This window comes from Citrus sinensis, chromosome 6 (assembly GCF_022201045.2).
Source record: "Citrus sinensis cultivar Valencia sweet orange chromosome 6, DVS_A1.0, whole genome shotgun sequence".
NCBI classification, from domain to species: domain Eukaryota; kingdom Viridiplantae; phylum Streptophyta; class Magnoliopsida; order Sapindales; family Rutaceae; genus Citrus; species Citrus sinensis.
Window position 1 is genome coordinate 816,773 of NC_068561.1, and position 71,412 is coordinate 888,184.

Below are 71,412 nucleotides of genomic sequence, written 5' to 3' on the forward strand. Positions count from 1 at the left end.
GTTTAATTAATTAATTTTTTTCAAATGGTCTTTTTTACTCAAAAATTTATTGGCATTTATTTGCAAATAGAATTATAATGTCCTACTACTTTATCCTATGCACTTAAAAATTACTCAAATCAAGATTTTCATTACAAGAATGAGAACTTCGATCACTTAAGTAGTTAGCTACATTAGTAACCTAATGTGAGGCTTATTGAAAAGTTAAAATTACAAAAAGAGTCGAGCCTAAAACTACTTTTGTTCAGAAATTTTTTTAGAAGCTTGTGAGAAAATAACTCTTTAAAAACTATTAATATCAATAAAACTATTACAAAATTAAATCAATTCACAGCTTCCAAAAGCTAAATCAAATGCTACTAATTTGATATTTAGATTTCATGGGCCTCTGCATAAAAAAATACAAAAACCAAATGAAATTAGAAAAAAAGGCTGTAAAAAAATAACATAAATATTCAAATTTCAAAGGTATGATCTAAATTCTTAGGCAGGATCAGATATCTATTGTTTTGAGCAAAAAAATTGAAACTTAAATATAAAATAACACAAAACTATATTCTAATTTAATAGCATATTTTTTGATGATTTTTAACAACAATATTCAAAATATAAAAAAAAATCCTCGACTAGCATACTCATTCTATGGAACTTGAAGTGTTGAAATTTCTTTTTTCAGTTTGAAATAACTTTAGAAAATGTGGTCATGAATTTAATCATCCATACTTGAGATTTTGACCTTTGTTCGCATTGATGCTCATTTATCATTTAGGTAATTGTAATTTTGCTAACAACACTTTTTTCTTTCTATAATTGACTATCATTCTCTTTTAAATATACATACAATTTTTTAGTTACAAAATAAGTTTTTCAATTTTTTAGGGCTTAATTAAAATAATTTTTCAATGTTTATTACAACCAATATATGACATTATAATCTAATAGCACAGTAATAACATTTATGATTATGAATTAAGTGTGTTTAATTTATCCAACGCACTAAAAAAATGAACCAAATCAAAATTTTCATTCATCTACACAGGTTTACAAGAATTTTTTACAAGCTTTGGGAAAATAAAACCAATACAGAACTAGATCAATTTACAGCTTCCAAAAACTAGAGTTCAAATGCTGCTATATTTCAAGGGTCCCTGTGTACAAAAAAATAATAATAAAAACAATAATAATAAATAAATGATAATAGAAAACAAGGCTAGGAAAAATAAATAATATTCAAAATTTCAAACGCAAGTCCTAAATTCTTGGGTAGGACCAAATAAATTTTATTTTCAACAAAAAAAGAAAACTCTAACGCGAACGAAGCACAAAACTATATACTAATTTCCAACAATATATTTTTTAAAAGAAATTTTTAACAGCAATATTAAAACATAAAATTATTCCCAGACTAGCATACTTGTTCTATATTTTTATGTCAACTTTAATTTAACGATAATGTATCTTTGGAAGATAAAGGGAGAATGCATCTACAATAAACAAGAACAAATTGATTGCATGAATAATATAAATCATCGAATAGCATCTAATATGAACAACTTACAAAATGAAAAGAAATTAAGCACTTAAAAATAACTGTCAAAAATTTATCAGCATATAGATTTTTTCTTGTAAGTAAACTGCATTCAAAATCTAAACCTTATTTATTTATCCATTTGCTTGTATATTTATTGTAGTTTTCATAATTTTTATGATTTTTATAATTTTTCAGCATACCCAAAACAATTGGTTCAAGTAGCCAGTGCACATAAAATATCTAGATTACTAATTACCATAACATTTAAAATGCTAGTAATATCAATGCCATTGCAGGGGGGAAAACTCAAATCAATATAATTTTTAGCTTTTTCTTTCATTTGTCTAGCATGAAACAATTGAATGAAATAAAACCGCTATAGAAATCAGTATTACAGCATCATTCAGTTTAGGAAACAAATGAAAAAAAAATAACATGAGATTTTAATTTTAAGAATTGTTCAGAAGTAAAAACATGTCCAAATTACCCTAACAATGTCAGTTAATAAACTACCTTCATTATATTAGCTAACAAAACACCTACACAGAGGTTACTACCAAAATTAAGCAAATATAAAAGAATTCAGAAAATAGCTCTTCAAAATCTAATTTCTCTTTAGCTATTTATTGTTCAAGAATAATTTGCCAAAAGAAGCTTATTGTCATACATAAATGGATTGTGGTGCTCAGCTGACGAGCAAGTTGACTAACCCAAACTCATAATTCCCATCATCACCTTTGCATAATATATAATAGTAATATAATGATTGAGAAACCACAAAATTCATGCACAGAAATAAAAACATCACAGCAATTCAAGAAACTAGAAATTCATTTGTTGCTTTGAAAGAGGAGAATACATCCAGAATTAACAAGATCAAAACTTTTCAGGACTACTGATCCATGATTGCATGAACAACATATATCATGAAAATAGCATCTAATATGAAAAACTTACAAAATGCAATAGAAATTAAGCACCTAAAAGATTTAGATTTGTTCTTACAAGTAAAATACATTCAAAATACAAACCTCATTCATTTTTTATTTGTTTGTTTATTTATTGTAGTTCCCACAATTCTTATGATTTGTCAGAATTCCCAAACACTTTATTCGGGGTACTTAAAAATAACTAGATTACAAATTATCAAAGCATTGTAAATGGTAGGAATAACAATATCACAACAGAGAAAAAAAAAACTCAAATCAATGTCTTTTTTAGCCTTTTTTTAAATTTTTATAGCATGAAACATTAAAAAGAAATAAAATTATTGTAGAAATCAGCATTATACCTGCATTTTCTTGCATTTGCAATGAAAAGTGGCAGAATACATGTGACCTTAATTTTATGAATTCTTCAGAATTAAAGAAATTCATGCTATCTAATAGGATTTCATTACTGAATTTCACAAGTTATATACACATATATACACACAAATATATTATCACATAAAATTTTTATTGAGAATTCAGATGCAATTTTTTCTTTAATTTCAACTATCTAAACATTTGGACCATAATTTTTATATTTCTTTCAATAAAGGCATAGTTAATCTATTTCATCAAATAAAAACATGACCAAATTACCCTAATAATATTAGTTAATAAGTTACCTTTATTATTACCTATAAAATTACCTTTATTATATTCTTAGCAAATTTTTCTTTGAATTGGTGACAGTAAGCTCAAGCTTAGGCTACTCATCACTCATCAGCGTCACTTGGACTTGGATCCAACCACTTGAGAGAAGCCAAAAGCATTGTTTGCATCAGGTCGTCTATCAATTTTCTCCCTTGCCAATCTATTTAGAATGGAACCATAAAACATGCAAGAAAAAAAAATGGGATTGAAAATTCTAATTGATAATTCAAAATACATAAAAAAATAATTATAGTTAATATCTAAACCCTAATAAGACGAGTTCAAGAAAAGGGAACTAAATTTATAAATTTTTTATGCGAAATGCTTGAGCATAGATTTTGAATACAATTTCAAAGCTTGCACATTTACCTCAAACTGTAAGTGTTCGAAAGATGCCAACTTTTTTATTGATTGATTTTTGGAGATTAACAAAGGTGAAAAGATGAGGGATCTAGGGACTATAATGAGAAAGACAGAAGGTAAGAGCAAGATTTACAAAATTTAGGAGTAAAAACTCATGGCGGCCGCTTGTTTTTCTTTTTGTTGAGCGTCTACGATGGCGGCCGGTGATATCTTTGAGTTGAGCGGCTAGGGTTTTTAACAATGGAAGAATGAGAGGTATTTATATTTTGAATCAAAATTTGGGGAAAAAAATTAAAAAATTGTAAATGTACACGGTATTAAAAAAAATTGTTTTTTTATCTTTGCGGTAGTTTTACCCATCTAAATGAAACCTAATTACTTATTGTTTCACCAAAAATAAAATATAATTTAATTTAAAAAAATAGATATAAAAATTAAGCTTGTTAATATTTTTACATAATTTCATTATTTTTAGTTGTTATATAAATTAACTTAATTTAAAAAAACATAGATATAAATGTAAGATTGAACTTGTTTTAGACAGATTTTGAAGGTAGAAAAAGATAAATTTATCTAGAACAATGAATTTGTATTTTTAGGGGAAACGAGGTACCTCACTGGTTTGTTGTGTGCGGTGTTTCTGAAATTCGAAGGAGGTGAGAAGGGAAAAAGAAAGTGGTAACAATGGTGAAATGTTTGAACCCAGAAAAAGTCTTTCGAAGCGAGCTTCACGCCTGCAAAACAGTGAAATATAGGTTAGAGGTGAAGCCGGGGTACCCCGACATTCACACTCCAACGCTTAAGTTAGCAAACTCAAGTTTTTTTAATGGAAAAGAGAGCTTGCCCGCCCTCTGTAAATCAAGGTTTAAGGTTGAAGAAAGCTTATTTTGTGGAGTGTGAGTGTTCATGAGTGAATGAGAACATGACGGAGAATAAAACCTAGCACCTTTATATATAGAGTACCTCTGCTGCCACATGGCGTATCCTTTTTAGCTATTGGCTATCCGTTTTTAGGCCTTTCACGTCTTTTTACCTTTTTATGATTTTTGGGCCGTTATGTATATGCTTGGTAATCAAGAAGGCGTTCGCAACGTATCTCATCCTTTGGAAACGTGGCGCGCGCTGGAGAATGGTCCAGGGTACCTCTGCAGTGGCTGTCGGGTAGGCGGCTGAGGACCACTGTCCTTGGGACAATGTCCTTCACTTTTGGCAGAGGTGGCAAGCAGCTGTCCCCCCTTTTCAGTACGACGTTTTGATAGTTAATTCTAACAAAATCAAATATTATCCTTCAAGATATGGAAATATTTCCCATGGCAGACTTTTTCAGAGGATTCTCCTGAATCAGATCTGTTGGATACCTCAAGTTATATGGGGTATCCCGATCTATGCGGGGTACCTCTAATTATATCGAGTATTTCTAATCATGCCGGGTACCTCTAATCATGCACGGCACCTCAAATCGTGCAGGGTACCTCGAATCGTGCCGGGCACCTTGGATTATATTGGAGTTATTCCGATCGTCAACACATGACGTTTTGCTATTTTTCCTGTTTTTCCCCCAAACAGAACTAATTTTTTTATAATTGCACACTATTCAATATACAAATCATGAATCATCTAGTGAGTGTAGTATTACTCAAATAATTTGACTTAATTTAGAAATATAAATGTCATACTTAAAGTATATAACTGTAAAAATAATTTAATATAACATTATTCAATATTAGTTGCATTCAATTTGTAAATATCCATATTATGTACCATTATGAATTTGATTAATGTTTAGCAAAAAAAAAAATTACTATACCAAAAAAGATTAAATAAAGTAATTAATTTGACATAATTTTGTATGAATTAATCTGCATAAGAGATTGTTTGTGAGTTTTATTTAAAAATATCAAATATTAGATGCTTTATATTTGTCTAATATATGATTATTTTTTTAAAGGGTATACAAAGAACATATTAATATTAGCCACTAATAATAACAACAACGACAACATTTGAGGGGTAAGTATGATGTTTGGTATAATAATTATTCGATAGTTGGATAAACATTGCAACCATTTTCGTAGGGAGGGATTTAAGTCCTTATATGTGTATTGTGGGATATTGGGATTGATTTCTTCCAAATATTTAGGGATAAATTGTTTTTATTATATGTTTAGATACTTGGATTTTAATGTGATTAAAAGTTGATAAAGTTGTTTTGATAGTTTTTTAGGCAAAACATCATTACATTTATAAAGTAACTAGAAAATAGAACCGCGCTTCACGCAGGTTTGAAAAAAGAATTTAGTATTATCTTTTTTTCTTACTTTACACTTGATGAAACTGATAAAAAATATGAATTGATTTTTTTTAAGATGATACAGCCTTATAAAAAAAAAAAAAAAGCTATTAGCCAGCAATAAAAATAAAGAAGCAACGCAAGATAAAGAATAAAATGAGAGAATATATTATAAAGTGATTTTAGTCATTCCAATTGTGTGTGTACAAAACAAAAAAATGAGCTCTTCTTTTATAGTTACATAATCACTCCATGAAATTAATGAAAAATTATGGATCATAATTTTTTGTGAGATAATGGGAGTTATAGGGAAGCTAAAAGTTACTAATGGAAGATAGTGGGGAGACTAAGAGATATATATTATAAACGTCTACATTTATTTTAATAAATTTATAACACTCCCTCTTGGATGTTCATTACAAATAATATGCCTCATTAAAATTTTACATAATTGTTATTGTGTAATAACAATCAAATTAATTATGAGAAGATGAAAAGCCAAATTTAAAAGAAAATTTCTCTATTTATTAGATAATAGAGAATATACAAATATGAGATGAGAAATAGTGATGCCACATCACCTCCTCAAGTCCCATATTTATATATATATATATATATATAGATATAAAAATAGTTTAATTGATATATAGTTTATTTCTTAATTAATATATAATTTATTGTCATTTATTATATTAAAATATTATTCTTATTAGTACATAAGTTACATTTTTAAAGTAAAATATCATTGAATTTATAACGTAATATTAATAAAATAAAATAATTATTTTTGTTGTTTAAATATATTAGTCTATTAATTTTACTTAATTATATTTTTTATTAGTACATAAGTTAAATATATTAACTATTTTTTCATGAATTAAAAGAAAAAGCAGTATTTTCTTTTTTTAAGTTCAGGGGGGTCTTTGATAGTTTTCTAATTTTAGATTGATTATATTAATATTTACCTAAATTGAGGGAGCTGTATGATAGTTACCATTTAATATTTACCTCTTGTAACCAATTAAAATGAGACTGAGAGTACCGGTGGCCGGTTATTGGTTGTATTAATAAAATAATAAAAAGCGGCTGTATGAGATACAGCTGCATTGAATCGATCGACCAACAGAAGACCAGCAAGAGATCAGAAGCAGAGCTAGATTCTCTTTATGATCAGGTGATCTGTCTTCCTTTCTCTTTTTATTTTTTAAAATTTTAACATTTAATTTTCGTTCCCTAATTATCGTTTTAATTCTGATTGCTGATGATGATGTGGTTTACTTGCTAATAATTGTCCCTTTACTTTTAATTTAGGGTTTGTTAATCAGATTTGACTCTCTCTGATTTTATTTTTTTAAAACTTATCATTATTTATTCGTGTGGTTTGATTAATTTCGAAAAATCACTTTTTTGTTAGGGTGCAAGTATTTTAGGGTTTGTGATGAATTTGGCTAGTTTGTTGAATGAATGTACTTGGAATGAATTCCCCAGCTAGAAAATCATAGAATTTTAGGGAAAAAAATTAGTTTTTCTATTTTTGTAGCTTATTGGAGGCATTCATGAGCTGAAGTGAGTTTGTTTAGATCATATTTAAATCTACTCCTAGCTTTTGTGTAATGTTTTGTGAATCATGTTTCAGTATTGTGCTATTTGGGAGGAGTTAAATTGCTGAAATGGTTTTAAAGTATTGAGTTTTTTTACTGATCTTCTTATTTTAAAAAAAATGTGTTAATTTAATCTTACAACATCGTAAACATGGTCTTTCATTTAAGCATTCATTTGTACGCAAGATCTTCTCTTGAGGTTCTTTGTAATTTCCCTTAATATATTACTTCAGTTCAGAACTTAAATAACATTGGGTTGGAAATGCAAATACATTATAAGGTGATGTAATTTTAATTTAATTAGTATGATAATTATGTTGCTATGACTCTGTTTTTGGACTAATGAGTAACCCCTCGAAACATACATATAATTTTTTTTTCCTTTTTGTGAGGGTTAGTATTGTTCATTATTGAAATTTGAATGAAGATGTTTTTCTTCATGTTTATTCTGAACTCTTGATTGATTTGATGCCAGAAATCATCCTATATACCTTTTGCCGCTTTTGTGGTGAATTAGGTGATAAGAAATGGATTATGGATGGTACAATGGTAAACAGGGACTAAGCGGTAGAGATAAACAGCCACATGAAAAGGAGCAGGTAAGCCTATTGAATTCTGAATATCAGTTTCCGATGGAATAAGCTGGTCTATTGATTTCATTAAGTTATTTATGAAAAGTGGTTTGTATTTGCCTATATAAAACGAAATCCTAATTTAAGTAATTCCTAAATTACCAAAACGTTCTATTGCAATGTTCTTAAGATAATTGTCTGTGTTGCTAAAGTTTTTGTTGATATGCAATATCTATTCACTTTGTCATCAGGACGTTCTGAATGCTCAGGAATCTTGTATAGCTATTGTGTGGAGTTGAACCGTTTGCATTTTCTTGTTTAGGCATATCAGGACTCTGTTATTGAGGATTTGGCGGAGGATTTTCGATTGCCAATCCATCAAAAGCCGATAGAGAATGTTGACCTGGATGATGTGGAACAAGCGTCATTAGATACAAAGCTCACATCATCAAATATTGGGTTTAGGCTTCTCCAAAAGATGGGGTGGAAAGGAAAAGGTCTTGGGAAGGATGAGCAAGGTATATTTTGTGGACTTCTGACGATGTATAATAGTTACCATTATTTTGTTGTCAACAATTTCCTTGACTGATGATTTTACATCATACTTTTGCTTTTTGCGGGTATTGTAATTCTAAAATTCTTCGCTATTCCTCCATGTTGAATCTTGCTAGTGATACTATTTTCTCATTTTATCCTCTCCATTTACAGTACTTGTTCAGTCAGAATGATAAAAAAACAAACATTTCTTGCTTCAGTCAGTCTAAAAGTGTACAAATTCCTTTATTCCTGGTCCCTACCATTGAGCAGTGGAATGATTGGAACTTATTGTTATCTCTCCTTTATTTTCCATTCATATACAGATATTTTGAGGGCTGCATAAGTTTCTTCAAGTCTTTCTTCTAAATTTAGGAGTTAACTTATATTTACCACAATATGCAACTTCTATACATATATTACACAAAGCTTCTAAAGCTCCTTAGTTTCTTCTGCTGGATTTTAGAGTTAAGGATTCTGCAGTCATAGCCAATGAAACAATAAAATTACTTTTCTACTTTAGTTTTACTTTTAAATGTGGTCTAGGTTTATATTCTGTGGAATAACTATGAACCCTTCTTTCTTTTAGCTGATACAGTTAAACCTGTCGGGTTCGGCTTATAAATAGAAACTGATGATGAAAGGGAAGGGGGGGGGGGGGTTTACAGAAAGTGATTTCTCTCCCATGGGTTTTGATGGCTTGAGAGAAAAGTATCATAGGGTTCCAAGCTTGAGTTTTTCAGGATAAACTTCAGTTGTTTAGCCTTGTTAATTGTTCTCTATTTTTTTGAAGTTATCTGGATTACTTTTTGAAAGTTAGATTGTGCAAAGCGGCTAACATTTCGTGGTTCATTCCGGGTTCTCGTCACTCTATTCTTATGGAGAATTCCTATGCTTTTGGTAAAGGAAAAAGGCCAAACTCTTTGGATCTTTTGGGTAATATGGCAGGAAAGAGATCTTGTTATTTTTTAAGGGGAAAAATGCGTATATTATTGAAGAATTGTGGGATAGAGTTGACTTCTAGCTTCTCTGTGGACTTCAGTTTCCAAGGAGTTCCAAAGATTCATCTTTTTCCTTCATTCATTTAAGCTGTGAGAGTGTTTTGAGATGCATAGGTGTCTAGGCTGGTCTAGTATCGTAGATGGGTGATTGGTATATTTTGTATATCACACAAAAGTTTTCATCATTAATATAATTTACAGTTTCTTATCCCCCACAACACCCCCCCCCCCCCCCAAAAAAAAAAAAAAACAAAAAAAAGTTATGTGGATTACATCTGAGGATGTTAGCATGATTGTGCTGAACCATGTAAATCTGGATTTCTGTTTGTTATCTGCTTTTAATTTATTTGTCTATACTAGCTGCACAATTCACAAGAGTTCTTCTGTATGAATTTGTCATTCAACTTTTAACTAGTCATTCTAGGTTCTGTGTACAGGAATAATAGAACCGATAAAATCTGGGATTAGAGATCCAAAGTTGGGGGTTGGAAAACAGGAAGAAGATGATTTTTTCACTGCAGAAGAAAATATCCAGCGAAGAAAACTTGATATCGAGGTAGAGGACACTGAGGAGAATGCAAAGAAGCGGGAGGTATGCTTTTACACTCGTAGATAATCAACATAAATAATTTAACGTAGACATTGATGCTTTACTTCTTCTGAAACACACATCCAATAGCAGAAGGCAGCATATACCATATATGTTTGTCTTTTGACCGAAATGGTATATCATAGGGGAATATCAACTTTGGAAGCTCTTCACAATATCCTGCAGTTTTTATTACCTGGTGGCTTCTACTGCCCGCTTCGTGCACCTTATGAAAATTCAGGTGTTAGCAGAACGTGAGCAGAAAATTCAAACTGAGGTGAAAGAAATACGCAAGGTGTTCTATTGTGATCTTTGTAACAAGCAATACAAATTGGCTGTGGAATTTGAAGCCCATCTGAGCTCATATGATCACAACCATAGAAAGGTAAATAATGTATTTTCCTGTGGTGTAACGTTTGGTCTATACTCTACTCTTGTCTAAATCTGCAACATTGTTGGACGAGGATTGCAGCGTTTTAAAGAAATGAGAGAAATGCATGGTACTAGCAGTCGGGATGATCGGCAAAAACGAGAACAACAACGTCAGGAGAGGGAGATGGCTAAATTTGCTCAAATGTAAATCTTTTCCCTTGCCTTTATTTCATCTGTCTGTTCTTCTATTTATTTCATTTTTATTTTAAGTTTTGCCTTAATTCTTTTTATTTCATCTTACTTTTCTATTCATCGTTGCCTCTTAGGGCTGATGCCCATAAACAGCAGCAGGAACAAAAGCAGCGGCAGCAGGATCAACAACAACAAGACGAAGAATCTGGGTCTGTTTCAGTCCCCACTGCACCTGGAACTACTACAGCTCTTGCCAATCAGGATCAGCGCCAGGCGTTAAAATTCGGTTTCTCTTCTAAAGGTGGCACTTCCAAGGTACATCTAACTTCAGAATTCTGAGTTGATTCATTGCAACTTTAGGTCCTCGTGGGTTCTCCCATTAGAAAATTATTGAGGATGATTTGAAAGAATCTGAGTTGTGTCGAAGCAGTTGTCGTACATATACATGCTTGTATGCATGTGCTGTTGAATACCAGATTCATCTAACCTGTGAACCTTAGGATTTGTGGACATAATTAAATTGTCAAAGCTCTCCCTTATATTATAGCTTCGCTAAATGGGTGATTAAATTCTTTGTAACATATGTGAATTTGTGGATGAGTCTAGGTGGTGCTAAGTGAGGTTTTGTTCCTCTCGTCTTTGTTGAGGCATCTTTTTTGTTAACTGACAGTTCATGTGATGCATGTATAGTGCTTTTTTCTGCTTTTAGGTAGTGTTTACTTTCTGGAGTGGGAGTGTGGAGTGTGGATTCCTCCCACTCCAGTGTTTACTTACCTTAAAAAAAGGGGGAGTGGGAGTGGGAATCCGTGGGTCCCACTCAATTTTGGAGTGGGGAGTGGGATTCCCACTCCCATGGGGGGAGGTGGGAGTGGGAATCCACTCCCCCCTCTTCCTATTTTATCCTTATAAAAATAAATAAATAAATAAAATTTAATAAAATAAATAAATATTTAATAAAATAAATAATATCATATTTAATAAAATAAATAATATCATATTTATTAAAAATAATAATTATATCATATTTATTTTATTAAATTTAATAAAATAAAAATAAATAAATATTATATTTAAATTAATAATATTAAACATTAATTTTAATAAATATTAATTATTTATTTATTTAATAATAATAAATATTTTATTCTAAAAAAATATTAATTTTGTACTATATTATCAATAATAATATTTCATTTGTGTTGCTATTATTAATAATTTTTATTCACATAATTTAAATTTAAATTAATAAAAAATTATGATTTACATAATTAAGAATATTAGTAATTATTATTAATTTATAAATATAATAAAATATTTATTTTATTTTCCAAATATATTTTTTATTAATTTTTTAATTACAAATTATAATTCTGTACATAAGGATAAAATTGTAATTTAAAATAATTTACTCCCAATCCAAGACAAAGTAAACAAATAATTAGGATTCTGATTGACAATCCATACTTTCATTTAGTCTAAGTAAACACCCTACTCCCACTCCCACTCCACACTCTTAATCCAAGGATTCTCACTCCAATCCAAAAAGTAAACGCAGCATTAGATCTTTCTTGAGAACTGTCTTTGGTTCACAGCAATTTTCGTTGAGCTGTAGAGTATTCTGATACAGTTCCTTAATGGTTCAGTCATGTCTGTCATTGCCATCATACCTTTTTGGTTCCAAAGTTGTCATCACTACATATGCCATAAACCCCTTATCAGCCACTGTATTGCATGGTGAAGAAGCATGCCTGCCTCTGCATTAAATTCACTTTATTTGAGTTTTATGATGGGGTGTTTTCCCATTCTCATGTATACAACTTTTAGTAGTTGGGGCTGTAGTACCGCCAGCCAGAAAACTCGTGGAGATAAAGATAACTTCTCTGGATTTGTTTAGCGGTGAGATAAGTACGATGCATTCAAGTCAAACCTGCCAGCCAGAAAACTCGTGGAGATAAAGATAACTTCTCTGGATTTGTTTAGCGGTGAGATAAGTACGATGCATTCAAGTCAAACCTGATAGTGGATGTATCAAGAGACCATGACTGTACTTGTGAAATGAATTGCTGTCTAATACTTCAATTATGTGACGGCTCTAGTACTAGTTATATAGGAGTGTAGTGTTTCATTCTCTCAGTCTCAAGCTGTGGGGAACCCATCTGCATCCATTTGAATGTACAAGGTCTAAAAACTTCAACCACAAATCCTTTGCATGATCAAAATCAGCTTTTGTTTTTAGAACTCATGGTTCTCTCAGTGATAACTATTTCTTTCAATCATGTGTTTAACTTTCTTGCTTCTTCTGATGCACTTGCCCATTAAAACCAATTTTGGTGAATAGAACTCACAACTCTTTTGGGGATATTATGTCTTCATACTCTTCTGGTTTTCTTTGCTTCTTGTGCAGAACACAACTGGAAGTGCTGCAAAGAAGCCAAAAGTAGCTGTTGCTTCAGTGTTCGGTGATGATAGTGATGAAGAACAGTGAAAATCAATCCCCATGCCTGCTTACCAGCAATGTATTTTACGTAGTCTCCCATAAATTTTTGTTGTCTATGTAATATGTCACCATTGCCCATTGTATGATGTTGTTAGTTCAAAGTGGCTAAGAAAATATACATCACTATTTTTATTTTCTTGTTTGTTTATGCTGATGAGTTTGCCTATTCTGTAACCTTTAAAGAATCACTAATTGTTTTCAACACTAACAAATTCTTCATGCCCCTTAAAATCCATTCGTATCTAGTTACGGTGCAACAGGTGCACCGTGCGCTCTTTTCGTCTTTTTGTGCTTCTGCCATTGGATCAGATGCAATAGTTTCAATGGCGTGGTTGTGTTTATTTGTTTATTAATAATGCAGTCCATATTATTTGTTGAAAATTTAGAAAAGTTGAGGGCTTATTCACTATTATTTTTGAATTTGTATCTTCTGAAAACAAAAATGAGAAGAAAAAGGTGTTTTGTAGTTGTATTTAAAATTTAAGTATGCGTCTGATATTATTTTTTGTATGTTATATTTTAAATTGAAAATAGTAATATGTGTTTGTTAAGCATAATTAAAAATGACAAAAATAAGAATTAATGTTCCGTAGTACTATTTTGAAAAATAATTTTTACTAAACATTTAAGCTATACTTGGGAAATAATTGTTTAACTAATACGTATACAATCATAACATAGATAGTTTAAACAAAATAATTCTAAAAAATTACATCATAATAAAAAATTTTAGTATTAACATTAAAAAAAAATTATATTGTTATTGTTTTTACACTATAATTAATATATATTACAACATAGACAACAAACTGAAGTTTTGAAAAAAAAAATTATATTGTAATTGTTTTTACACTATAAACATGACACTAGTGACTAGACAGTAGAGCCATGCATGCTATGCTAATAAAATTTGGAGTGACAGACAACAAACTGAAAATATACTTTGTTAACAAAATGGCATTTGCAATGAAACCACTATCATGGCAATGACAATCTTAAGAGAACAAAATCATATTTACAAAATAAAAAATAATTACTAAAAATTTACTCGAATAAAATAAATACCAGCAACTCGCAATAATAAGGACAGAGCCAAGAGAGCAGCAACAACAGAGGCAGTTAAGGCAGAGACAGAGCAGCAGCTGCGTGCAAAGATGAAGCAGCAGCAGTGCCAGAGAGGGAGCAACAGCAGTGGCCTAGATGAAGCAGTGGTGGCAGTGGAGACAGAGTACAACAATTGATACGGGCACACTGAGGGAGAATAGATCGGGAGAGATAAGAAGAAAGAGAGAGAGCGTTGTTGGATGAAAAATGAAGAGATAAGGATCGAAGAGGTAAGGAAAGATTTTTTTTTTTAATTATTTTTTAATTTAGTTTTGTAACATGTTCTCACTTTAATAGTTATAAAAGTGAATTTGAATTTATTATTTTATAATTTAGTTTATTTTTTTTAATTTAACCCACTAAACATGTATTATATTTGTACTTTTTAAAACGAAAATGAAAACAAAAGCCCAAAAATAGTACCGAATATGCCCTAAAGTTTTCAAGATTTTGTGCCAACATCTTTCTTCATAAATTTTCTCAGCAAGAATTACTAATCTCATCATTGTGTTACAGTATCCACTTGCACAAGTTATAATCAAGAGAGATGAATCATGTTAGATTCATCAACAAAGACAATAGAAAATAAGATGGATTTTGAATTTTTGTTAAAGCTCTTAATTTTGATCATTTGTTAACATAGTAGAGAGGAGTTTCATTGATGATGAGGAGGAGGAGTAGGGGGGAGGATGATGATGATGATAAACCAATTTTTAGACTGTTCAATGACAAAAAGACACATAACAAAAAATTTTAAAAAAAAAATTCTACTTATTTACACCCGAATTTCATTGTAGATGATGAATAGAGTGTTGGTACAAAAACATATCTATGTGATTATCTTTTATATAAAAGAGTTTAATTCCTTATTGCTTATGTGATATAAAGCAAATGAATCTTAAGTAAACAAAAAAGTAGCTTCAATGAGAATGTCCAGTTATGTCTTATTGATTGCAATTGGTTAATTACAACTGTAAATGAAAATGAAAAAAAAAAAATCCAGAAAAACATAAAGATGAGGGGTTGAAGAAAAAGGAAAAAAAATTACTTTAATGAACTATAAATACAGGAGAGATTAAGGGGTGTAATAAAAAAAAAGAACGAAAAGAGGGGTATGATTCACCCGTTGCACCATAGCTCCATCCATTTCATTTATTTTTTGGAGAGAATCATGAGAAATTTAAATTGTTAGGTACAGTTAAGTCTCCTGTGAAGCCGAGTATTTCCATTTCTTGTTTCTGAATAGTTGATAAAAAATTAAAATATTTCAAATTTTGAAAAAAAAAATACATTTCATTGGAATATTATGACTTGTCCACCTACTGTTTTCTTCAATTTTAAAAACCCTAGAAAAACTGAACTTGTTCGACAGTCTGCTTGATGTTTATAAATTATAGCAATTTTTCTTTTTTTGGGTCAACAGTGTTGAGAATTTTTCAGTAAAAATGGTTATCCTGTCCTAAAGCGTAATTAAGTAAACAATGGGTAGAAAATTATTACCCATTCAATTGAAAATTGATACTTTCAACAAACGACAATATGATATATCTAAACTACCATCTTTTTGACATCACTAAAAGCTTACATTTGTTAATAGCACAAAGTAGAAAAATGACACTTTGTAAATTAAAAAAATTAGGGTTTTTTTGGAATAGGAGTAAACAATGGGAGTAGAACCAATAATGTTATCTAAATTATACTCAAAAGAGAAAAATGATAACATTTAAAGGAAAAAACGAAGTCCAATGACAGTTATAAGATGAAATTTCTCCAAATAAGTAAAGCTATCACGTCAGAATATCATAAAATTGAAGTACTTTAAACATAGGATGATAGGATTTTACATAAGTATATATCAGCATATCATCTGTGGTGATGATGATGATAGTTATGCATAAAAGCATACTGATCGTTTTACAGTACATGAAAACCATAATCTACATTCTACAACCCTCCTCCTCATATGAGCAGGTGATGATCGCTGCTACTACATAAAAACTTGACAGTAAGTAGATCATTACGCAGCCTCAGCAAAGCCGATCCGGAGCTTACCAGAGTCGAAAACAGTGTGATAAACCCCCATGAATACATCTCCCAGAATCCTGCATGAATAAACCAAGGAATAAACAAAAGGGAATGTCACACAAACTTGACTGCAAAAATGCAGTTTACGATGCAGCTCTAAGAAGTTTCAGTCAGAGAAGGTGCCGTACCACAGAGGACCCCTTGGAGGAGGCAGGTCGAAAGCCATGAAGCCACTGATGCAGACTTCTGCAATCCCTTCTCCGGTTTTCAGAATATACTGCAGCACGTAGCACAAGAATTCACAATAAAAAATAGAGGGATAAGTATGCCAATGTGCATTTTTGCTAAGAATATAAAGATATTAGATTCAGTCATAGACACACAAACACACAGTCACATCCTGTCATGAAATCAACAAATTGTTTTTTTTTTTTTTTGGTTGTAATTAATGAAACCTTCAAAGCAAAATGTTTACTGCAGATGTTATCACCCATTGAAGTGGAACGGTCCCATTTGATAAGTTAGAAGCTTAATCAAGATTCTCTCAAGTAACAATGAGCAGGATGGATGATCATATCATTTTAAGCACGGTTCTAATCAGTATATGGGTTAATTATTCTTCATGAATTTTAATTCACAATGCAATTATATCTTACCAAATTTTAAAAGCTGGCATTTGGAAGTTTAGATCTTTTCTACAACATTTTCCCAAATAAATTTTAGAATATTGGATCATTCCCTAGCCAGATAGTTTCTAATCTTAAACCATTATTTATAATTTAGGGGCAGCAGGAGCAGCAAAATTGAAAATGACCAATAAGAAATTGAAATCCACAAGAGGAACACATCACATAAAACTAACCTGCTCTGGAGAGAGGTTGAAAATTTTGTCTCCGATGGTGAATGAAACATTTGGCATGGTTGGAATGCGACCACAGTCAATAATTGATTCTCCCATCGGATTTGGCAGGCTGTCGCAGAGCTGTTGAAGATTAAATAATGCTTAATACAAGGAACACATGGATATGGCTTTCTGATAACAGGAGGAATTTCAAAGGAGTCACCTCATTTATATAACTGAGTACTTTCTCCTTTGTTTGCTTTTGTTTTAGCTGATTCTGGACCCAAACCACGGTCATTTCACAAGCACTGCACACAGCACTATCCCCGGCTGATACGTTTTCCTTCTCAACCACGGTCTTGATCCCAGTACTGCAAAGAAAATAGAAGGAACTGTTCAGGAAATTTCTTATTCACATCTAAAGAAAAACCCCTGAGCTTTTTTGGAGACCAGTAAAAGAGACATTTTTGTGTCAGAATAGAGAACAGCAGGAAACTGACATCTAAGCAGACTCGTTGAATCATGATAGCAAAAAGCTGCAGATTTGACATGTACCAACCAATGGCAAATATATATGTTGCTCAAATATCACAACAATCTGCTCCAGTACACTAGAGAGCTTACACAGGAATGCAATTTTTCAACGGCTTAATTGGCGGCAAGAACCTAAAGAATATACAAGTTGCATAGCAAGGCGAACATTGAGAACAAATAGAACACGAGTAATAGGAATTCCTAACCTCACATATTCAGCGCCATTGAAAGCACATAAACCAATCTGCTGACATACTTTCTCAGGTAGTAGCTGTTCCATATCAAAATAGATATATCAATCCAAAATTGGTTATTTATATTGATATTGGAAAGAAATGATGACAAATTTATAAAAGTACACGTACCCCTGATACTAAGAGATCCCATATTAAATCCCCATACTGGGAAACAACTAGCTTACACTCCGCACTAACAACTCCTTCACCACCAATGGCATGATTGATTTCAGTCACAACAGGCTGAAAATTATGGTCCATGAGTTCAACTCTGAAGACGAAAATGAAACAAATGCAGAGGCAAGATAATTGACGAAGCCTGAAGGCTTTTTGGTAAAAAAACTGTCAAAAAATGAAAGCTCTTACTGTTGGACCGGCTAGTAAGGATGTTCCTGAGTCCACAATGGCAGCACAACCACCCTCACAAACACCTGAGAAAAATTATAATGATTATCAAAACTTAACAAAATTTCTTCTAAGAGCTTGTAAGAAATATTGATCTTCAACCAGAAGAAACTTCACAAATGCTCATTTCCCAAACAAAACCAAAATTACACGGGAATAGTATTTTCAAAATTATAGGGGCTAAATTTTATGTTTTGAATCAACTAGAAAAGCAACTGGAGTTAACGAATGAAAAATATATGGGTACCCTATCTACCCGAGCACTCGCTAAGAATTTAACATTAAGATTTGCCAGATCAGACTAAAATGGCACAATCATGCTATGTCCCTGTCAATTTTAAGAGGTAATCACACACAATATGGGTTCAGTGATGGGTAAGAGAAAAGTTCCATGAGATCACCTGTGGACTGATTCCCAATTAATATATCTCCCAAATTGAACTGAAAATACAACATTAAAAATCAGTTCTTATATTAATGTTCCTAGCAAGGAGAAAGTTTCCAAAAACAATCATACGTTCACCTGCCAGTAGCCTTTTTTAGTAACAGGAACATAGGTATGCTTCCCTTTAAAGTGCTTTGGATCAACACCACCAAAAACAATCTCTCCACCCTCTTCAGCGTCTGGATCCCTGTTGAGCCAGAATGAGAAGACCTCCTCGCTTACAAGGCCCTGCTCAACCATATTGTCCCTGCACTCTTGCCATGTATCAGTTCATCCGAAAAAGCACCAAAAGATTTGAAGCAAAGCAGAACTTCAAACTAACCAAAAACCACAGTTAAAAACAAATAAAATAGAATAGATTCAGAGAATCATACCACACAGGCACAGCATCCCCAACTGCAATTTCCCGGAACCCAAGCCCTATTATTCCATCAAACCTTGCCAATAGAAAAGTGAGACTCCCTTCTCGTGTAGCCTCAATGAAAACCTGCAAAAGAAATATTTGAAGGCATGCACATTGCCAAGTGAAAGGACACCAATTTAAAAAATGAACTATCAGAACAAGAACACACCTGATCCTTGACAACAACATCCCCAACTTCAACATTGTCTTGACTGAAGAAGCCAGAAATTGATCCAGATCCATAGTTTATTTCACAGGATTTTCCTGAATCACAATTCAGAAAGAAAAATTGGAGCTTTACTTACACAACAAATTTGAAATGCTTCTAAACATCTACCACGCCTATGATCCACAAAATATCATGGCCATGAAACTGAAAACATTACCAATTTCGGTATATGTATTGGATTTTCTGGACTTGTACCTCGAATGGAAATAGCAGGAAATCTGCACATAAGAATGAGGTATTAGATTGCATTTCATTTTTTTTTAATATTTTGGATAGTATTAACAGCAACAAAAAGGAAATCAGCAGAACTCACAGAGAAATAGCACTTTGAAGATGGAACCCAGAGATTGGAACTGCCGGTATCAAATATGACACTGAAATTTTGTGGGGGAGAGCCAATACCAATCTCTCCAAAGTATTGAGCATCCATAAAGTTCTTCAAAGGCAAAATATCTTCATCTGAATCACCCAAACGATGGTGCACGCCACTAACACCTGCTCCCCCCATATATCGCTCTTTTCTTGTTATTCTTGCAGCATTTAGACTATGAAGATCTAGACGCCGCTTCTTCAAGCCAATTCTCCGTAAGCCATTAGAGGAAGCAGGAAGAAGCAAGCACGACGCTAGCACCCATAAACAGAAAACTGACCGAAGAAGTTTCTGCTCCATGATGTTCTGTCAGAAAAGATGACAAAAGAGTCAGAACTGGCCTTGCTTCTCAGAATTAACTATTAATTTTGAAAGTTTTGACATCAAAGAATCAACATCAGCTAGAATAATAATAGAATCACCAAATTAATTGTCAATCATAAACAATTTTGCACTCATGAAAATTATTTAACATGTAGTATAATCAATAAAATCAAACATATCTTCAGGCAGACAACATCAAAACACTTACTAAATCACCATTTTGTTTTAGAAATAACGAAATAAATTCACTAGAGATAAAAGAAAAATATATATGTTAGTGATGATGATTTAAGAAATGAAACCATCAAAAGTAATCACAAGCAGAAACCAAAACCAAAACCAAAACCAAAACCAAAACCACAAGGATTCTGAAAAATGAAAACCATCATCAGAAACAATTACTTTAATAAAACTGAATATAAAGTATAAACCAAGTTGGGGACCAAAAAAAAAAGAAGGTTTTTGAGTACACAGGCACAATATTATTTGATCATCAAGCATAAAATGAAATAAGGTAACCAAGCTTACAAAATACTGCTACTACTAAACAGATGATCAAGAATTTAAGTATATATGGTGTTGATGATCACTGATCAACAAGTTCTTGTTAACATGTTCATAGATGATCATGTGTTACATATATGATAAAGATGATCAAGAGAAATAGGTCAAAGACTCATGTTCATAGATGATCATATATTATATTAGATGATGAAGACGATCAAGAGAAAGAAATCAAAGAGTCAAAGCCAAACCTTTGGTTTTCTGCTGAAGCTGAGTTTGAAGCAAGGTAAAGTGAAGATAATGTACTTCAGGAAGTGTAGAGTGACAGAGAGTTAAGTATGCATCCACAGAAACGGGAGCCCAAACCTACTGTCTGAACCCACATTAATTAATTATCTGCATGAATAACACTTGGCTCACGCGCTTCTGTAGCGATTTTAGTGTACTCCTAACTCACCACTTGTTTTTTTTTTAGGAGCATTATTTCTTTTTCTTTAAAGTAAATTTAATAGTTCACGTATGTGCTAATGAGTTCAAGTGCCTAAAATTTATTTTCTTTTCAATAAGGGTAATTATTTTTTTTGAGAAGGTATAAACAAATTCTCTATCAATTTAGGTTTTTTAATAAAATCATTATAATTTGAACAGTATAAAAGCCTGCATGCCATAATAAGAAATTAACACTTACTGAAAAGAAACCATGCATGTACATATATAAAAAGATGAGTAATGATAGATATTTTTTAAATTTTTATCTTAAATAATGTATCAACTATTAAGTAGTTGATAATTCTTTAAAAAACTTAAGTAAATTAATTATATTATCTCACCAATTAATTAATAAATATCATATTATCAAGATAATTTTTTAAGATAAATAATTTGAGATGTATAGTACTATTAAAAAAAGATTTATTCACTTTAAATATTTTCATTAATATTTTAGGCAATAAATTTATTCCTATGAAATTTTTTAAGGTACATTATCATGTACCATACATTAATCTCACAATTGTTATTAATAGCAACAAAAATAAAATTAACTAAAACTACGTGAATGTTTCTAAAATTAATTATAAAGTTTATGTATGTTACAGTTACATGGTAAACCGTAATATAAATATCGATATAATACCCTTTATGAAAAGAGAGTTTTGTAACCCTATAAATGTTGACAGTTGATGGGCCCATAAGCCCAGAGACAAGTGCTATTTAGTTTGGAATCCCTCTAAGTTACATGCATGTACCTTACAACCCTCTCACATGAATAGTATCTATACACTATTCATGTGAAAGGGTTGTAAGGTACATGCATGTAACTTAGCATTACCCTTTAGTTTGAGGTGCAAAGAAAATCTAGAACCCAAAATGAGAGTCCTCGCGCAGTGAAATGTGTACGTGATTATTAACACATGGCTTCAATTATTTTAATTTTTTGACTTTGTACATAAAAAAGTTCCTTTTTTTGGCCTTTTTAAAAGAAAGTTTATCTAAAGACTAAATAGTAAGGAAAGTACTTCTTTGTTTTGCCCCCACCCATAGATAAAATCCCTAGTGGTAGCATCCAATGAATAAAAGGGCAAATTTTTTTATTACTCCTTTCAAAAATTAACTATTATCAAATCTTCCCTTGTTTTATTTTTTAAAACTTTTAAATTATTATTATATTTAGTTAAAAGATAAAAAAAATATATGAATGGGTTGATGACTTTTTTTTTTTTTCTTTTAATATAAAGGTGCGAAACGGCAAACGCAATGCTCAACGTGGCTGTTGGAAATTACTTAGAAATTTCCTCTAAGATTTGTCACATTTGTCGCATACGGTCAGATTTGAGTACTATTTAAAGAGAAAATTCGAGACGTACTAAATTGTCCTCAATGTGCAAAATTTTATAATATAATAATGTTCTTGGGATTCTTCTACAGAAGCATTTTGTCATTTTATTGGGGAAAAGACAAAAGTTGATAGACCAACTTATCTCCATTAGCGTCATTCCATGCGATTTAACAATTACATGCCAATTTTTGTTAATTTATTATATGGACTATTAGGTTAAAGAGCCGTGTAGGCAACCAAGTAAATTAATTTGGAGAAAATGACTGATATACCCTAAATATTTGGATAAAAGGATACCAAAATTACTAACGTTTTATAAAAAAAAACTTAAATTCTAAATTATTGACAGATTTAATTTTTTTAAATAATTGAAAGGTTAATATAGTATACCCCTTATTAATCTACTGAATTTACCTAAAAGTCCTCGCCTAACCATCACAAACCTAAATGGCTGAATGGATTAAACCCTATCAAAACGTCTCAGACCGTTAAATCCGCCGCACACAGACCCTGCCGCCGTTCGTGCCACTGCTCTTGCCCAGTCGCTGTTTGTGCTGCTGTGCGTGCCGCTACTCGTGCGTTGTTTGTGGTGCTGCTCGTGACTATAAGCCGCTGCTGATTTGATTTCTGGTGGTTGCTAAATTTTCTTGCTGATCCAGATTATGAGAAATTAACTTGCGAATCTCTACCGTAGTGATTGTGAGAAATGATCTCCACCGTAGCTTCTGGTGAGTCCTTCATGCAAAGGTCTGCCAAGTTTTTTTTTTTTTTAAATCCTGTAAATTTTACAATTAAATGTTGCATTATTCGGAATTAATGCCTTATAAATTTGTTGGCGCTGCCATTTTTTTTTTGGTCGAATTACTGCTCCGATTTTTGATTCTTTGTTGTCAAATTTTGCACTTTTTTCAAATTGATGCTTTGTTTACATCTTACCGACTGAATTTACTGTCAAAGGATGAACAACAAGAATGTTTCATTCCTTGTTAATGAGCGTATATTCGTAATTTTCTTAATAATTTATGGACCAGTTGGATAAGTCAGTATATTGACTTACATGTTAGAGGAGAGAGTGGTAATTTTAAGTTAACAATAATTTTGCTGTTAAAATTAATTTGGGACTTAAACGTCTTTGTCAAAATATTAAGGACTTTTATGTCCAATTAATTTATTTCCACCTCAAGTCTCTAACCAGTCATCGGAAGTCAGACGCCTCCAATGTCCCCGTCGAGCATTTTTCAAGCAATTTATAAATGATTTGAATTTTACCCTTTCTTCTAATTTTTTTTAAAATAATTAAAAATAGTGCCAGAAATCATAACTATGCATATCACATAACGCATAGCTTTGTTTTTTGGTTTCTTTTTTTTTTTTTTTCTGTAACATCATACTTGCAGTTTTGTGACGTTGCCTTATTACAATATTTTTTGGTTTACACTACAACTTAGCCAGCTCCTGATTGGTTAGCTAGCTACCAAACAAAAATAATTGCATGCTTTTTTTCCATATGCAGGACAGTTGTGGTGCATGCATTGGGTGCGTATGTTACAGATTCCTCCTACATTATATTATATGTATGGTATTGTCAGGATAACGTTCTTATAAGTCACAAATCATGGTACTATGATCGCTCTAGCACACTTTACCGCAATGCCCTGATAATATTTTAATAAATTAGTGTCGATGTGGTCATACCCATTTCTTTTTTTTTCTTTTTTTTTGTTTTGACTAAATGTTGATTTTATAATTATAATGCATCATCTTATATTTATTTGAAAAAAAAAAACAATCTTTTGATGGATTTTAGTTAAAACTTAAAAAGTTAAAATCCAGCTCAGCCCAAATAGAACACTTGATTGGGCCAAAAAGCCCATCACCACCGAGTACATGGGCTACATCATTCTCACTCTTTCAAGTGTATCGCATAAATACACGCAATGTCATGGCCATTTGGTATTTAAATTCATTTGACTTTTGCTGAGGGTCATTATAGTAAAAACACTGATTTAACATTTTTATTTATGAAAATTGCAATTTTGTCATTTTGGTCAATTTAATATTTTCAACCTATTTTTCTTCTATGTAAATATGGAAATTTGTAGTTGGGACAGCAGTCAAATTATTTCAATCACGCCGGCAATAAGGTACCGCTATTTAACTGTTGTTAAATTTTAGTCATTCGGATTTGCTATTAAATTTTAGTCGTTCGGATTCGCTTAGCTTGGTTGTGGAAGTCATTTCATTTGGTTGTTTTAGTGATTGCATTTCAAGTGTTTGTGAAAATGGCCCACTGAGAAAACTGGTTTCTTAAAAGCCAGGTCGTTGCGTTGTTTTCTCTTGCTTTGGTTATATCCAAATATTAGCATTATTGGGTTTTCTGGTACATGGTGTCTTGTGTGTCTCTTTGTTTGTGAATGTGCTGCCTTTTTTATGAAATATAATGAAGTTATTTAGGTTGATATACTTGCCTATTCAGAAGGACTTGAATTTTGAATATGGTGGCTATGGGTAATGTTTGAGATTGTATCAATCCACTATTGTTGCAAATGATATCACTAGCTATTTGAATAAACATTAGCTGTCAAGTAAAAATGAGTGTTTTGCAAACAGTTCAATGCTATGTTTTATATAATAACAACCGAGTCTTTTTTTTTTTTTTTTGAAAAATGCTGATATCGATCATTGCAGGTACTTGATTTGGGTATAGTCTTTGTCTGGGTTGTTTCTTTCAGTTCAACAAAATTGAATGTTAGCGTACTGAAGTCATTTGGTAATATTTCGCTTGTGACAGTTTCAGTCTCTGTTTCAGGTCTTGACGGAGCAAAGCAAGCAGGAGTACAGTTTTGGCTTTAAAACTTTGAGCTGTATCGTGTTCTGTATCTGGAGAGGGTTTTATAAATGGCATTGAGGCGGTTTTTTGGTTTTTCTGATGGTGAGCTGATGAGATCAGATGCAAAGCCTTGTTCCAGACTAATGAGGCAGACGGCTGGCATTTTTACTGTTGGAGGAGCACTCGGGTTCTGGGTTCTTTGCAGGCTTCATTATGGTATATTCTACTTTGCTTCTTATATTAGTACTTCCATCACTGATCATCTGCATGCAGTTTGTATGCCTGCTATGAGATTCACTCTTTCTTGATGTTATCTCTGCTTTGAAAATATAGTAAAGTTTATGCCAATGCAACAAGGATTCAATATATTAAATAAGTGGCCAGGCATTATCGTACTGTTTTAAATTTTTTGGTTTTCTAAATAGAATGTATCATGGATGAAGAAGAATAATTGTTGTTTGTATAAGCATCAGTTTGCTTTCGGATGTGTTGTGATTGTTAATCATCATTAAGAAGGCTCTCTATGTATAAGCACGGGTATTTTAGTTTTTGTAACTGTAAATCTAACAAGAAATGACTGACTTGCTTCCCTGAGTTTGTATTCTGATAAAATGCATCTGTTACTTTTCATCTTTTTGCCTTTTTCCTTCATTTAATCACATTATCCCTAGTGATTAAATTGAAACCATAAAATGACTCTCTTATTTGAGGATAAAAGCTATAAAATGACTCTCTTTTCTCCTTTTCTGTGGTTTCAACATTTGGATATACTCAATCTAATAAAAATGGAAAATATTTACAACTCTATGCTCTTGCAGGTCCTAGGGTTACTGTTCCTAGAAGTCTTCGATGGGCAGGCTGCGGTGCTGTTTCTGTGAGCTCAACCACTGCTCTGCTGGTTTGCCTATTTAGTCCTGAATGTGAGCCTCAGAATATAGCTGCTTATGATAGGGGGAAGTAGTAATTAGCTGGCACATGGCCATTGCACATTGCTGTCCTAAATGCTCTATTAATACTCTTTACTGGCTATTTAGCAGTGTCCTTATTATCACTAGATGTCCAGGACTAGATTTGTGCAATGCCTTTTTGTCCACAGACAGATATACTCATTTTGTACCAGAATTTTATTCCTTCAATGTCCCTTGCTCATATATTATATATGGCTTTTAGGACACAAGATATGACTATATTTAAAAAAATATGTTTTTATATTTTATTCACGCATCTAATAAAGCTTGAATTTTGCACCTGAGTTTTAGGAAATAGACTTTGTATTGGTAATTTCTAGTATTTTTGTTAAAAAAGTTTAAAGTAATTACAAAATTGCTTGATGACAAATCCAATAATGCTTTTTATCATGTAAGCAAGGTTTGAACTTCAAATCTTTGATGCTATCCCAAAAATTAATCAAATCTGTTAATTAATCGATGCTTGATACTAATTGCTCTCAACTTCAAGGTACGAGTTCAAGTTCCAGCCTGTGGGAGACTCAAATTTTCACTCCCAATTATATAATTGGATATCCTTTCAATATTGGTGGCAGTAGGTATATATTTGGGCTATGATATAATAGAATAGATCTAGAGAAGTCCCAGATGATTTCTAGTGAGGACAGGTATATCTAGATTATGACTGAATTCTATATGTATACGTAAATATTAGTAGACTTTGATTGATATGATTTCTATACGTATACGTAAATATTAGTAGACTTTGGGTTGATATTTTAATCACTCATCTATAAATTCCAACCTATATGCCTTCTTTTATCATCACAACAACCACAGCATGGATACTAATGGAGCTGATACTAAAATATCCAATACCTACTTGCCTGAAAAGCCTGAACTTTCACCAACTTTGATTTCGGACACTGAACTCCTATCTGAATTCTCACACCATGTCCAAAACATAGCTAGAATCAATAATGGAAGCTTTGGTTGTTGCCCTAAGAGTGTTATATCAGCACAGCAGAGGTGGCAACTTGAGTTCCTCAAACAACCTGATGACTTTTACTTCAATCGGCTGAAAGATGAGATTTTGAAATCAAGACTTGTGATCAGAGACTTGGTCAATGCTGACCATGTTGATGAAATATAAATTGTTGATAATGCCACCACTGCTACAGCCATTGTGTTGCAGAGTGTTGCTTGGGAATTTTTGCAAGGGAAGTTTAACAAAGGTGATGCTGCTGTCATGCTTCAATATGCTTATGGTGCTGTGAAAAAATCTCTGGAAGCATATGTTACGCGTGCAGGCGGGTATGTTATTGAAGCTCGGTTTCCATTTCCTGTTAATTCTGATAGTGAGATTGTCAGTGAGTTTCGGAAAGCTGTAGAAAGAGGAAAAATCAATGGTAGGAAAGTCAGATTGGCTATCATTGATCATGTGACATCTATTCCTTGTGTTCTGATTCCTGTTAAAGAATTGATCAAGATTTGTCGGGAAGAGGGTGTTGATAAAGTATTTGTTGATGGTGCACAGGGGATTGGGTGTGTTGATGTTGACATGAAAGAAATTGGGGCTGATTTTTACACTGGTACTTTGAACAAGTGGGTTTTTTGCCCACCTGGGGCAGCGTTTTTGTATTGTAGGAAATCAAATGAAATTGATGATTTGCATCACCTTGTGGTGTCTCATGAGTATGGAAATGGGTTGGCTATCGAGAGTGCTTGGATTGGAACTAGGGATTATAGTGCCCAACTGGTGGTTCCTCAAGCTTTGGAGTTTGTTAACAGATTTGAAGGAGGAATTGAAGGAATCAAGAAGAGGAATCATAAAGCTGTTGTTGAGATGGGGGAGATGTTGGCAAAAGCATGGGGAACCCATCTTGGGTCTGCTCCGGAGATGTGTTCAAGCATGATCATGGTTGGCTTGCCTGCTAGTTTGGGCATTTCTAGTGATTCTATTGCTTTAAAGTTGAGTACCCACTTGAGGAATAATTTTTCTGTTGACGTACGTATCTATTATAGGGAACCGGGTGATGGGGTGGTTAACCCAGTTACAGGATATGCTCGAATTTCTCATCATGCTTACAACAAGCCAGATGAATACCACAAGTTCAGAGATGCAGTTAACCAACTTGTTAATGATAAGTTCACTTGTGCACTTCTCGCATAGTAAAGAGGTATGTTTTAGATTCAATGATTGTAACATTCTGTTAGCTATTTTAGCTGGGATCTATTTTTATATGCCTGTTGGTTTTTGGTAATTCATTTCTCTTGGATAACTGCAATTATGAGGCAGCAACCTATGGTGAATGTTAAACTATGTAGAGTTATTATTTTTGAGGATATCGTGACAAAGAACCTGCACAAGTTGTCATCAAACCTGCACAAGTTGAGACATTTTGAACTGCAAATAGTATCTTTTCATTTGCCGGACAGATTTACTCACGGTCAAACACTATGACTGTCCGTGCAAAGATCAGGCCATCAGAGACTTTTTGAGCAATTAGCAATATTATTGCTTTCATTGATTTGAAACCAAGAATGAGGGTAAATTATTATTGGCAAAATTGTGAGAACTTTCTATCGTTTTAGATCATTATCATTGTTCTGTGTTGACTCTTATGTTCCAGGTCTATATGAAGTGACCTTGCTTATTGTCCATTAGAGAATTAATTTGAGCGCTTAATTTTTATCAATTGAATCCGATCATACCCGCTCATGCTAAATTAAATTCATTATAGTAATTTTTAAAAAAAAACTTTATTTTATTATATTTTTTATTTTTTAAGATAAAGGGTGGGTAAAATTTAAATTTATTTTCTAACTCCTTACTTCTTAAGACTCAAAACTTAAATAGCTAGGTAAATAAAACTATTTGAAGAAAGAAAAACAGCCTGTGAGATCTTAAAACAAACTGTTTGAAGAAAGAGAAATAGCAAGTGAGACCCTAAAAAGAAGAAGAAATTCAAGTCCAAATCCAACAGAAGTGCTTTTAGAGTATAGACTCACCTGTACAATGTGATAATGATATGGTCTATTTTGTTTGCTTGAAGATGATGCCAAATTGAGGTTGGTGAAAGTTGTGTGAAAATCACCTTGATCAATAGGTGACAACTAAAGAAGGAAACTAGTTCTATGTACAAAAGAAAATTGTAGGTGACAACTAAGGATGGACAATCAATTCAATTGCTAGCTAGAATTTGAAGAATGATGGATGATAGCAACAAAAATGACAATTTGGGATTGAGTGATTGAATCGACTTACTTCATTTTTCAATGTAGGCATTTTATCATTACAAACTAAAGATGTAAAATAGACCAGTCTGACGTGACACAAATCTAGCATAAAAAATTTGACTTGCTAACATGACATGAATGATTAAATGAATTTACTCCAACCTCACATTTTAAGTTTATGTGTGATTTGTTTGCTATTGTTGTTGGAGAACTGTAGATTAACAAGGTCACAGACGTAAAAGATAGCCGACGGCTAAAGCCCAACAAAACATGAATATTAATGGATCAATGTTATGTCAGGCCTGGGCCAACCCTTAAAAAATTGAGCCCAACACGACGGTCTATCATCGAAGCTATTCAAAACATTTCTACTGCAAATTATTATTTATTCGTGTAACTTCAATTCATCGAAGCTATTCAAAACATTTCTACTGCAAATTATTATTTATTCATGTAACTTCAATTCATCTAATACTTAAAGAAAGAACAGTTGAAAATAACTAACTAATTAATTAAAGCAGTAAGGCTCTCAATTAATATATTGAATGTTGCTTCGCCGGTGTTTGAACTTTTCTCCCCTTTTAACACACTATTGAAAATAACTAACAAAACATAAATAAAAGAAATCACAATTTCATTATTTTTTACTTGAACAAAATTTCTATGATTATGTACAATTTCAATATTTACAGCATGTTGGCGCCTTTTGAGACCATTAGAGGTACCCAAAACACTAAAAACTCACCAAAATTATGTGCAAGTCACACAAAAGACCTGTTGCGCCATTCACCAAAATTTTTAACCTTTTTGAGTTGGTAATTAAGCAAATACTGGAAACAGAACGAAAACGAAGAATCAATATGACATGAACGGCCTGACTCGTCTGTTGGATTTGAGATAGATCGCGTCAAAACTCAACGTAGTACTTATCTCATGCTCATATCTAAAAGCTTATATCATAAATTTAGCCCAGGACTATACATAAAATTGGTTTCGATCTCTACCATGAATATATACATATAAACATAAACGTGCCCAAAAGGCAAGTTATGTAGCAATGTGTGTTATGTCCCAACCTTAACTAATTGGAAATTGAACTGCACGAAATCTTATGAAAACCTAGGAGAAATGGGTAAATAAGAAAATAATGAACTTAGAGTTCAATGAGTGGATATAATTGATAAGTGCATATTTTCTCTATATTTTACAATTAATTTCTCCAACTTTTTCTTGTTTTGGTGTTAAATACTCTAATTATTTTAGTTTATTTTATTATGTTAAATTTTATCTTACTTTTTTTAATATTTTATTATTGTAGATTTTATCCTTAATTTAATATTTGCTAGTTAATTATATTATTTTATTTGATCGGAAATTAATTGGAGATTATGGATAATTAAAAAGGGCATCAAGAATTTTAATTTGGGAAGCAATCAAGATTAAATTGGAAATCAATTGAAAGACAAGGGAACATAAACTCAAGAAGCCGTGGCCAACAAGAATTTGAAGAGCAAAAGTTGGAAGTCAATTTCGTCAAGCTTCGAATGGACATGCATTATTGGAAAATAAACGATTTACTTTGGCAATTGCATGTGCATGGCAATAAAAAAAGGGAGTGAAAATCCTAAATGTGATTCTAAGTGCATGCACGTACATGGATTCACTTGACCAATTTAAAAAGATTGTATGTATGTCTTGCCAAAGCTAGAATGCACGTGCACGGCATTAAATTATGGAAAGCAAAGTGAAAAAAAAAAAAAGGAAACGGCCATATTTAAGCATGCACATGAATTGCCAAAGAAAAGGTCGGTGGCATATGCAGAATAAAAAGCCAACGTTTGGCTTTCGAAAAAAGGACAATCGGCAGCCAAGAGGAATTGAAGAGAAAGCAGCGGCAAGAAGAAAGAAAAAAAAATAAAGGAGGTGGCCGCTTGAATTAATCTCTATATCTGATTTTATTAACTCTTTTATTTTCAATTCAATTATGATAGGTTAGATTTTTTATTTGGTCAAGGGTGAATTCAGAACCCCAAATATGTCATATGATTAATGTTCAATTTCTATAATTCAATTTATTTAATTGAGATTGTTTATGTTCTTCCATAATTAATGTTTATGATTTTATTCTGGTCTTATTTGAGTGGCCAATTAGATAGGGCTTGAATAAATTCTATTGCTAGATTAAAATTCTTGATCCGTAATTGTCTTGATGTTTTAATCATTAGTAGCATGTTAGAATCAGTTATTTCAATTGGAGAACATAACTTAGGTTAAATAATCCGATCTTGTATGTTTATTACCTAGATCAATCTAATATCTTTCTCTACTTAATACTTCTATTATCTTAAATTTAAAGAACTTGTTTTAAATTATTTAATGGTTAGAGATTAGGTGAAGAACTTGTTTTACCTAACGACACTCTAAGAAAAGATTGAGACTAACTGAGCTTATTGTTGTCTACGGTTGATAGTTTCAATAGAAATTGATGATAGAATTGATATATTATGTGCATGTTTGGTGGCGGCGAATGATTTTTTAACCAAAGTTTTCATCATTATTATTTCTTTCTCATTTAATTAGAGTTTTTATTAAATTATTATTTTTGTAATTTTAATTTCTTTATTTCTTGCTATTTATTTAAAAATTCATAAAACACCCCTTTTTATTTATAATTAGAATTTTCTTTAGTTAAATTAATTTATATTATTATTACTACTATTATTTTATTTTAAATCCTGCTTTAGAGTTGATAATAAATACAATTAGTATAGTTTTTGTGGAATCGATCCTTACTCGCTTTATACTAGTTATTAATATTAGTAGTAATGTTTTAAATTTTGTGCACCTTAACGACACTACCAAATTTTTGGTGCCGTTGCCAAGGACTAGCATCTAGTTTCTTTATTATCACTCATTTTATTTTATTATTTTTATTTTTTTTTCATTTTATTTGTTTATTTTAATTAGTTATTTTCTGTTCTATATTTATATTTTTATGAGTATAGAGGACATTTGATTGAAACTCGAACATCTCATAGCAACCTCATCACATTTAGAACATGATTTTTCCATCCACGTTTCATTCCTGAAGACAGAGCCAGGCAGCCTAGAACCTGAACCAATAGCTCAGAACAACAATCTAACACTTAAAGAGTTGACAGCTCCTAACTTGGACCAGCAACCATTATGCATTGAGAATCCAAATCCTCAGGTTAACTTTGAACTCAAGTCTAGGATGATTTATTTTCTTCATACTTTTCATGATTTTGAAGGAGAGGACCCAAATAAGCACTTGAAGGAGTTCCATGTGGTATGCTCCACAATGAAACTAGCTGGAGCTTCTGAAGAGCAAGTTAAGCTAATGACCTTCCCATTTTCTTTGGTGGATTCAACCAAGGAATGACTGTACTATCTTCCCTCTGGTACTGTCACCACATGGAATGAGATGCGTCAGGTATATTTGGAGAAATACTTCTCATCATAAAAAACTGGCAGCATTCAAAAAGAAATTTGTGGAATCCGACAATATAATGGAGAGTCACTCTACGACTATTGAGAATAATTCAAAAAGCTATGTGCTACCTGCCCCCACCATTAGATAAGTGATTAACTCCTTATTCAATACTTTTATGAGGGTCTACTTCCTATGGATAGGTGTAACGTCACAAATTTCCATAATATTAAATTATGGAAATTGGGCTTTCATTGATAATTATGGGTGGCCTATAACCCTTATTAAGAAATAGATACTAATTATAAATAGAGGTTATTTATGAAATAGTTTTGAAAAATGGTTATTTTTCCTTATTAAATAGGGTTTCTTAAGATTCCCTATAAATGCATACTTTTCCCCTCCCATAACCCTAAATTCACAACGTTTATTCTTCTTCTCTACTGCTCTTTACACTCCACCCAAATCTTAGGATTCAAACTTTTGTTTAGGAGAGAATCAAAGCGACGGGTAAGTTATTCTCCATGTTCTCAACAGATTTCTAATCACTCTATCTAGGGTTTATTTTGGCATGATTCTAGATGGTTATAGATCGTAATGCATGATTTAGAATATATTTAGGCTTTGTTTAGGGTTTTGATTTATTATGAGTTTAGTTAATCAATCCTTGACGTATTAAGCACAGGATAATTCTGGACAGTATGAGTATCTCGAATTTAAAGCTATATTTTCTGAACGAATTTTCTTATAAAATTTATATTTCTGGAAACTAGACATGTAGGGCTTCTTGATTAAATTTTATTTCATTAAATTCGACTTCGTTTTCAATTTTATATGTATTTTCGAAATAGAAACCACTGCACTGGAAAACTGCGATTCCAGTATTGTGATCAGATTCACAAGACTATTTGTACCACCAAATGAACTCAGAAAATTCTGAAAGTTTATATGTATGTTAATATATGTGTCTAGGATTCCCAGTTTTAATTTCATAATTTTATGACTAGTATTTTATTTTATAAAAATCACGGAACCCGTTCTGTTTGGTTTAGATTATGTGAAAACAGTTTCGAATTTTCTGAGAAGTAAATAGTTTTTAAAATGTTTTTGATATCGGATCCTCTTGTAAATTTTACATGGGGTACTCATGGATGTCCAGAATAGTTCCATAGAATATTATATCATCCTGAGTCTTAGATTAAGAGTTAAAATTATGAGAATCAGACCTGTATGGGTATGAATTAGAAAATCAGATTCTTAGAATAAGTTATTAATTGTCATATCTTGTATTTGTTTAAGGTATTGAAGGCGATTGAGGCTCTTAGAAGCTTAGAGGTGTGTTTATTCATTCATTTGTCGAGGTAAGTAATTTCATTCCTGGTATACTAGATATGTATAAGTATTTTGAGTATAAATGTTTTTATACTACTTAAAGGATTAATTGATTTTGATAATAAAATTAGTTTTATGTAAATGTTTTTAAGTTAAATTCTTTTGACAAAGTATCTTATGAATGCTTTTTAATATGTAAATGATTTTATGACATGGCAATCTTTTATGATTTTATCTTTAAAATGTTATGTAAGCCTAAATTATTGTTATGAACTTTTATAAATCTGATACGAATGTTTTGTACCCATGTATGATTTCGATTACTGATGATGATATGAGATTCCTAATGTTTTGGCTCATTGTCCATAGTTATTCTGATTCTGATCGTAATATATGATATATCTGTCTGGACCAGTACTGGGTTTCTGTTCTGAGTGTGCACACGATATTCTGATTTTGTTTCTGGCCGGGTCACCGGAACTATAGGTGATACTATGTGACAAGAGCTAACCTTTTGTTTTATGTATACGTATTATATGATTTGCTTCGTAAGTAAATATGCTTTTGAATATTCTTAATTATTAAGAATTTATGTTATGTTATCGTGATATATCGTTTTATGAAATTTATGGATTATGATATATGTTTTAAACAAAAGAAGTCTTGCAATATTTTTTTTGTATCGATAGGTCTAGTATGTTAGAAATGGTTTTACTTACCGAGTTGACGGCTCACCCCTCGTCATTACTTTTTGCAGATTAAGTTTCTTTGAGAGGGGCGCTTAGCTTTAGAGTTAGTAATTTTCTGTTTCCGTTGCTATTTGAATAAGAGGAGGAATAGACTTGTGTTTCTATTTAGTTATTTCTATTATGAACGTGTAATTTGGAGTTTGAGACTTTTGTTATTATTTTTATGTCATCGAGAGAGATTATTTAGTATTAGACGTTTGGATTTGTGGATTTATTTGAATAAAAATTGGAGGTATTTCAGTTTGAAACTTATGAGTATAGATTATGATTTGTGAGTAACCTCCTTCTTCACGTACTCCACACATGTTAGATTTGGGGTGTTACAATAGGAGTATGATTGATGCCGTTAGTGGAGGAACACTTGTGGATAAGACACCAGAAGCAGCCCGAAATCTCATCGCTAACATGACTGCTAATTCCCAACAGTTCAACACTAGGAACGATCTATTGCCGCCAGCTAAGCGAGTTAATGTAAGTACTACTTCCCTAGAACAACAAGTTTCAAATCTTACTTCTTTGGTGCAACAATTAGCCTTAGGGCAACGGGTGAGACCGTGTGGCGTATATTCCATGGTCGGGCATGTGATTGATATGTGCCTTGTTCTCTAAAAGGGTCCCATGAGCAGGCCAACAATGCAGTTGAGGGGTTCCTAAGCCAACCAAGACAAAGGTATGATCCATACTCTAATTACATTGAAGGGTGGAATGATCACCGTAATTTTATGTATGGGAACCAACAACAAGGCATTCCTAATGTGGCACCATCTCGACCACTGAGTTACCCTTAACAGCGGGTGCAACAGCTTTACCAAGTTCGGCCACCTTCAACTCCTCAAAGTCAAGGTACATCTTTCGAAGATCTTGTAAAAGCTCTCACTACTAACCCAATGCAATTCCAATAGACTACATAGACACAACTTCAACACTTAGAGAATCAAATTAGCCAACTGGCCAAATCTATGAGTAGGATAGAGGCTAGAGCTTCAGGAAAATTACCTTCTTAACTAGAAATTAATCCAAAGGAGAATGCTAGTGCTATGTCTCTTAAGAGTAGAAAGCAGTTGGAACCATTATTAGCCAAGCCATCAAAGATGTCTACAACATCATCGCACTTTGTAACCAATCCCTCTCTTGAGGCTATTCCTTTAATAAGGAAAGACAATTCCTATTCTACATTGCCAGTCGACCCATCTGGACAGGTAAATGCCCCTCACCTTGAATTAAGACCCTTTTCATTCCTCCACCATTTCCTAGCAGGTTTGAACAATCCAAAAAAGATGAGCGAAAAAAAGAGATCCTTGAGACCTTTCATAAAGTAGAGGTACATATTCCTCTACTTGATGCTATTAAACAGGTGCTATGTAATGTAAAATTTTTTAAGGAATTATGCACCAACAAACGAAAGATGAACGACAACTGTTGATAACACTAACAATTTCATTACATTAATAAATCCTTAACCTATTATACAAATTATTAATTCTTATTTGTTTTTAATTATGATTTTTTGTACTTCGTAGGTAATTCCCTAAAATCATAATGCTTGGATTTAAAAAATGGACGTAAACTTTGGATTACAAAAACTCAAAAGCCATTGGAGATTTTCTAGCCCTTTGATATGGTATTATTACTGAACCATTTAGATCATTCCATGCGTCCAAGCTCACAAACACCATGTTATACTAGATTTTGCACACCAAATTTAGTAGATAAACTATCTTGACAAATTAACTCAACCACATTAATAAATGAGCAAAAGGAAGGTCCCACTTTGACTTCAATCATAACCATTGATTTTGTTAAATCCAACGATCCATATGGTTGCAAATTTTAGACCCTTGGATTGTACTACTAAATCTCATCTAAATGGTTATGATTGTAAAATCACTAAAATATTGTAAACACCCGTACTTGATCATTTAAAATTTGCCTATAAAAAGGTAAGAACTCTCACAATTGAGGATGTGCTAGATTTTGGGAAAAAAAGAAAAGGGGAGAGAATTGTGTGGTGGATTTTTGGGGTGAGCATTTTGGGTGTAAATATAGAGTGAATTTAGGAAAAAATCTCTTTCCTTTCCCTTTGTTTTAAAATTTTCTTGTATTGGACTTTATAAAGTTTATTAAATAAAATGAGTGTTTTCCTTTTAAACAAGAGTGGCTAAATTTTCTAAGCTGAGGTGAAAGGTGAAGCTCAAGAATTCAAATCATGGAATTAATTACTCTTTCAAGTGAGTTTTAAGTCTATTTATTTGTTATATGTTTATAATTTGTACTTTTTTCTTTATTGATTACTTTCATGTCATGTTAATTTGTAGATGTAGATCTCCTTGAATCTATATAGAATTTTAATATAATGCCAACACTCCAATATAGCTGTGACAGATCAGGTTCTTGATCTCATATTTATCTATACAAATAGTTTATTATGAAATAAATGGCATTATAATTAACTAGCAAAAGAAATGCAAAATATAAAAATGAGAGAGTATTATGACCATCATTTGAAAACTGAGAGTAGATCTAGTAACTTTAGGATTTTTCTAGATCGGGCTTTATTAATTTCTTTTTTTGTAATTAATTTTTGTTTAATAATTAATTACTAGATTTATAAATTTCTTGTGATTCGATCACAGACTCATTAGATTATATTATAACTAAACACTTTTATACTTGGGAGTAATTAACAATTTTGGATTGTACTATAGTATTCAGATGGCACCATTTGAAGTTTTGTGTGGAAGAAAATGCAGGACTCGAATATGTTGTGATGAAGTTGGGGAGAGGCAGTTGTTAGGTCTAAAAATCGTCTAGAGTACTAATGAGAAGATTAATGCCGTCATCAGAGAAAAGTTAAAGGCAATATAAGATAGAAAGAAGAGTTATATAGATAAGCATCAGAACCACTTGAGTTTACAATGGGTGATAGGGAAGGACGTTCTTCGATTTGGAAAACATGGGAGTCGAGCCCTTAGTATATAGGCCTATACAAGATTATATAGTGTGTTGGTCTAGTTGCTTACCGTTTAGCTTTACTTCTAGAGTTTTTACAAATGCATGATGTTTTTCATGTTTCTATGCTTCAGAAGTGTTTCTATGTTTTAGAACCAATCTAAATGACAACAGATTTGATTTATGAAGTGAAACCAATTCAGATACTTGATCGGAAACAACATGCGATACATAATAAGACGATCTCATTGGTTAAAGTGATATGGAAGAGTCACATTGCAAAGGAGAGCACTTCAGAGCATGAGGAATAGATTCGGTCATAGTACCCATATTTATTTCAACCAAGTATGTAAATTTTGAGGAAGAAATTTTTATAAATATGGAGGAATTGTAGCACACGTGCATGCAATGGATAAAGCTAAATGTAGCTTGTTAAATTGGAAGCAGTCAGCTGCATACTTCACTTGCTTGCTTGAACCGGTGCTTATATATATATATTTAAAAATTGAGAGTTGCTTACTTAGATTTGGTGGCTATGTAAAGGAAAAATATTGACAACAACTTCATTTATCAAATTGCAACCAAAAGCAAATTAAAGACAGAGAGGAAATTAAAAGAAAACGAGAGAAAGAAAGAAATGAAAAGAAAAAGAGGTAGAGAAAGAAAAGAAAAGTGAAGAGAAAAAAAAAAGAAAAAAAAAGAAAAGAGTAGCTGAGAATCAACGAAAAGAAAAAAAATTAGAAAATTACAAGAACTGAAATTGAATAATTAGAATTATATTTGTTGGACTAATGGGTAACAAATTTATGAAATTTAAGCAGTTATGATTTAGTTTACATTATACATATAAGTTTTTATATCATTTCTAATAATTAACTTTTGAACCTTGAATTTTAGGAGAAATCCAAGAACTCAGGAACCCACGAGAGTCGTAACGAATCTCGAAGTGAAATAGGATCAACTATTGGATATTATTATTACTATTATATATTTTGTGAAGAATTTATATTTGATAGTATGATTTAGTACATGTTATGATTATATATACGACATTATATGATTAATTGAGTCATGATACGTGATTTCCAATCACCATATGTGTACCCTTCCTCATAGGCTCTACGCATGCCTATTGAAAGTTAGATTACTCTGCCTATGTGATATACTTAAATTCCTCCGCGTATTGAGAAGCTTTTCCTTTACTTTGCTCACATGATGATGATCTCAACGAGTATTATAGTTGTTTTCTTCGGTGCTAGTTGGTGCAGGCATCATGTATTTATGTATGAATTTCATATTTGCTTACGTATTATATTCAGTGTGGAGTTATGTCATATGATTATGTATAAACACTAGTATACTACTTTATTTTTACATATATAATTATGTCCACTCACTAAGTGGCAAGCTCACTATTTTTGTAGTACCCTATGTCTCCTAAGTTTCCATAGGATTTCATGTAGTTAAGTTTTTAACATGTGAGGTTAGGCTACGAGATGTATTGCTGCATAACTTGCATTATGAGCACGTTTATATTTATGTGTATATATTTGAGGTGTATATTTGTACAACGACATGCGACCTGTGCAAGTTTTAAATATATTTTCAGATAAGACACATATGTTATTTTATGATTATGGTAGAGGCTCCAGACCAATTGTATATATTTATGAATAAATTTATGACATTATTTTTACAAAAATTTAAAATATACTACTGAAAGGGTAGTTTTTCACTTTCCTTCCTAATGTAGAGTATATTTGTAATTTGATGGGGAGGATCAGTTTATTAGTGAAAATCTCCCCACAGAATTTCAAAAAAAGCATTTTTTTTAATGGAGAGGTTATTTAAACCTTCTAAATCAATTATTAAATCCATTTACTAAATGAATTCACTCTTGAAGTTCCAAATTTTCTATTAATCAATCTAAATACTTAATAAAACCTTACTAAACAAAATTATTATTAAACTATTTTTTTTTTACTTAAGAGATTCATATTTAAAATCATATGCATATAAAACCTTTAATCGAACAAATATTTCTCTCTTGTCTTATACAAGCAAAATTTTAACATCGTATTTTATATCAAATTAACTACACTTCATTATTTTCAAGCTCTCTTTTGTTTCCTTATTCTTCTATCTCCTTTTTTTTTCCAACATAAATCTCAAACTTTGCCTTAATTTTAACAAATATGAAACTAAATATGGTAATAACAACGTGCAAGAAAATATTAAAAGAAAAAGCAGCAACAAATACTTCTTTTGTTTTCTATTTTTATATGAATCTTGACCATCAAGGAATCTGAAAAAGAGAGCTCCACTAACAGTAGAATTCCAAGTAACATGTGATTAAAATTTGATGTGCTTAGAGGGATTTAATGTTGAAGAAAGTGTGCAGAGAATAAAACTCTTATTGTTTAATTTCTTCTTGTATGACAATAATAGTAATTTGTGTGATAGGCATTTTAGTAATAAATAGATTTATCAAAAACTGGGTTTCTTTTGTACTTTGATAGGTTCAAATAGTCCTTTTTTTTTTAATTATAAATATTTTCCATGCTTGAGATGTTGCCACTTCTTGTATAGAAGAAACTTTGCTTAATTATCATCATGACCCGTATTTTGAAGCATTGAAATCGCTTGATCCATCTGTTATTATTAATTCATTATTACCATGATCATTTTATGTTGTTAGTTGACTTTTAATTCTTAAAATTAAGGGTGAGTTTGGTAATGCTTTAGATTTTAAAATAATTAATATTAATTGTGTTGTAGAATGATCAACTGTGAAGAGAATCAGTTAAATATTTAGTAAAATTTATATTTAAAAGTGCTATGAATTTTAAAAGTAGTCATATGTGTTTGGTAAATCTTACTGTTAAACCGTTGTACAATAATCGACTATGAAGAGAATATTAAATATTTGGTAAAATTTATATTTAAAAGTGATGTAAATTTTAAAAGTAGTCATATGTGTTCGGTAAATCTTACTGTTAAACTGTTGTAAGAATATAATTGACTCAAAATTAAACGTAATAGTGAATATAATTTATTTAAACATATATATAAAACATTTCTTTTATTGTGTGCATATAATAATTAACAATTAAAATAATTTTTTATATTATTAATTTTATTTTTTATTTAGTCATCTCAATATAATCAGTTATAATAGTAATCTCTTTAAAATCAATCATTTTATTTTCTAATTAAACAGGATAATTTTGAATTTTTATAACATATATGATGATATTTATGGAATTGTATTAAGTATAATAGTGATTCCCAAAATTAGATTATGAAAAGTTAATCTTTTCCTACTTTTCAAAAATTTGATGTAGAAAGGAGATGATTTTGTCAAAAATGATTTCTAAAAGGATTTACCAAATGCCAAATTAAATTTTAATTTTTCAAAATCACTTTTAAACTTCTCAAAAGCAAAATCCCAAACCGACCCTATGTCAATTAGAGTCTTTGTATTGTACAAATTTTTTCCTTAAATTATTGGCCATTTTTTATGCATAAAATTTTTTCGTTTGTCATATTTTATTTAGTTTAAGTCACAAATTGTCTCTTAAGTGTAACATGGCTGGTGATACAATTAGCTAAGTTCGAGTAATAATAAAAGTAATGGTTAATGTTTACTGGTAAGATTTCTTATCGTCTTTAAAAGGGAAAAAAAATTATAATCAAAGATTAGAGAACATGATATCATCTCTGCTTTGACAAAATAGTGAAGTGTATGCCAATGCCACAAGGATTCAATATATTAATAAGTGGCCAGGCATTATCCTACTGTTTTAAGCTTTTTGTTTTTCTAAATAGAATGTATCATGGATGAAGAAGAACAATTGTTGTTTGTATAAGCATCAGTTTGCTGTCAAATTAATGTGATTGTAAATGTTGCTAATCATCATTAAGAAGGCTCTCTGTGTATAAGCACGCTTATTTTAGTTTTTGTAACTGTAAATGTAACAAGAAACGACTGACTTCCTTCCTTCCCTAAGTTTGTCTTATGTTAAAATGCATCCGTTACTTTTCATCTTTTTGCCTTTTTCTGCAATTTTATCCCCTGTAATTAAATTGAAACAGCAAAATGACTTTCTTTTGTCCTTTTCAGTGGTTTCAAAATTTGCATACACTCAATCTAATGCAAACAGAAAATATTTACGATTCTATGCCCTAGCAGGTCCTAGAGTTACTGTTCGTACAAGTCCTCGATGGGCAGCCTGCGGTGCTGTTTCTGTGAGCTCAACCACCGCGCTGTTTGTTCGCCTCCGTATTCCTGGATGTGAACCTCAGAATAAAGCTGCTTATGTTAGGGGAAAGTTGTGATTAGCTAGCACATGGACGTTGCACGTTGCTTTCCTAAATGCTCTATTAACTTACGCTTTATTGAGCAGTGACCTTATTACCACTAGATGCGCAGGAGTAGGTTTGTGCAGTGCCACTTTGTCCACAAACGGATATTCTCTCTAATATAGTCATATATGGCGTCCTAAAAACCATATATAAATATCTCTCTCTTATATTATATACGGTTTTTAGGACGCTATATATGACTATATTTGAAAAAACATTAGCCGCTCATATATTATATATGGGTTTTAGGTCATGTACAAGAATTTATTCTCTTGGATATCTCTCGTTCGTATATTATATATATATGGTTTTTTGAACACCCGATATGACTATATTTTAAAAAAACATTATCCGCTCATATATTATATATGGATTTTAGGTCGTGTACGAGAATTTATTTCTTTGGATATCTATTGCTCATATATGATATACACTTTTTAGGGCACTAGATATGACCACATTAAAGAAATATATATATATATATATGTGTGTGTGTGTGTATCCGCTCATTAATTATAGATGGGTAATTTTTAAAAACCTCCCCTGAGGTTTGGGCTTGTTGCAAGTAGATGGCGAGAATTGATTTATTTGTAAAAAATCCCTTACCGTCAGTTAAGTTTAACATTGACCGTTAGTTGACCGTGCAAAGACAATATTACCCTTAACAATAGTTTATAAACAAAAATAACTAAAAAAAAAACCAAAATTATTAATTATTTTACCCTTTTTAAATTATTGATATTTTCTTAAAGTTCCGATAAAAAAGTTAAAATTAAAAAAATTAAAAAATCCTCTTTAAATTATTGATATTTCCTTAAAATTCCTACAAGAAAGATAAAATTAAAAATTTTAAAATGAAATAGTCATAATCTTTACCTATGATGTTGTAAATTTTTAGAATTGACAAGGATAAAATTGTCAAAAAATAGGGTTTGTGCTTTTTGCACCAATAATTTTGGTTTTTTTTAGTTATTTTTGTTTACAAACTATTGTTAAGGGTAATATTGTCTTTGTACGGTCAACTAACGGTCAATGTTAAACTTAACTGACGGTAGGGGGTTTTTTACAAATAAATCAATTCTCGCCATCTACTTGCAACAAGCCCAAACCTCAGGGGAGGTTTTTAAAAATTACTCAATTATAGATAGATTTTAAGACACCAAATATGACTATATTGAAAAAAAAAAAACATTGTCCGCTCATATATTATAAGTAATGCACCTGCACGTGACTTAAGAAGCTACCCATGACTTAGTAGTTAAAAAGCAGTGAGCTGCTTGTTTTATTTAAGCAACACATGCATACTTCATCATGTCACCTGCATGCTTCATCAAATTCACATGCTTGCTTCACCGATTACACACCTGCCTGCTTCATTCACTTGGCCACCCCCTGTTTACGTCCTCCTAGTTGCATCATTCTGTGCGGTACATAAAGTCGAAATAAATTTGAAGCTGCTTCATTTGTCTTAATTTGGAGAATCCAAAGTCGAGAGCAAGCAAAAGGAAAAAGGAAGAGAAATAGAAAAGCGAAGAAAGAAACTAAGAGAAAAAGCGAGAAGAGAAGAAAATGGAAAGAAAAGAAATAAAACAAAATAAAAATTGAAAACCGAGAGTGAGAAAGAAATGGAAAAGGAAAGCGAAAGTGTAAAAGTTATAGGAAATTAGATTTATATCCAATGAATTAGTGGGTAATAAATTTATGAAATTTAAGTAATTATGTTACAGGTTTCATTATATGCATCATCTAATTGTTAATTTTTGAATCCACAGGAGCCCTAATGAACCCTAGAGTGAAAAAAGATCTATGAGTAGATACTATTATTACTATTATGTATGTTGTAAAGCATTTATACTTGATAGTATGAATTAGTATTATGTTATGATTATATGTATGCACATTATATCATTGATTGAGCCATGAGATATGATTGCGAGTCGTCATATGTGTACCCTTCCCCATAAACTCTGCACATGCGTATTAAGATTTAGATTACTCTATACGTATGATATAGTTAAATTTCGTTAGGTATTGACAGGTTTTTCCTCTGCTTTGCTAGTGCGATAATGATCCCAGCGAGTATGATAGTTATTCCCCTAGTTACTCTTTGGTGCAGTTTGTCAAGTATGTACATATGATATTTCATGTTTGCTTATGCATTATGTTCAATGTGGAGATATGTCATATGATTCTGTATAAGCACTAATACACGCTTTACTCACACACACACACACACACATATATACACTAAGACACAAGCTCACTAATTTTCTATTTACCCAATTTCTCCCAAGTTTCACAGGATTTTGTGTAGTTCAGTTTCTAATCATTTGGAGGTTGGGCCACGACACATATTGTTGCATGACTTGCATTTTGAGCACGTATATATATAGTGACATAAGAAGTGTGCAAGTTCCTTTGGATGGGCACATATTGTATTATATGTTTATAGTAGAGGCTCGAGGCCAGTTTTATATGTTTGATAAATTAAGTTTATGTTATGAGTTTTAGATGTTAGATCACATGATTCGCCTTAGATATAACATATGGATCCGGGACGCTCATGTCATTATATATGGTTTTTATGCCATTTACGACTATTTTTGTACTTGGACATCTGTCCCTCATATATTATATATGGTTTTTAAAATATCAAGTATGCCTATATTTGAAAAAAAAATTATTCGCTCCTATATTATATATGTATTTTAGGTTGTGTACCATAGTTTATTTCCATGGATATCTCTCGCTCATATATTATATACGGTTTTTAGGACACCAGATATGACTATATTTAAAAAACTATTATCACTCATATTATATATGGCTTCTAGGACGTGTACAAGAATTTTTGTCCTTGGATAGATCTCACTTATATATTATATATGGTTTTTAGGACACTAGATATGACTATATTTGAAAAATAAAATATTATTCGCTCTTATATTATATATGGATTTTAGGTCGTAAATGAGAATTTTTGTCCTTAGATATTTCTCGCTTATATATTATATATGGTTTTTAGGACACCAGATATGACTATATTTGAGAAAACATTATCCGCCTGTATACTATATAAGGATTTTATGACATCATATATGACTATATTTAAAAAAAAATTATTATCTTTTTGTTATTATTAACTCACACATATATTGATGTGTGAGTTAATAGGAAATGGTAACTGAACTTCAATAACATGCCCGCCTGCACGTGTAATATAAGCTTCCAGAGATTTTTTCACAGCGCCATAAGCATATTGAAGCGTAACAGCAGCATCACCTTTGTTAAACTTCCCTTGTAAAAATTCCCAAGCAACACTCTGCAACACAATGGCTATAGCAGTCGTGGCATTATCAACAATTGATATTTCATCAATATGGTCAGCATTGACCAATTCTTTGATCGCAAGTCTAGACTTGAAAATCCCATCTTTCAGCCTATTGAAGTAAAAGTCATCAGGTTGTTTGAGGAACTCAAGTTGCCACTTCTGCTGAGCTGACAAAACACTCTTGGGGCAACAACCAAAGCTTCCATTATTGATTCTAGCTTTGTTTTGAGCATGGTGTGAGAATTCAGATAGGAGTTCGGTGTCTGAAATTAAAGTTGGTGAAAGTTCAGGCTTTTCGGGCAAGTGGGTATTGCATATTTCAGTATCAGCTCCATTAGTATCCATGTTGTGGTTGCTGTGATTATAAGAAGGACGTGGAAGAAACATGGGCTTTTGATATAGGTTGCAATTTATAAATGAGGGATTACAAAAATCAATCAAAACTATACTACTATTTAAATATACAAATCAATGATAATCTAGATACACGTAACCTGTCCATAAATCATCTGGGATATCCTTAGATATATTCTTCTACTATCTCATAGTCTAAATATATTTATCAGTCACTAATTTTGAAAAGATATCCAATTATGTAATTGGAAGGGAAAATTTGAGTCTCACAGGCGTTGGAACTTAAATTTGTGCCTTGAAATCGAGAGCACAAATTTATTACTATCGTGACAAAGGCTCAATGACTAACGACTAATTAACATATTTGGTTAATTTTTGGGATAGCACTAAAGATTTAAAGTTCAAACCTTACTTAAATGATAAAAAGCATATTGGATTTGTCACTTAAATGATAAAAAGCATATTGGATTTGTCATCAAGCAATATTGTAATTATTAACTTTTTTAGTAAAAACACTAAAAAGTAATAATAAAAAGTCTAAATTGAGAGATTAGAAGCGGCTTTCTTAGAACGCAGATCTTGAATTCAAACTTTATTAGGTGCATAAATTAAATAAAAAAAGTACATCATCCGCCTATGTTGCAACAGTTGCAACATACAACAACTTTTGTCATTTTGTGTTTGATTACACTACACTACCTTATATTTTCTGCAAAATTCAATAGCTACTAAACGTAACAAACTTTTACATATAAGTCCATTTTTGGAATAAAATGACATTTGAAAAGAATTTTAATTTATTATTATTATTATTATTATTATTATTAATATCATTATTATTATATAAGATTATTTCTATTAAATTTTATTATTTTTATTTATTTTAATTATTATTTATGATTATTACTGTCATTATTATTATTAAAATTTATTTCTTTTATTATTTTAATTGTTATTATACTGTAATTAATTCATTAATATTAATATTTATCTTGTTATTATTAAAATTATTTTTATTAAAATATATTAACTTTATTATTTTAATTATTATTAATTATTGTTGTTATTACTATTATTATTAAACTTATTAATAATTTTTATTATTATCATTATTAATATTATTATTTCAGTTAATTTTGTTGTTATTATTGTTATTGTTAAATTTTTTAATTTTTTGTTTTAATTAACATTATTGTCATAATTATTATTTTTAGTTTTATTATTATTATTGTTTAATTATAATATATACAAATAATATTAGGGACACAATTAACAAATGGCATTTTAATAACTTATAATAGTCTATTCCAATTATAAAATAAAGTAAACACATAAATGAGAATGTTGTTCATTCCGATTCCAATTCCTATAGCTCAAGTAAATAACTTATTTTAATTCAAATTCCTTATTACAATTCTAGCTCATTTCAATTCTTATTTAATAAACGCACCATTAGAATGTGTTTAGAACATAATATTGTATATTGTTATAATATTATTCACATTAATTTATTACTTACCTATGTTTGGAAGTTTTAAAAGTTAGATTGAAGCCAATTATATAATTCACTATAGTGTGCTAACTTTTGTCTTAATTGAAACATTAAATATATTTAAATTATATTTTTATTTTTACTATGATAATTATAATATTAAAAATATATTATATTATATTTATATATTAATAATTAATATAAAAATAATAATTAATATATAATTATTAATAAATTTAAATAATGAGAGTAGATCTAGAAATGATAGTAATAATTAATAAATTACGAAATATTTATGAATTTGTGGAATAAATAAACGAGTATTAAATCATGCATTGTAATTGCCTAATATCAATAATAAAAGTCCTCTTAAATTTCATACTTATTCCTTATTCATATAATTTAACAACTAATCTAATAAATAAAATAATAATAATTATATTTTTTCCTGGCATTTCAAAACATAAGAGGGATTGCAATTAAAAAAACCAAAATAAATACACCCTGCCGTTGGATTTGCTTTTACCATTCTTGATTGCAATTAAAAAAACTAAAATAAATACACCCTGCCTTTGGATTTGCTTTTACCATTCTTGCCCTTGGATCCAATGGTTAAATTACAAAATGATAAAAGTAGTGGTATGTTGCAACTGTTGCAACATAGGCGGCTCCTTAATTCTGTTAGTGAGATTGTCAGTGAATTTCGGAAAGCTTTAGAAAGAGGGAAAACCAATGGTAGGAAAGTCAGATTGGCTATGATTGATCACGTGACATCTATTCCTAGTGTTCTGATTCCTGTCAAAGAATTGATCAAGGTTTGTCGGGAAGAGGGTGTCGATAAAGTATTTGTTGATGGTGCACATGGGATTGGGTGTGTTGATTTTGACGTGAAAGAAATGGGGGCTGATTTTTATACTAGTACTTTGAACAAGTGGTTCTTTTGCCCACCTGCGGCAGCGATTTTGTATTGTAGGAAATCAAGTGAAGTTAATGATTTGCATCACCCTGTGGTGTCTCATGAGTATGGAAATGGGTTGCCCATAGAGAGTGCTTGGATTGGAACTAGGGATTATAGTGCCCAATTGGTTATTCCTCAAGCTTCGGAGTTTGTTAACAGATTTGAAGGGGGAATTGAAGGAATCAAGAAGAGGAATCACAAAGCTGTTGTTGAGATGGGGAAAATGTTGGCAAAAGCATGGGGAACCCATCTTGGGTCTCCTCCGGAGATGTGTTCAAGCATGATCATGGTTGGGTTGCCTGCTAGTTTGGGCATTTGTTGAGTACCCACTTGAGGAATAATTTTTCTGTTGACGTACCTATCTATTATAGGGAACCGGGTGATGGGATGGTTAACCCTATTACAGGATATGCTCGAATTTCTCATCATGTTTACAACAAACGAGATGATTACTACAAGTTCAGAGATGCAGTTAACCAACTTGTTAATGATAAGTTCACTTGTGCACTTCTCTCATAGCAAAGAGGTATGTTTTAGATTCAATGATTGTACCACTGTTAGGTATTTTATCTTGGATATATTTTTGTATGCCTGTTGTTTCTTGGTAATTCTTTTCTCTTGGGTACCTTCAACCATGAGGCCGCAACCTATGATAAATGTTAAAACTATGAGGAGTCATTATTTTTTAGGATAGCGTGACTGGCAACAAAATCCCCTTCTCACCATGTGAAAAGGGTTCAAACCTTAGAGTTCTTATAACAACCCAAGCAATCTTACCGAGTTTAACTAGTTGGCATCCACACACTTTGTAGAGTACTGTTTCTACCTAAGATAGGGAAAGGAGAGGTTTGAGTTATATATGACTATGCTACAGACTTCTTAGCATTCACAAAGGTCAATGATTAAGTTAAAAAATGCTAGTGGCAAATTTAACTTATTTCTTCTTAGGCTTGTATGTGGTTTGTTATACCAGCAATGCAAACTGATCTAATCCTCATTCAGGCTAACCATAATAATATACATTGTTAGTTTCCCTCCTGTATATAGAGAATTCCCAAAAAGATTTATGAAAAATGCAAAACCTATTTTGGCAAAAATTGGCCTTTCAAAATTTATTTTTAAATACTTTTGAAAACATGCTAGTAAAAACACTTTTAATTCTTGACTTACGCCCAAAAATGTTGTTTCAACACATTAACGGCTAAACGGGCCAACAGAGACAGTGTTTAAAAAGAAGCTTTCAGAAAATTTGCAAAAACTTTTACTAGGTTCTTATTATTTTTGTCAAAAAACAAAAACCTTGATTTTCAAAAACTTTTCCTCCACATTCTTTTCTCCTGATGATAACAAAGACCGCCTTTTGTGAATGTTTTAAATATAATTTATACTTTTGTTAACAAGGCTAGACTTTTTAACCTGAAAGCTAAATAAATAAAAACAAAAGAAATTAAACTACTTACTTGATAAACTTGCTAGTTGCTATCTAAAGGATAAGAGACTTTTATTGATTTTTTTTTTAGAGTACAAAGTATTTGACTCTACCATTGCCCTTGTCTCACTTCATCTCACCACACTTTCTACTTGACTTTGAGTCCTATATATCCAACTAAGGACTTGTGACAATTATTGACATAATTTATGACTCTATGTACAAAGGACAAAAATTTAAAGTTACAATTTAAATGTGGCGAAAAGCCAATAATTAATTAAAAAGGTGAAAAGTAAAAGACTGACTGGCTATTATTACTTTGTAGAGATTCAATATCGATAAATAGTGGCTAGCTACTATTTTCTATGCTGAATTACTATAGAAAACAAAAGAAAAAAAGAAAAAGATGCCTAAACAGTTTTTCCCTTACCGGTTAGTTAGTAAAGGAAGGTTATCTGTAAAAACACGCGACTCTCACTACTTTTACTTTTGACTAATGTTAGCTGGTTATTTCTGACTAATTTATTTTTGTTGGTGTCTCCTATCTGTCCATTATTTTGTCAACAGCTTTGGCTATATCCTTATCCAGAGATTGATGACTCATAGCTTCGAATCCATCTCCTTATGATGGCATGTCATTGATCTCGATTAGCGCCTCCAAATATTCTTCACGTTTCTTTAGATTATCAATTTTTATTTGTAGTGAAGGAATAAGTAAAGGAAAGTCATCAGTGAAAACACTTGACTCTCACAACTTTTACTTTTGACTAATGTTAGCTGGCTATCTCTGACTAATTTATTTTTGTTGGTGCCTCCTATCTATCCATTAGAGGTGGGCAAATTCGGTTTAGATCGGTTTGAGACATATTATCAAACTGATCCAAACTTATCGGTTTGAAATATTTCCAAACCGATATGGACATAATTTTTTTGTAAACCGAACCGATCCAAACTGACTGGATCGGTTTGGATCTTCGGTTTGAGCTTATTAGCAAAATGTCCACTTCTTTTATATTGTTGCATTTAAATTATTTGTTATTTTTTGTGTCTGTCATCCAAATTGATACTGTTTTTATATTTGTTCACAACAGAATACATTCTAATAAAGAAATTCTCCCCATGTTCAATCAAAACGAACTCACAAAATTCGTTGACAACAGAATACATTCTAATAAAGAAGTTCTCCCCATGTTCAATCAAAACAAACTCACAAAATTAAAATAAACTTGAACAACATTTGACAATCAAAACATTGTGCATCTTGTCGTCAAAACTTATGGCCCAATTGCTTTTCATTTGTCAAAATCTGCATAAAATGACAAATATAATTAGTTAGAAAAATAATCAAATAAATTATCATCAATTATACCAAAATCCATTTTAGCTTTCACTAAAATGAAATAAAACCGTAGCAAGAAAAATAAAACCAAAACATGCCTCAGGGCTCAGGTTTCGATTTGTGAAATTATTACAATGAGACTTGAGAATGAGCGATTGAGATTGAGAGAGTTGGGAACGACAGGAGGTGAGAGCTTCTATAATTAATAAAGATGAAAAAATTAGTTATGGAATTAATTAATCAAATAAATTATCATCAATTATTCCAAAATCCATTTTAACTTTTCACTAAAATGAAATAAAATCTTAGCAAGAAAAATAAAATCAAAACATACCTTAGGAGACTTGAGAATGAGCGATTGAGATTGAGAGAATTGAGAATGATAGGAATTAGGAAGCACTGGAGGTGGAGGCGGAGGCAGCTGTGAGTGTTGGAAAATTAGGTTTGTGTTTTTGTTTTTATAGTAAGAGGTATGCTATTGTGTATGAAAGTATACATTTCCTTTGTTAATAATTCAATACTAAATTGACACATCATATATCTTAAAACTTTTTAAATTTTGGATTGGATTGGTTTGAATCCATTTGGAATCCTTCCAAACCAAAATTCAAACCGAGTGATGTCAGTTTGCAATCCAATAAACCGAAACCAGTGTTTTTACTAATGAAACCGATCCAAACCGATCCAAATGGTCGGTTTGGATCGGTTTGGATCGGTTCGGTTAAAATATGCCCACCCCTACTGTTGATGCTGAAATCTGCTCGCCCTTTGACCGACCAGATTCTTTCACCAACGTTTGTGTTATCTGTTGTTGCACGTTCACTGGAACTGGAATCGTCCCCCTTCCTCTCAATAGACCTGCGCTCACTACAAACGGATCAGAGACGCCGGTGGTTTTGCCGGCGTAAACCCTCCGATGCCTAAGTTAGCTCAAGGTGTTTACGGGAAAACAATGTGATTTGGGTTCAAGAAGTTTATCTGAAATTCGTAGGAAAATGGTCTGGTTGCAATTTGGCAGCGTTTTCCCTCTCTCCGTTTTTTATGTCCTTTTCTCCGTTGAGTTCCTTTTCTTTTATAGCCGCTGTCCCCACCTTTCCGTTTGCCCTTCATCCCCCCCTTTTTCAGGTAGTGGCAGCCCCTCACGGGACTCTAACCGTTGCATTGTTGCAAACGTGGGGACTTACGTGTCCTTCAACGGTTCTGGGAAAAGCGTAACGGCCGCAATTCTGTGTTCTGTGAAAAGCATAACGGCCGCGATTCTGTGTTCTGGGAAAAGCATAACGGCCGCGATTCTGTGTTCTGGGAAAAGCATAACGGCCGCGATTCTGTGTTCTGGGAAAAGCATAACGGCCGCGATTCTGTGTTCTGGGAACAGCGTAACGGCCGCGGTTCTGTGGGATCGTGTTCCCGCTTTCTGGGGGACAGGTATCGGCTCGGTGTATACCTCTGGTCGGTACATTCCCCTAGCAGGGGTTCCCCTCTGGTCGGTTTATGCTTGTCCCTGTGTTCGGCTCGTACCATAAGCTGAGGTGATCCACGCCGGGGTGGAAATAATAGCATGGCCGACCTGGTGCTTGTATTTACTTAACACCAGTCCCCCAGTTTCTGGTCTTGCGAGTGAAATGAGTCAAGAGTAGAAACTGATAGTCGGATCTTATCCATTCGGGGGTTTTTCCTCTGATCTTCTGTCTAATGGGGCGGATCTGAGATATCATTTTTCTTCTGAGGAGATTCCGACCTGAGCATGGGCCTAAATGAACACGCGCCCATTGCATATCTGGGCTTACATCTACCCTGGCCTTTTGTAACGGTTAGTGACGTGGCATCTCCAGACTCTTCGTATTTAAAATTTGAAACGACGGGTTATCTGTCCTCGATGTACGGTGAGTGAGCTGGCGTCTCCATCACTTTAAATGCCTTCGTTTCCCCCTTTTCGTTTCAAATCCCTAGACTCACATCGTCATCGTTTTGTTACTCGTCTCTCCGTCGTTACTTAACCCCCTCTCTGAACTTTGCTTACACTTCTCGTGTCTGGAGTATCCACTTGCTGGATTTTTTCTCTATCACGGTCGCGCCATCAGTGACAGTTCAATCCAGCTATTGCTTTTAACTTCTCCTCTGGTTGTTGTTGATTGGGTTCTGTGTTGCCCTCTTTGTGTCCATATACTCGAGTTTTCTCTATTTTCTTTTGGGATTCCGACATGTCAAACCGTAGAGGAAAGTTGATTGCTGATGAGAGTGATGAAGAATCGGAGAGTTCAGGCCTCAACATGCCAATACCCACCGACTTCTTAGGTCCCTCCAGTAGTGTAGGTCCTTCCCATGGGAGGGATACCCTTGAGTATCCACGCCCCTTAGTTGTCTTTCCCTCCCCCGAAATAGAGCTTGTAGGTAATAGAGGCGGACCTGCTTCGGGCTCTGGTGAGAACCACAGCTATGGTGGGGTTAGGGTTCCTGAAGGAGTCGGTGATGGTGAGGGGAGCAGCTCCGGACCGAGCAGACCTCCTCAAAGAAGGCATCTTGGTCATAGGGCAGAGGCGGATTCTTACCCTATTGACTACACAGCTTGTGCTACCACCGAAACCGATCTGTTCAAGCTGAGGAACCTTTACGACATTCCTTCAGAGGTTCTCCTGCTAGTTCCAGGAAAAGGTGACGTCCTCAGTCGGCCTCCGCGGGGGTATGTGACGATGCACCTGGAGAGCTTCAAATTAGGAGCTTGGCTGCCCCTTCAACGTTATTTTGCTAAGATATTGGGTGGTATGCACCTGGCCCCAGGTCAGCTACATCCCAATGGATGGAGGGTTCTCTCGACTATGTATGTGTTGTGGAAGAGGTGTGAATCAGAGGAGCCCTCCCTTGTTGAAGTGAAGTATCTATACCAGCTGAGGAGTAGCCCGAAGGAAGCAGGCTGGTATTATTTCATGTCGAGCTCTGCGAAGAGGAAACCAATCACCGGCTTCCCCTCCTCGTGCAAAAATTGGAAGAACAAATTCTTCTTTGTTGGGGGGAATTGGTGTCCAGCAGCTCACTCGCTGGGTGGTGATATTTACCTTCCAACGAATTTTGTCACCCCAGGTTGTTCATTTTTGCCTATATTATTGATAAAATTGCTACTTATTGGGTTCTTTAACCTTTTGTGCTATTTCAGAATCGTGGGGTCTGATCGGGGGGCTTGAAGATCGGCCTTTGCTTCAGGTGGAAACGGCTCTATTGAACGCGTCTACCTGCCAAGACCTCCTGTCACCAATAAGTCTGGTCGGCTCGGGCTTAGTGGATATAGCTGCCGGGATGGATAACAAGATTCTCAGTGCTATGACCAGAAAGCGTGGTCGAGCTTCAGGCAGCTCCAGCAACCCACCTCCTCCTCCGAAGAAAACCAGCGTAGGCCCATCCAAGGCTCCTGTTCCTGCTCTGCCCCCTCCCCCGCCCCGTAAGAGTGGTGGGGAGAGAACTTCTGACAAGAGTCCCGAGGTCAGCCTCCAGTCTGGAGACCGATCCTCCCCTCTGCCATCTCGGGAACAAGGCGACTACCTGAGCTTGTATCAGAAGGATTACAAAAGATCGGTGGGGCCCAAGATGGTGAAGGACATTGAGAGTATGGGCCTCTCAGAGTTGGCTGCTTTTGTTCAGAGAGTATCCTTCAGGCTAGCCACCATGGTTTCATGTTACAAGGCCGGGGCCGCGCGCCATGAGAGGAAGCTTCAAGCTGACAATCAGGAGCTGAAGAAGAAAGCTGACTCTGCTGATCGTTCCAAGGAGAAGCTGGCCGAACTGAACCAGCAGATGTCGAAGCTGGCGGAGAAGGTTACGGTTGCTGAGTCCACCTCCTCCAAACTTGAGGACGAGTTGGGTGGCCTAAAGTCTGACCTTCAAGTTGCTCAAAGTGAAAGGGATACTTTGAGGACCGCCCTTGAGGGAGAGATCAAATCCCTGAGTGACCAGCTGGCTGAAGAGAAAGGCAAATCCGCTGATGTGGATGATCGGTTGGATGCTGAGTACAACTCTGGGGTTGCTTTCAGCTATAAGTGTATCATGTCTGTACTCAAGGAAGAATACCCCGAGCTCGACATGAGCAAGCTGGAATCTGGGGTGGAGAGGTATATGGCTGGGGCCAGCCAGGGAGATAAGGAGCAAGGTGAGCAGGATCAGGTGGAGGCTCCTTTGGATAGGGCGCAGGAGGAGGAAATTGGGGGACGTGCTTTCGAAATAGGTCAAGGGTCCGTGCCTGTACCTCCCGGTAATGCTGATCTCCCACCTCCTGAGATTGCTGACCCTTTACCTCCCGAGGTCGCTGATCTTTCAGCTGCTGGAGCCGCTGACTCTCATAATCTTTAGGCCCCTTTTTTTTTGTATGAACTCTTGAGTTGTATTCGTTTGATAAAGAATTGAACATTTATGAGATTTCCAGATACTTTCTATTGGATCTCTTGTCTGGTGTTTACTTGCATTTAGCAAAATTTTTCGAAAAATTAGCTGCTGGTCTTTCGTTGACCGAGCAGAAGCAGACACTCATTTGCCTTAATAAAATTTACGAAAAATTAGCTGCTGGTCCTTTGTTGACCGAGCAGAAGCAGACACTCATTTGCCTTAATAAAATTACGAAAAATTAGCTGCTGGTCCTTTGTTGACCGAGCAGAAGCAGGCATTTTGTTGCCTTAATAACATCTTCATAAATTTAGCTGCTGGTCCTCGTTGACCGAGCAGAAGCAGGCACTTACTTGCCTTAGTGACACTTTCGAGAAATTAGCTGCTGGTCTTCGTTGACCGAGCAGAAGCAGGCATTTTGTTGCCTTAGTAACATCTTCATAAATTTAGCTGCTGGTCTTTCGTTGACCGAGCAGAAACAGGCACTTTGTTGCCTTAGTAATATTTTTACTGGTCTTGCTACCAGGGGACTTCATGCTGAATTCATCTTTATTGAAATTTGAATGCCTTACAAAAAACATAGAACATATGCATGTACAACAGGCTATCATGCATTTAACAGAAATAACTTGTCAGAATGAGAATTCAGTAGAGCATTTTGCTTACTGGAAATATTTCTTCAAGTGCTCGGCGTTCCACGACCTTTTCACGTCTCGCCCATCCTGGTATGCTAACTTATAAGCTCCTGGTCCAGTGGCGCGTATCACCCTGTACGGGCCTTCCCACTTCGGGCCAAGGGCGCCATGGTTAGGTTCCCTGGTGTTTTGGTTCACCTTCCTAAGTACCCAATCTCCTGCTCGGAATTGCCTCACGCGTACGTTCTTGTTGTAATAACGCATCATCCTTTGCTGACACTGGGCCACTTTCTGCGATGCCCCTGTCCTCTTCTCCTCAAGCAAGTCTAGGTTTAAGCAGATCTGCTCGTCATTTTGCTCCTCGTTGAAATATTCCGTTCGATGTGTCCCCACTCCAATTTCTGCTGGGACTACCGCCTCATGACCAAATGCTAAGGCGAACGGAGTTTCCCCTGTGGCGGTCTTGTGAGTTGTCCGATAAGCCCATAACACTCCTGGTAACTCGTCAACCCAGGCCCCCTTCTTCTCTCCCAGTCTAGTTTTCAGGAGCTTCTTTATCACTTTGTTGGCTGCTTCCACTTGTCCGTTTGCCTGGGGGTGTGCGGGGGTGCAGAATTTCAGGTCCACCCCCAAATTTCGGCAAAATTCCCTGAAGTTGCCGTTGTCAAACTGTCTCCCATTGTCTGTAACGATGGCATAGGGGATCCCGTATCTGCAGATGATATTTCTCCAAATAAAATCTGTTGTCTTCTTCTCCGTGATTTGGCTGAGGACTCCCACTTCCACCCACTTGGTGAAATAGTCTATCGCCACAATTGCATGTGTCGCCGCTCCTCGGCCCTTAGGTAACGGTCCGATCAAGTCGATTCCCCATTGAGCGAAAGGCCACGGGGATGTCATGGTGGTCAGCTTCTCTGGGGGTTGTGCAGGAACCTCGGAGAAGCTTTGGCAGGTTTTACAGTTTTTTGCCATCCTTTTCGCATCCTGATGTATGGTTGGCCAGAAGTATCCTTGTTGGAGTGCCTTGAAGGCTAAAGTTCTCGCTCCCGAGTGATTGCCACAAATTCCTTCATGAATTTCCCTTAATACATAATCTGCCTCCTCATCATCCACACATCTCAACAGGGGCAAAGTGAATCCTCGGCGATAGAGTACTCCATCGAGTAATGTGTACCTCGCTGCTCGGCATTTTAGCTTTCTCGCTTGCCTTTTGTCCTCTGGTAAAACTCCATCGCGGATGTATGCAAGGATCGGGTCCATCCAGGATTCTTCAGTGCTTACTCTCATTACCTCTACTTCTTCTCCTATACTCGGCGAGGTCCTCACCTCTAGTGGAACTGATTTAGGTAATTTGGGATCTACAGTTGCGGCCATCCTAGCCAACATGTCAGCTCGGTAATTTTCGTTCCGGGATATCTGCTTCACCTCTACTTCCTTGAATAGTTCGACCATCTGCCTCGCCTTCTTTACATAAAATCCCAATTTCTCTTCCCTTACTTGGAATTGATCGCTGAGCTGGTTGCATACTAGCTGGGAGTCTGCTCGGATTTCAACCCTTTCTGCTCGTAGCGTATGTGCAAGACCGAGACCAATAATGAAGGCCTCATATTCAGCTTGGTTGTTCGTAAGCTGGAATTCGAACTTTACAGCGTAGGATACCTCAACACCTTCTGGGCTTCGTATTATAACTCCTGCCCCGGATCCCTGTTCACTACGTGAACCATCAACCATCACCAACCATATCCCCTTCGAATCCTCCTGTTCTGCTGGTTGTCCCTCCTGGACACCTTCCCTTGGTTCAATGCGGTCCACCATAAAATCTACCAGGGCTTGGGCCTTGATTGCCCCTCGGGGCCTGTACGACAGGTCAAATTCGCTCAACTCCACCGACCATTTTACTAACCGACCTGACGCGTCCGGTTTTTGAAGTACTTGCCGAAGGGGTTGGTTGGTCATCACAACAATCTGGTGGGCTTGGAAATATGGTCGGAGTTTGCGTGCTGCCGTTATCAGAGCTAGCGCCCATTTCTCCATTAGCGGATATCTGGTTTCTGCGTCCACTAGGGCCTTGCTTGCGTAATATACCGGGCGTTACTTCCCTTCTTCTTCCCTGACTAAAACCGAGCTGGTAGCCCACTTAGAGATTGCTAAGTACAAAAACAGCTGGTCACCCTCTCTCGGAATTGATAGTAACGGGGCGCAGGCTAGATATTCCTTCAACTGTCCAAATGCCTCCTCGCATTCCGGTGTCCATTCCATCTTCCTCCCTTTCTTTATGACTTGGAAGAAAGGGTGACACTTATCAGTGGCTCGCGAAATAAATCGGTTCAATGCTGCCAACCTCCCCGTAAGGCTCTGCACCTCTTTTACTGTTCGTGGCGACCTCATTTCTATCACTGCTCGTATCTTTTCCGGGTTGGCCTCAATCCCTCGATGGCTCACCAGGAATCCCAGAAATTTGCCCGAGCTGACCCCAAATGCACATTTCTCCGGGTTTAGCTTCATCTCGTACTTCCTCAGTAATTCAAAGGTTTCCTCAAGATGCTTCACGTGATCCCTTGGTTCTTTGGACTTTGTGATCATATCGTCCACATATACCTCCATTGTATGTCCGATCAATGGCTTGAAGATCTTGTTCACCAACCTTTGATAGGTAGCTCCTGCATTTTTCAGGCCGAAAGGCATCACCCTGTAGCAAAACAAACCCATGTTAGTTATAAAGGTCGTGCTTTCCTCATCCTGCTCGTTCATGGGTATCTGATTGTATCCGGAGAAGGCATCCATGAAACTGAGCAGACTATGACCCGCGGTTGAGTCCACCAACTGATCTATTTTTGGTAGGGGGAAGCTGTCTTTCGGGCATGCCTTGTTGAGGTCCGTGAAGTCTACACACATTCTCCACTTCCCATTGGCCTTCTTTACCAGTACTACATTGGAAATCCACTCCGGGTACTTGGCTTCCCTTATAAATCCCGCTTTCAGCAGTTTTTCTACTTCCGCATTTATGGCCTCGTACCGTTCCTGGTTGAAGCACCTCCTTTTCTGCCTCACCGGCCTTGCCCATTTCCTGACTGCCAGCTTATGACAAGCTACCCCTCGATCAATACCTGGCATATCCTCATGAGACCAGGCAAATATGTCCGCATGGGACTGTAGACACTTCACCAGCTCGCCTTTTATTTCTTCACCCAATTCCGATCCGACTTTAACCACTCTGCTCGGGTCACTCTTGCTAACAATAACTTCCTCCAGCTTCTCAACAGGTTCCTGGCGACCGTTTTTTGACTCCCCCCGGTTATCTAGAGAGGTGACCTGCAACGTTTCCTTGGCCGCTGTAGCATAGCAGCTCTTGGCCATCCTCTGGTCGCCCTTTACTACACCCACAACTCCATTTACTCTGTACTTCAGCGCTAGATAATGCGTGGACATTACACATTGGCTTATCCTCATGAACGGTCTCCCCAATATCATCTGGTAAGGGCTTCTTTCCTCTACCACGACGAAGTCCAGCATCATCGTTCGTTCAAACGGCTTTGTCCCCACAGTAATCGGGAGTTCAATGATCCCCAAGGGAGTTAACCGTACCCCTCCAAATCCTTTCAAGGAAGTATTTATCCGCTCCGGCTTCAAATCTGAAATCCCCATATCATCTAGGGCCGACTTAAACAGAATGTCTACTGAGCTGCCCGTGTCTACCAGTATTCGCTGCAATTCTGTACCGGCCACCTTTGCCTTAATCACCAAGGCATCCTCATGAGGATACAAAATACCCTCTTCGTCATCTTCCGTCCACATAATAGGAACTTGCCGCACTTTTGCTCTTTTGGCTGCCGGTAAATTCAGAAGCACTTCTTTGCCAGCCATGGCGTATCTCCCATAGTTCTTCCGTGCTCTGTTTGAATCCCCGGCCAATGTTGGCCCTCCTGCTATCACACAGATGGTCGGCTGTTCTCGTTCCAGACTCCTCTCAACTCCTTCATCCCGTATGTACTCTGACTCAATGACAGGGGACACTCCGTCTACATACTCATCCAAGTATCGGTTCCTTACTAAATCTTCCACCTGAATCTTCAGGTCACGACATTGGCTGATTGTGTGACCGTGAGTGTCGTGAAATTTGCAGAATCTGTTCTTATCCCGTCGATGAGCCGGTTTTGTTATTGGGGCTGGAGGGTATAGCAGGCCTCTTCCCTCGATCCTCTCATATAGTTCCTCCATGGAGATCTTTAATAGAGTGTATTGTCTATAGGCCGAGCTCTGATCTATTAGCTGAACTGATCGGCTATTATGAATGTCACCTCGGGCTGTCCCAGTTGCTAATTGATCTAGTCGACTGGCCCTGGAATCGGTTGCATGTAATGTTCTGGGAGTGTTGTGATAGGGGTGGGCAGCCATCTGCCGGAATTCTCGCTGCCGCTCTGGGATTGGGGGGCGTGGTGGTTGAGCCCGGCTGTGTTGGAACTGTTGTGCTCTCGGAGTTATGGGGTAAGGGCGAGACCGAGTTGATGTTCCGCCCATCCCTGAAGATTCTCCAGTTCGCTTTCCCAACCCGCTCCCTTTCGGGGCTCTCCGCTCCTTCCGCCTCAGCTCTTCTAGTTGTTCACTTTTTAGTCTTGCTGATTTCTCCTCTTCAATTTCAATATCTCGTCTCGCCTGCTCATACCCTGCTGAATAATTCTGCACCAGGGGGCTTCTCAGGTTATACCATAGCCGGCCTATCCTCACACCCTCCTTTAAACTCCTCAACGCCTGCGGGTGATTGAAAGCTCCCAAATCAAGTACGGCTCGGTGGTATCGCTTTACAAAATCCCGTAGGGACTCGTGCTCCTCCTGTTTCATCCCCATCAGTTCCATCATGTCGTCCTCTGGGGCTACTGCCCCTCGGAACTGCTCGGCCAACTCCTGACACATCTGCTCATACCCCTTTATACTTCCTCGGGGCAGCTTGCGGTACCATTCTCGAGCTCGTCCCTCTAGCGTCAATGGGAACGCCCTGCACCTCTGAGCTAGTGTCAGCCCCTGCACACCTGTCATGTCGTTGAAACGCTCAATGTGCACCAGTGGATCACTTCGCCCGGAGTATTTGAGGTCGGGGAAGCGGAAATCTCTTGGGATTATGGTACCCATGATTTCAGCTGATAGCGGAGATTCTTCATCTAGCATTATCCTCCAGCTCGGGGGTTTCCTCTTACCCTGTATCTCCTCTATCACTTGCGCTAGTCTGCGCACCTCTCCCTCCAATTTTACAGCACGGTCAGGATCACGTGCAGCTATCTGATCTCGCTCCTGCTCGGCATTTTGCAACCGCTGTCTGAGCTCTCCTTCATCAGCGTTGACTCCTCGGCCATTAGCTCCCGGTACTTGCCTGGGGCGAGGTTGGTTCCTCCCTTCGTCTACTTGTTCTCCAGGAATCCAACCAGTGCTTCTGTGGGGATGAACCCCATAAGGTTGGTCCGCTGGCGGAGGGGTCTCCTCGACTCTATGCCTCCAGATGCTGGGCTCTGCTCCCACATCATCTCTCCCCACGGGAATTTCGCGATCCCTTCTCCGCTCATCTCTTAGCTCATTCAGTATGGTGGCGAGAGTCTCCATTTGCCTCTCCATCCGTTCCAATCGATCTTGCGTCACCCTCTCTCGGGCTTCATTTGCAATTTCCCGAAGGGTGATTGTTTCCCCCGGTTCGTTATCCTCCCTCAAAGCGTCCTTCCTTGACAAATCCATGTCTACTTGTTCTCTGTCTCTCCGGTAAGTGCTAATTCGGTAGTAGCTTTTTATCCTTATCCCCACAGACGGCGCCAAAATGTTGATGCTGAAATCTGCTCGCCCTTTGACCGACCAGATTCTTTCACCAACGTTTGTGTTATCTGTTGTTACACGTTCACTGGAACTGGAATCGTCCCCCTTCCTCTCAATAGACCTGCGCTCACTACAAACGGATCAGAGACGCCGGTGGTTTTGCCGGCGTAAACCCTCCGATGCCTAAGTTAGCTCAAGGTGTTTACGGGAAAACAATGTGATTTGGGTTCAAGAAGTTTATCTGAAATTCGTAGGAAAATGGTCTGGTTGCAATTTGGCAGCGTTTTCCCTCTCTCCGTTTTTTCTGTCCTTTTCTCCGTTGAGTTCCTTTTCTTTTATAGCCGCTGTCCCCACCTTTCCGTTTGCCCTTCATCCCCCCCTTTTTCGGGTAGTGGCAGCCCCTCACGGGACTCTAACCGTTGCATTGTCGCAAACGTGGGGACTTACGTGTCCTTCAACGGTTCTGGGAAAAGCGTAACGGCCGCAATTCTGTGTTCTGTGAAAAGCATAACGGCCGCGATTCTATGTTCTGGGAACAGCGTAACGGCCGCGGTTCTGTGGGATCGTGTTCCCTCTTTCTGGGGGACAGGTATCGGCTCGGTGTATACCTCTGGTCGGTACATTCCCCTAGCAGGGGTTCCCCTCTGGTCGGTTTATGCTTGTCAGGGGTTCCCCTCTGGTCGGTTTATGCTTGTCCCTGTGTTCGGCTCGTACCATAGGCTGAGGTGATCCACGCCGGGGTGGAAATAATAGCATGGCTGACCTGGTGCTTGTATTTACTTAACACCTACTATCCATCATTTTGTCAACAGCTTCGGCTATATCCTCATCCACAGATCGATGACTCATAGCTTCTAATCCATCTCCTGACGATGGCATGTCATTGATTTCAATTAGCGCCTCCAAATATTCTTCACGTTTCTTTGGATTATCAATTTTTATTTGTAATGGAGGAATAAGTAGTTCCTCACGGACAAGATGCTTTTGAGCTATAATTGTATAATGTTATGCTTGGGCTATAATCCTCTCATGAGTATCCACCTATTCACAGAAGGCTGCCATTTCATGGGTTCTTCGGTATATGTCTTTTGCGGAGAAGCTAAGCTTGGCATGATAAAATCTTCTTTTGAACTTCTTTGCTCTTTCGCAGATAAAAATGACATGATATGCTAGTAGTATGACACTAGTTTTGGTTTTATTGGTTATTTGAGATCTAGGTGGTATGGAACAAAAATTAATTATTAAACGTGCTAGCTTTATAATGGATAAAGCTATGTTTAGGGTTGCTGCTGATTTTTTGATTAATTGTTCGTGAATGACAGTAAGAGCAGTTGGGACATTAGGTAGTTGCACAAACTATAATTGTCGGTACTCTCCTAAAGTATCAAACCAATCTCTTAAAGATCCCATAAAATGGGTAGCAAGTTCTCTAAGGACGGATGCTGTAGTAGTATTTGCTCTCAACATTTGGGGATCTGTCCAAGCAGCCATTTCGGATAATCGATCTCTCCATTTAACTGCAGGGATATCATCAAAAGTGAACTAGGGACCATTTAAAGGTTTATGATCATTTTGGGATTGAGCAGGCCGGTTTGGAGCTGAGGATGCTTCGAGTTGATCTTCCTCAATATCTAAGGGTATTTCAAAGAATGGGTCAGTTCTTGAGGATTGAGCAGGCTTAGTGTCTTCAGGTTGGGCCATAAGGATTCTAGTGATATCAGCATAAGATTTTTCAGAATCACTAGAGGAGATAGAAGAGTCGAGGGAAGAGTCTATTTCAGATTCAGATAAATCGGCTGAAACGGCTAGATTTGAATCAGAAGTTTGGTTTGTATCGGATGGGTCTGGGATTATTTGTGCACTATATTGTTGCATGGGTGATTTATCTTTGGCCTGAGTTGGTGTTGGTTGAGGAGGAAGTTGGGTATAGATAGGTGGATGCGGTTCTGTGATGGTCAAAGGTGGATGGAAAGGTTGTTTATCGGGTCGTGAACGAGGATGAGAGGTGGTTCTAGATGGTTTTGGCAGAGGATGTTTTCTAAACAAAGTATATGTTATACCAAATAATTTGGATGAGTCTTGGGGCTTGATTGGAGAAAGCATAGGTGCAAAAGGATGGAAGGCTGGGCTGATAGTAGGTAACGATGGAGAGGTGGTAAATAAGGTTGGCCTTTGCCTTTACAACTCGATCTGTTCGAGTTCTGTTCTCAGCTTTCAGATTTCCTTTTCTTTTTTTATCAAATTCTGGGCCATAGTAGTTATGGCTCAGCATGGCTCTTAGTTCCGAATCTAATTGAGAGATTCTTGATTGAAGATTCTGGTAAATTTGCTACATTTGGGAAGTCATCAAATCCATTTTAGACTCAATATCATCGGTTCGTAAACTGATATGATTAACCTTTTTATGGATATCAACTAAGGTTTCATTTTGAGCTCTGGCATTTTGTGTTTGCCAGTTGAGAACAGCTTCAAAAGGTTTTGGGTCTTCTAAGTGGCCTGTGGGAGTTATGGCTGAAGGAATAAAGGGTTTGGTTATGACTTTTCGTTGTGGATCAATATGGGTTTCTAGAACAGGGAAATTGGAGGAATAATCCTGTGAGGTGGATGAGAACATCATACAAGCCATAGGTTGTATGGGTGGTGTGGAATGTTGAATATTGGATAGGATTTCAGTTTTACAATTTTTTGTAATCCATTTAAGTTCTTTTTGATAGATGGGTAAAAGAGCTGGTGGTGGTGGAGGATTATGAGGTGGTTTAGATTGGTGGTGTGAACACGGAGTTTTAGGTTTTTTCTTTTTTGGTTTTCTTCTCCGTTGTTAGTCAATATCATCTTCCTCCCAATCATCCCAACATGGACAATCTGGGTCACAATTTCCTGATCACAGGGTATCCTAGAGAAAATGGCCATGAAGTTTGGCAAGGTAGACAAGATATCCTTCTGAATTGAATCCTGTAATTGGCAGCTTTTCTTGAGCTGTCTGAACAGCGGTAACCATTGCAGAATAAGTGAATGAGAGCCGTGGAGGCTCCTCTGGTGTTGTTGGTGGAGGCCGAAATGTCATTCGGATAGTTCCATCAGATCTTCTCTCAAACATACTCTCCGTGGTTTAGATATGAGAAGTATTGGTGTGGAACTTTTCACAATTGGAAATCCATTCCAAGGGCATAGGTTTTATGAGTTCATGTCGAGGGATCTGTCTTGGAATTTGGATGATGGTAGGTATCTGATCTGATTCTGCTAACATCATAAGGGCGTCAGAGTGGTGTTCAGGTGTGGGAAGATCTAAGGTATATTTCTGAAGCCTATAAACCAATTGATGGTGAAAAGTTGAGATTTTGGCAGAAGAGATTTGCTCTGCACCTTGAATTTGCACTTGGACTTGCAAGGCAGTGGAAAAATTAGGGTCTTGAAGAGAAAGGTTGAAATTTGGATAGAAAGTGAGTAAAACACTTCCAGCATGAAGAGTGGTTAAGACAGTACCAATAACAGCATCTTGGTAATGTGTGAACCTAGTATCCAACATAGTAAGTCTGGCTGTGACCGGTAGTCCTTTCCTACCATGTAAGGTTAGGATTAGTCTGACTCCTCTGATATGGAGATGAATATAACCTTTTCTTTTCCAGTTGGAAATCAACTCTGGGGGAATTTCCAGAGTGACATATTGTTCAGCTGTGGTAGCCTAAAGGGAACACTGATCCAATCTGGAGACTGGATATATTCTTTTGGATGTGGTCTTTTGGTGGAAACAAGAGTGCGAATACTGCGAGTAAAGGAGTATGGACGTTTATAGAGATGACAAGGGCTAAGAAGAGGAAAATATGATTCATTGATCTGAGCAAATTCAGGGATATAGGAATATTCAACTAAATTTTTGATCTTACTAGCAGTGTACTTGGAGCAAGATTTAGGTAGAGAAAGGGTGGAAGAAAGAGAAACTGGAGTGATGACAGAAGCAGAAGCTTCGTTGTAGAAGTTGATGCAATGAGTAGGAAATTCTCTCTGTCTTTGAAGACTCTATGTGGAAAAGAATTAGAAGCAAACTTATATCATACCATTTTAGTAGAAAAACATATTAGGCTCTGATACAGACCAAACTTCAGATTCAAATCTAGCCGTTTCAGCTGATTCATCTGAATCTGAAACAGACTCTTCCCTCGACTCTTCTATCTCCTCTAGTGATTCTGAAAAATCTTATGCTGATATCACTAGAATCCTTATGGCCCAACCTGAAGACACTGAGCTTGCTCAATCCTTAAGAACTGACTCATTCTTTAAAATACCCTCAGATATTAAGGAAGATCAACCCGAAGCATCCTCAGCTCCAAACCGGCCTGCTCAATCCCAAAATGATCATAAACCTTCAAATGGTCCATGGTTCACTTTTGATGATATCCCTGCAGCTAAATGGAGAGATCGATTATCCGAAATGGCTACTTGGACAGATTTCTAAATTGTGAGAGCAAATGCTACTACAGCATCCGTCCTTAGAGAACTTCCTACTCGTTTTACGGGATCTTTAAGAGATTGGTTTGATACTTTAGGAGAGTACCAACAATTACAGTTTGTTTAACTACCTAATGTCTCAACTGCTTTTACTGTCATTCACGAATAATTAATCAGAGAATCAGCAACAGTCTTTGAAGCTTCAAGAAGAGACTACCTCAATATGAAATGCTGCTCACTCAACTCTAAAGATCTTGATTTCCATTATAAACGGATGTCAATTCTGTTTTATAAGCTCAATGGGTTTAATGATCCGACTCTCAAACATATATTTCTGTCATCTTTACCTGAAGAATTGCAACCAGATATATAAAGGCAGCTCACGAGTCTCAATCTCACCACTGACAACATATCCTTGGGAAAGGTCTTTCAGATCGCCAAAGGATGTTTGGAAAAACTATGTGAACAGAAACAGTTCTTCAAAGAATTGTTAAAAGACAAAGAGCCTTTCCGAAGTGCATGCAAAAAGCCTTACTTACAGATCAAATGCAAAAAAAAAAAGATTGTGATTGCAGCACCAAAAAGAAGAAGCATTTCCGAAAATTCAAAAATCTAAACTTGTTTCCTAGATCAAAATCCAGGCGAAAATCATACAGGTTTTTCAGAAAACATCTAGTTCTTTCAGAGAACAGAAAAAGAAAAAGTCGAGCCGATGCTTCATTTGCAAGAAGAAAGGCTATTATGCTAAAGATTGCCCCAACAAAAAAGATAAAGCCATCAGACTTCTTGAGCATTTACAAGCCACCACTGATTATTCTCCTCACAAAGATGAAATTGAGTTCTACTTCTCAGAACAGGAAGAGCCCACTGATGAAACAGTGTTCATACTACAAAACTCATCCGATGATTCTAAAAATGATGAGTTTCAAACTGTTTTTCACCAATAACTTTTGTCTCTAGACACTACCATCCCTATCCCTTCCATAAAACTCCAAATCTTACCCTCCAAATTCCAGAGACCAATTCCCGCCATTGGACTTCTTGATACTGGAGCCCAAAGAAGTATGATAAATCCAGACATACTTCCATCCCAGTCGTGGCAACATTATGAAGAAAATTTCAAAGCAGTCAATGGAAAGTTCTTTACCATCAAGTTGATTACCAAAAAACCAATTGGTATTCAAATCTTTCCAAAATGTGTTATCTGGACTAAAGTTATCAGTTCTCATCTGCCTAATAAGGATATCTTGTTAGGATTTGATATCATTCACCAGATAAAACACCTTCAAATCATTCTTACTGGCATTCGAGTCAAGTCCATGTTTTAACCCTTCACTAATGTCCTTAAGCTTTATAGTTTGTTTGAAACCTCCCAGCTTTTCCAAGACATTTCCATAAAGTTTTTAAAATATTGTCCCGAGTCTCTTGCTGACTTACACTATCCAAATCCTCTGTGGAAAAATCCACAATTCTTTGTTCAATTACCTTTTAAGTTGAATGAAGATGTCAATCCAACCAAAGCAACCCATCCAGGAATGAGTCCTTCCGACTTAGTCCTAGCCCAACAGGAATGTTCTCAATTACTGGCCCAAGGTCTTATTGAACCCACTAGTTCTCCATGGGCTTGCCAAGCTTTTTATATTGAAAAGAATTCTGAGATTGTTAGAGAAAAAAAATGATTAGTCATAAACTATCAGCCTCTAAACATGTTTTTACAAGATGACAAATTCTCTTTGCCAAAAAGACAGAACATGTTCACTTATCTAAAAAATGCTCAAATCTTTTCAAAATTTGATCTTAAATCCGGATTTTGGCAACTTGGAATTAAACCTTCAAAACGTTATAAAACTGCCTTTTGCATTCCCAATGCCCATTATCAATGGACAATTTTACTTTTTGAACTTAAAATAGCCCCATCTATTTTTCAAAAATCCATGGTCCAAATCTTCCAACCCATTTTGCATAGTGCATTGATTTACATTGATGATATTTTTTTGTTTTCAAGTACACAAGATGATCATCGCCATTTGTTAAATTAGTTCTTTGATATTATTCAATCTCATGGAATCATGTTATCAGCTGAGAAAAGCACCATTGCCACCAATTACATTGAATTCCTTGGAATGACTATCAAAGATGGCCACTATCAGCCAGGAAAGCACATTGCCCAAGAACTCATCCACTTTCCATGTCAGAATCTTTCCAAAAGGCAAATCCAACAGTTCCTTGGTATTATTAATTATATCAGGGACTTTATCCCTCATGTTGATCATCACACCCACCAGCTGTCAGCCTTACTAAAGAAGAATCCACATTCGTGGAATAACAACCACACACTTGCTATCAGCACTTTAAAGCAAATTGCGCAAAATCCGCCACCATTAAAGCTCATCACCGATGGTAGGCGAATATTGCAGACTGATGCAAGTGACGAATCATAGGGGGGCATCCTCCTTGAAGAAACACATGGCAAGGAACACTTTATTGCCTATGCCAGTGGACACTTCTCTGACACACAAATCCATTACTACAATGTGTTCAAAGAAATTTTAGTTGTCAAGCATGGTATTCAAAAGTTCGAGTATCATTTTATCGGCTATCACTTTCTTATCAGAATGGACAACTCAGCCTTTTCCAACATCATGAATTTCAAAGGAAAAAAATGTTCAAGAAAAGATGTTGCTCAGATTAAAAGACTGGTTTTCAAAATATGATTTTTCAGTGAAGCATAAAATGAGACCACAACCTTATTCCTGATATGTTCTCAAGACTTGCTAAACTAGACAAAGTCTTGTTTTTCATATCCTTAGATTATCATTTTTCTGTCATTTTCATGGCCACTTCACTTCCCTCACAAACCCTTACCAAAAAAACCTTTCCCCTTGGAAAAACTTTCACCACAGTCTTTGCCATCCAAGAGTTTGCCAAAAAAGCTATTTTTAGGTTTTTATGAAAGCCTATCTCTTATCCGACTCATTTCTGTTTTCAACCTTCCAACCCGAAAAGTTGTTTCTTACAGGTTTAACCCTAGATCCTTCCAGAGAAATCTCAGAAGACGAATTATAGTACCTTTGGTGCCTTACCGTCCTCTATGCCACTAAATTAATTGATCCAGTCACAGCCACCTTAGATCATCTGCTCGATCCCAACAAATCAGCCTCCCTCATCTGGACACTCCTTGAATAGTTTTCTCTAATTCCATGGTAGAGACAGAAACTCCAATAATTGTCTCAAGATCATAATTTGGAACGTATGCCATCATCAGAAGCAAAAATGTGGACATATGTGTTCATTATTCATAGACCATACTTCTAACACCCCGACACAAATTGCTTTTGGACTCAAGACCAAGTCTTTGAATGGTTCACTACACCTCACCCATCTATCCTTGAACAAGACAATAGAGTCCATAAGAAACTCTATAATTTCCTTTGTGAACTAAACCACCAACATGCGCCACACAGAGATATTTCTCACACCTCCCTAGGTCCACAACATGATATCATCATGATCCTCACTCCTTCAGCAATTTCCAAACCTAAATCTACGGGCATCATCATCAAGGAAGAAAAACCAGACTTCACTAATTTTCTCTACCAAGTTGCACAAGAACCATAGGAAGCATTCTTGCCATTAAACCAACACCTTCAAAACCTCCAACCAACTCCACCAGCACATGCCCCAGATGATCCAACAAATAAAGCCAGTTCTAGCACGCCAACCGGCTCCAATGAACACCCGTCCTCTTCTTGGAGCAAAATATTTTGCCCTTGGCCACCTTGTCGACCAGATCATCAACATCCACCAGAAACTCCACGTCCGTCACTCAAATTCCTCTTTTCAAAAGATAAAGATGAAACTGACAGCTCATCAGATGAAGATTACATGAATCTCTGATCTCCGTGATTTATGCAATTTGGCATCTTTTACTTTTGAAAGTTGGCTTGTAATAATTAAAGCATGAGTCATACTTATCATGCTTTAGTTAATTTGTCTTTATTGCTTTTGCTTTTTTCGAAGTTGGCTTGTAATAATTAAAGCATGAGTCATACTTGTCATGCTTTAGTTCGTTTGTCTTTATTGCTTTTGCTTTTTTCAAAGTTGGCTTGTAATAATTAAAGCATGAGTCATGCTTGTCATGCTTTAATTTGTCTTATATAAAAGTCTTAGTCAGTGTGATGTACTTTCTCAAAAGGTGTGCTTTACTTTCTAAAAGCATGTGCTTATTTGTCGATTATAATCATTCAAGGGGTCCTGTCCTTAATGATTTTCTATATAAGGCACCTCAGCTTCTCTTTGTAAGGTATAGAGCAAAATATAATAAACGAACCCTTCTATAATCATGATTTTCTAATTTTCTCTTTTTCTCTCTGTTAATGAAGCTCTAAAGTTTTAAAATACGAAGAAAATTTACATCTGTTCATTTTGAAACTTAAGGAAGTATGCTCTGCACTTGCCTTTTGCAAGGATCCTGTGCATCAGAAAACTTTTGATAATTTCTTATCTGGTTTGGTACCCTGTTTTAGACTAAAGGAAAGTCTGTTTTGGGTTATATAACCCGAAATGAAAATGTTTTAAAAGTTTTATGTTCCCCATTTGAGTATACGGTTGGAAACCAGAACTTGCGGGCTACTGGCCCTAAGGACAAACTTCGTTCTGTTGTAGATCTGGTGTAAAGAGGACTTTGAGTGATAAACGTGGAGTTTCTGGTGGATGTTGATGATATGGTCGACAAGGTGGCCAAGGGCAAAATATTTTGCGCCAAGAAGAGGACGGGTGTTCGTTGGAGCCGGTTGGAGTGTTAGAACTGGCTTTATTTTTTGGATCATCTGGGGCATGTGCTGGTGGAGTTAGTTGGAGGTTTTGAAGGTGTTGGCTTAATGGCAAGAATGCTTCCCATGGGTCTTGTGCATCTTGGTAGAGCAAATCAATGAAGTCTGATTTTTCTTCCTTGATGATGAT

General features: G+C 35.1%; 6 protein-coding genes and 1 pseudogene across 11 annotated transcripts; 5 read left to right on the forward strand and 2 right to left on the reverse strand.

Moving 5' to 3' along the window:
* Positions 1-6,878: 6,878 nt before the first annotated feature.
* LOC102624696 (uncharacterized) lies at positions 6,879-13,415 on the forward strand. 3 transcript variants are annotated; one of them, XR_003065948.2, is made up of 9 exons: positions 6,962-6,998; positions 7,901-8,024; positions 8,320-8,515; positions 9,970-10,124; positions 10,363-10,506; positions 10,594-10,697; positions 10,820-11,000; positions 12,513-12,667; positions 13,090-13,415. XR_003065948.2 is itself a non-coding variant. In XM_006480289.4 (8 exons), the coding sequence occupies exons 2-8, from the start codon at positions 7,953-7,955 to the stop codon at positions 13,168-13,170; spliced, it is 933 nt and encodes a 310-aa protein (XP_006480352.1). In that variant the 5' UTR covers positions 6,879-6,998; positions 7,901-7,952; the 3' UTR covers positions 13,171-13,415. The 3 variants fall into 3 exon arrangements, 2 of the variants coding, with proteins under 2 accessions (XP_006480352.1, XP_006480353.1); XM_006480289.4 differs by lacking the exon at positions 12,513-12,667 and having other exon boundaries at positions 6,879-6,998; XM_006480290.4 differs by lacking the exon at positions 12,513-12,667 and having other exon boundaries at positions 6,925-6,998; positions 7,943-8,024.
* Positions 13,416-16,086: 2,671 nt separating this feature from the next.
* On the reverse strand, positions 16,087-21,019 carry LOC102625358 (aspartic proteinase-like). The gene is made up of 14 exons (XM_006480292.4): positions 20,854-21,019; positions 19,718-20,080; positions 19,562-19,622; positions 19,345-19,439; positions 19,147-19,259; positions 18,851-19,019; positions 18,729-18,768; positions 18,289-18,353; positions 18,052-18,165; positions 17,893-17,957; positions 17,376-17,523; positions 17,174-17,293; positions 16,500-16,588; positions 16,087-16,388 (listed from the first exon to the last, which is right to left on the reverse strand). The coding sequence occupies exons 2-14, from the start codon at positions 20,072-20,074 to the stop codon at positions 16,304-16,306; spliced, it is 1,521 nt and encodes a 506-aa protein (XP_006480355.1). The 5' UTR covers positions 20,075-20,080; positions 20,854-21,019; the 3' UTR covers positions 16,087-16,303.
* A 1,884-nt stretch (positions 21,020-22,903) lies between these two features.
* Positions 22,904-26,521, forward strand: LOC102625920 (uncharacterized). Of its 4 annotated transcripts, XM_052443873.1 has the most exons (4): positions 22,904-23,167; positions 24,542-24,583; positions 25,249-25,485; positions 26,088-26,521. In XM_052443873.1, the coding sequence occupies exons 3-4, from the start codon at positions 25,338-25,340 to the stop codon at positions 26,228-26,230; spliced, it is 291 nt and encodes a 96-aa protein (XP_052299833.1). In that variant the 5' UTR covers positions 22,904-23,167; positions 24,542-24,583; positions 25,249-25,337; the 3' UTR covers positions 26,231-26,521. The 4 variants fall into 4 exon arrangements, with proteins under 4 accessions (XP_052299833.1, XP_052299831.1, XP_006480356.1 ...); XM_052443871.1 differs by lacking the exon at positions 24,542-24,583; XM_006480293.4 differs by lacking the exon at positions 22,904-23,167 and having other exon boundaries at positions 24,417-24,583.
* Positions 26,522-27,023: 502 nt separating this feature from the next.
* On the forward strand, positions 27,024-28,480 carry LOC102625630 (probable L-cysteine desulfhydrase, chloroplastic; annotated as a pseudogene).
* Positions 28,481-45,441: 16,961 nt separating this feature from the next.
* LOC107177301 (probable L-cysteine desulfhydrase, chloroplastic) lies at positions 45,442-45,978 on the reverse strand. Its single transcript, XM_015530953.1, has one exon. The coding sequence runs from the start codon at positions 45,976-45,978 to the stop codon at positions 45,442-45,444; it is 537 nt and encodes a 178-aa protein (XP_015386439.1).
* A 2,142-nt stretch (positions 45,979-48,120) lies between these two features.
* On the forward strand, positions 48,121-48,759 carry LOC102612175 (probable L-cysteine desulfhydrase, chloroplastic). Its single transcript, XM_052443275.1, has one exon. The coding sequence runs from the start codon at positions 48,121-48,123 to the stop codon at positions 48,757-48,759; it is 639 nt and encodes a 212-aa protein (XP_052299235.1).
* Positions 48,760-53,406: 4,647 nt separating this feature from the next.
* On the forward strand, positions 53,407-55,543 carry LOC107177425 (uncharacterized). Its single transcript, XM_052443276.1, has 4 exons — positions 53,407-53,862; positions 54,040-54,283; positions 54,357-54,679; positions 54,794-55,543. The coding sequence occupies exons 1-4, from the start codon at positions 53,407-53,409 to the stop codon at positions 55,541-55,543; spliced, it is 1,773 nt and encodes a 590-aa protein (XP_052299236.1).
* The last annotated feature ends 15,869 nt before the right edge of the window (positions 55,544-71,412 follow it).

Coding starts and splice junctions, on each gene's coding strand:
- LOC107177301 (XM_015530953.1), bottom strand. CDS start 45,978: ATGGATACTAATGGAGCTGATACTGAAATATGCAATACCCACTTGCCC.
- LOC107177425 (XM_052443276.1), top strand. CDS start 53,407: ATGTCAAACCGTAGAGGAAAGTTGATTGCTGATGAGAGTGATGAAGAA. Junction 53,863..54,039: donor TAGTTCCAGGAAAAGGTGAC/GTCCTCAGTCGG, acceptor GTGTTGTGGAAG/AGGTGTGAATCAGAGGAGCC. Junction 54,680..54,793: donor CTTCTGACAAGAGTCCCGAG/GTCAGCCTCCAG, acceptor AAGATGGTGAAG/GACATTGAGAGTATGGGCCT.
- LOC102625920 (XM_052443873.1), top strand. CDS start 25,338: ATGGCATTGAGGCGGTTTTTTGGTTTTTCTGATGGTGAGCTGATGAGA. Junction 25,486..26,087: donor TCTTTGCAGGCTTCATTATG/GTATATTCTACT, acceptor ATGCTCTTGCAG/GTCCTAGGGTTACTGTTCCT.
- LOC102612175 (XM_052443275.1), top strand. CDS start 48,121: ATGTTGCAACTGTTGCAACATAGGCGGCTCCTTAATTCTGTTAGTGAG.
- LOC102624696 (XM_006480289.4), top strand. CDS start 7,953: ATGGATTATGGATGGTACAATGGTAAACAGGGACTAAGCGGTAGAGAT. Junction 10,507..10,593: donor ATGATCACAACCATAGAAAG/GTAAATAATGTA, acceptor CGAGGATTGCAG/CGTTTTAAAGAAATGAGAGA. Junction 10,698..10,819: donor ATGGCTAAATTTGCTCAAAT/GTAAATCTTTTC, acceptor GTTGCCTCTTAG/GGCTGATGCCCATAAACAGC.
- LOC102625358 (XM_006480292.4), bottom strand. CDS start 20,074: ATGGAGCAGAAACTTCTTCGGTCAGTTTTCTGTTTATGGGTGCTAGCG. Junction 19,260..19,344: donor ATGTTGTTGTCAAGGATCAG/GTGTGTTCTTGT, acceptor TTTCTTTTGCAG/GTTTTCATTGAGGCTACACG. Junction 17,958..18,051: donor GGGATCTCTTAGTATCAGGG/GTACGTGTACTT, acceptor GATATGGAACAG/CTACTACCTGAGAAAGTATG.